Consider the following 62,226-nt stretch of genomic DNA (forward strand, 5'->3'; position numbering starts at 1 on the left):
TCCTGTATTAGGCATTAACAGTGTTTTCAGTTTTCTGCAGAAAACCCAGCAATGTGCACAAGTTATCTATTAAGATGTTTTTATTTTATTTTTTAATATGCTCTGAAAGTGAGCTTAGTGTACAGACACAAATTAAAACAAACAAACATGGCTATTTGCTCTCTGACCAGTAGAAATGCATAATTTAAAACACCCTTATATTGCTAGCATTGCATCTAAAAACACCAAACTTGACAACAAGACATTCTATGTACATAAGATAAGTGGCTTAACTTTGATGGTCCTGATCAAAACAAACTCCCAAAGCACCCAATTTTGGACAAGCTTTTTTTAATGTTGTTCTTTACTGTTTGCCAAGGAAATGTGATTTGCAAATTCGGTGAATTGGTGAGAAGCATTTTGCTGTACCACGCTGATGGAAAGCAGGGTAAAGCCAAATATATGTGCATTTGTTGCCAAGAAATGAGGCCAATTCATGCTCTGTTATGATACCTCAGAAACTCAGGAGATTCAAGATTTTTAGTGGCAGACGGAAGAAACAACAAAAAAAAACAGCACCATCGTCTATGATGCAATAAAACAGATGTGCACATGTTCACAAATTAATTTATTAACAGTGTTAGGAGCAGTTTAAATTAAGCCGGGCAGTCAGAAACTCCATGCGTGTCTGGTGCAGGAAACTGCTCCCCTGTGCCCTCACTATCACTGTGCCCTCACTATTCTGTAATTCTAGCTCTTTCCTTAGTCAATAGCTTTTGATTTCCCACATTTATAAACAAAAAGAGTTTTGAAGAGCCCCATTTGCAAAATAAATTAAATAAATATATATATATATATATTTTTTTTTTAAACCAAAAATATCTATGCCATGTAATCAAAGGGTGAACGGAGTAGTAGTTAAAGATTATAATTGGGGCCACAATGACTATGAGTGAGTCTCACCGGCTAGGAGAGCCGACCGTAGTTCTATTGCACCACCGGCACCACCAATGGTCCTTGGCTGTGGAGTGACAGGTATTGGCAGATCTCCCATTAGAAACCCTGGTAAGAACTGGGCACCAGGTGCGGGTTTCGGTGTGGTTGGAGAACCCAGAGTCATTGGTTCTGTACCTGCATATTTAAACACATAGCTAAGCGTATCAAAGTAGCTATACATTCATGCGCGTATTTACAGTATGTAGCAATACACAACACACGTAACCCTAGTAAACCAGTTGGCTTGTCAATCTTCTACCACGCGCTTAGGGTCTATTTAGCTAGGTAACATGTTGCTCTGCGTGACTCTGAGCTAACTGTCGCTACATAGATGCACCGTTAGCTTTGGAAGCGTATTTTTTTGCAATCCAAGGATAATAATATATTTCCACATTTATACACTAAATTCGTTTCACAACAGCTAATGTAGTGAATTAGCAACGTTATTTGGCGGCAGTGGTTAGACTACTTTGTAATCTTAGCTGACGAGCTAGCGTCAAGTCAGATATACACATCTAGGCACTCAAGGAACAAGACCCACCTTGAAACTCCATAGCTAACGAATGCCAGATAACAAGTTACTGTTTATCGTCGAACACAGACTGCACATTCAAAGATAGACGCTAGTTACCCAACTAGCCAAGCCAGCCAAGCCAGCAGCTCGTTTTTTTAAAATTCCGGAAACAGTGCCTCATCCGCACCGAAGGATGATGGGACTGTATCTACGTCAGAACGGGGGGTTGCCATCTCGATGGGAATTGCAAAACAATGGAAAAACAAAGTGTTTGTTGTTTTTTTTTTTTGCCAGAAAAATGACTACACACAATTTTGGGACATGTGTTGTATATTAAGTCAAATTCCAACTCACTGTCAAATCACATCAGGTTCAATAACAAGGGGTATTTTTTTTATTTCATTTCATATATCTCTTGTATCCATTTACTGCAAGCCATGCTTGAGCATGACATTAGCCTACGTCCACACATTAGGTCACAATGTAAATGGACTATGTTTATAGGTTAATCAAACGCTTTACAATATGCACTTCATATCAACATTAGGTATTCAAGTGTTATTCTATAGTAATTCTCATTCCTCCAGCGGGGTTTGAACTCGCAAGCCATGCCAGTTTTATACTTTTTGCACTGAGGCACTCTTCTTTCTCCTTGAGTTATTCTGCCCTTTGTTCAGAGCACCTGTTGGTTTCTGATCTCCAGCTTGCAGTAATCAAATTTGACACCAGTTTGTTCATGGTTAATTCTTAACAATGGCTTATTGCTCATAACAACTGTGCACATAGCAATTTCTGGAGAATTCTGTTAAATATAATTTATATAATTACACACACATTTAGAGCCAGGAACTATTTTTGTTAACCCTATTCGACATTAAATTTTGGTTCTCTTCTTTATTTTCTCAGCAAATTATGTTAATAATTTGTGCAGCCCGAAAGATAGCAATTGTATCAACAGATCTAATTTAGGGTAAATTAAATTTAGTTCAGTTCAATACCATTATAAACAACTTTGATGTAAACTTTGGTATGTTAGCTCAATCATGGAATGAAGAAGAACACACATTACATTGAAGAAATTCATTGCCATTGTTTGAATTACAATCCCATCATCCTTCTTACAGATTTATGATGGTGGGTGAAGAGACTCTTGTCTGATCCAGCAGCCGCTGTTGACTTCACAGCATGAGAAACACTCAAAACAGGCAAATATGTATAAACAAAGCACTGGAGATTTTATATTTGCAAGGAACATTATATTTGTTTGCTTATCACAAGCAATTGAAGTTTTCCAAGCAAGCACTCCAGTTTAGCAGTGTATTCAATAAATACAATAATGGTTTTGACAGAACAAGGCTTTTTGACCTGAACTATCTGAATTTTGCTTGTTTAAAAAAAAATACGAATACAGTCATATAGATTTAAACTTATTGCGACAGCTTTTATTTTAGATTTTCATTGTTATTTTTCTTTCACCAGGTGGCAGTAAAGAGCTAACCAGTTTTGCTAGAGACATGTGAGCTGGTCTGCCTGGTAGATTGCATACAGAAATTCATATTTTTCATTTTCTTAGACACAAAACAGGACAGGACCTTATGTTTCTAATGCCCTAACCCCTCAACCAGCCACACACAGACGCAAGGACGTACAAACACACACACACGCAACACCATTGCAATACCTTCCTGTATCCCATCCTGCCATATCTGCTTCTTCTCAGCTCCTCCCCCTGTGGGTGCTGTCCTGGAGCACCTCTGCCTGTTTTCCTATCTGGGCGCAGTTCTGCATTTCCTGTGTTCTGGAAGGGAAGAGGCGGTTCAAAGCCTCCTCTGGCCGACTGCACAGATAATGAGAGACATAATATCCAGGGATACGACAGCCATGGCAACACATCAAACCATTTCCTCCCAAGAAATGGCCTTCCCAGTACGCAGAGTGTGTCCTGGCGGAGGCACCGGAACAGGCCTCGGCCTGCTGTCACCGCGGATACGCCACCACACACAGATCACATGATCCCTTGCACATTCACACACATTGGAACAAAATCGCATATCATTAAAAATAACCAGCTGCCTCCTTTGGCACATTCTACAGTAGAGCTACCCAGAAGGCTGCATTGAAGTAAATGCAGCGGATTATACAATGGTTTAACAGAGGTAAAAGTATAATTCTCTCTCTCTCTCTCTCTCTCTCTCACTCTCTCTCTCTCTCACACACACAAACACACACTATAAATGTTATGGTGGGACATTACAACCTGGGAGAAACCACAAGACTGCTAAAAGACCTGCAGAAAATGTCCAGGTTTCTGTTACTCCTGCCAGTGAAAACTAGGCCTCCAGCTATGACCTTTTGCTTGCCCAGTGATTTCTTTTTCTCCAGGGTGGAAAATCCCACCCCAGTCTGCTGGCGTGATCTCAAGCTGGCAGCTTGTCTGTAAGTTCTGGCGTCGGTGTGCTGTAACACCTTGTAACTAATGTATTCTTTTATTAGAGCAACACTGGGTTTCACAGAAAACACAGAATATTCTTCAAAAGAGTACGTCATTTCAAACGGTAATGAGAAATGAGTGTTGCAATTTAATGCATATTTAATGGCCTATAATTAGTTTAACTACAACACAGAAAATGGCAGCAGTTTTTTTATTTCACTGTTTTCAGTTGCTGCTCAGTGCACTGCAGTTGTATTAACACATAAAAGCATAGGGACATTGCAACAAGAAATGTACTTTTTGAGCCATGCTCTTGGCCCTCTGTATTGATTTTTCTTTTTGTCATTAGTTACACCCAGGATCTTCGATTAAACTTAGTGCCTTTCCCACACAGGGTACTTTTCAAGTAATCACAAGTAAAACCAGTTGACAATACCACAAAAGCAAACATGAGAGTGACTCAGGTAAGAAAATAGTAATTGAATGAAACTACACTGAACCTCAATAAAATGGTAAAGGAATCCATTAGAACAGGGGTGTCACATGAGAGTCCTGGTTTTGCTGTGTTTGACTAATTAAACAATTCATTTCAGCCATTGATTAGCTAAAGACTCAACTGTTTTCAAGGCTGAATTTTGCTGGTGATTGAAAGGAAACCACAAAATCTCAAGTCACAGACAAAGGCTAATTTGTTCAATCATACAAGTTTGTACAGCAGCCATGACAAATAAAAAGCTGAATGAATAATTCTTCTCCTATACCCAAAACGGAAACCACAGTTACCCTCACATACTTGACAAGTAATTACAATGCTACGGCATATAGGACTCTTTAAAGCATGAGTTTGGTTGAGGTTTTACCAGGACTTCCCAGGGCACATGTATTAATATTGTGACATTTCATAAACAACATAAAAACAAAATAAAAAGAATTGTTAAGACTGTAAGTAAAATAATTTTAAAAATGTATATTTTGTATTGTGTATTGTGGTCATTTTTTAAGGTGCGGACAGCAAGCAGATGCATGCACCTATATGGGGTAATCACTTGACTTAACCTTTTTGATAAAAAAGACTTCTGTATAATTATTTAATGCCAAAACATTGTATCATGATTTGAGACAGAAGGTTAAAAGCTTTGATGAGCCATCACAGGCCCTCTATTGGTATAAGACCTTATCTGAGGGCTAATCATTACACAGGGCTTCTTGATGACTGGGCAGATACTGCATACACATAGGAGCCAATAGGCCAGATGTACGTATATAAAAATCATAGCACAAAATGTGGCCTGATGAGGGCATGTTGATGTGTGTGCAGTCTGTGTGAAATTAATGTCTTATTTACTAAGGCTACAGCTAATTACACGATCAGCAAATGGGACTCCCGACTTTTTTCAACACATTTTGCGTATGAAACACTATGGGCAGTGCAGGACAAAATGTGGACTGTGATATTTCATATTTGGTGGCAATTGTCGATTTAAATAATCCAGATGTGAGAATGTGTGAATGTGTGTAATGTTGCAAGGAGCTTGACTATTGCCAGGATGGAATGGGAACATCATGCGAGAGGTTCTATGTCATTATTTAAAATTATTTCTATGGCTGGTTTTTTGTCACAGGTGTCAGGAATTCCATGATTTTTTGGCAGTTCCCTTTTTTGGTAACTATAATACAGCCTGCAGTCAGTGATTAAACGTTTGACGGCCCGTCAACAGTCCTGATGCTGCTAGCTCCTTCTCCCATAGCTATGGTAACATTGTCAGTAACATTGTGAATGGCTCAAACCTGACAATGTAGGCTACAACATGCACTAAATCTAATTTTAAAGAAATAAAAACAAACACATGGTAACCCTTTTTGTATTATTTTAGTAATGCAATTTGAGCACACTATGTTTCTAACAATGTTCTGTTAAATGCAAAAAAGCACAGACTTTCTATGGTGGACAACAACTACTAAATGCACCTGCCTATCAATGCATTTACTTGTATTTTTTACTAGCAGCAACTGTCATGATTTTTTAAATATTTCAAGTGCTTGTTACTGTTGCTACAGTTACGCATGTTTTTTCAATCATCTCCTACTATTCCGCATGAAATCTGTTGGTTAATTTAATAAATGAATTTGTTTAAACACTCCGTGATTTCTGGCTCTTTTTCCAGTTTTGACTGCTTTGTGAATTTAGCTATTTTTTTCTGTGACAAACACCCAGTCTTTATTTTGTGACTGCTTAATCTGTACTATTTGATGAGTTTCTGCCCAAGGAATTGAAATAGTGTGCTTCCTGTGGCAAAGATTCTCTCAGTTCATCTTCAAGGCCTATAACTTCATTTTGCTTGTGCTTTGATTTACACCTGCTCTTTAGGGGCATTTCACACATAATAAAACCTCGTTAAATGTGCAAACTTTAGTAAATTCAACAGAATACATAATCAGCCACATCTCTGCTCATTATTTGCACGATTCTCACTGTGCCTTCTTGGTGATATTGCACTTTTGTGCTCCTGAAAGTTACACTGATTTTCTCCACTTCTGTATGTCACTCTGGATAAGAGAGTCTAAGTGATTGTAATGTGAATAACCTACACACACAACAAAGGAAACCACTACTTGTCTATTTCTCTGTTTAAAAGCCATGTTATTTTTTCGTGGTGAAGAGGGAGAAGAGGCCTCGTTAATAAGGCCAGCGCTGATGGTGTAACACTAGGATTGGGACAAAATGCAAATAGCTCTAAATACAGTCACACATCTGTGAATATACTTTCTGCCTCTTCATGCCATTAACCAGCTCACCACATAAACTGAGTCCACCCACACAATTATGGCCTTTCGTTGACAGCATTTACATCATTTCATAACTATGTACTAAGAGTCAGGAACAAATGTTCACCTAAAAAGGACTTGTGCTCCATTGCCTTTTGGTCTGCCTGACTAGCCCCAAATGTGGTGTGACTGCATGACTATTGTGACCAGAACAAATTCCTGACCATGGCTGTCAGCCTGTGGATGTGAGTTACATCTTCTACATGGTTCTGGTCATAAATAAAAGTACTTGTAATTGCTTATCTGTGGCAGGTTTATGGTACTCTAAATCAAAGCCCACGCCCATGTCCTGTGCCCTCTGGTTCAGATTTAGCAGCACTATTGTTGATTTGGTGTATTGTGATGGTCTCACCAAGCAAGCTCCCACAAGGTTCTGTTCATTCAGGGAAGTACTTCCTACAGCAGGGGTGTCAGATTCCGGTCTTGAAGGGCCACAGCGTCTGGCTGTTTTTGGTATGTTTTAATAACGAGTGATTTGATTCATTTATTGGCCAACCCAACTTATTCTTAAGGTCTTAATTGGCTGCTGGATAAAAAAACAAACACTATGGCACTCATGTCCTATACATTTACTGTAAATGTAATTTACAGTGTTTTGTTGAACGATCTCATTGCATGCAGAACACTGAAAGCCCAATAAATTTTCCCATGTTTGGATTAAATGCCATGGAGTTGAGTGAATACTGTGATAAAATGTTTATTCATGAATGTTGTGATTTTATATAAATTAAAAGAAAAGGTAACATACCATCAAGGTAATATACAATAGGGGTTGACTTGAGCTCTGTCTGGTTTCTGGTAATTTACTTTTGGACTTGAAGTATTCATGGCACATGTAGCCCTGAATTTGAACAGCATCTTTGTGTGCAAACTGTAATTAGTATCTCTGGAGTATTTGCCCATTATTTAATACAGTACATACTGACGTACCCAGTTTCATGAGCACAAAGGAAAGGAACACAAGTATTTGTAGGAGAAAATAATGGTGATAATAATTAGTAAAATTGCAGGGAGCTGTTGTGGAATGGCATAGATTAAAGCCCATTTTCTATTGATTGGACCGATCACACAGATGTCTTTTAAAACAAATCATTTAAAAAGTTTGTTTTTCTATAACATTTATTTTTATTTTGTGTAACACCTCAAAACTCAGTGGATGGTGCTTCATCTTGAAACAGGACAATGATTCCAAATATAAAGCAGCCAAAAGGCAAAAAGTGTAATGTTCTTTAATGGCTCAGTCAATCACCTGACCGAATCCAACTGACCATGTGTTTCACTTGCTGAAGACAAAAATGAAATTCAAAAAATCCCCCAAAACAAACAGGAACTGTAAATGGCTGTAGTACACGCCTGGCAGAGCACCACCAGAGAAGATACGCAGCATCTGGTAATTTCTGTGGATTACTGACTTTGGGTAGTCATTTCAAATCCAAAGCATTTCCAAAGCAAGTACTAAATATGACTTTTTAAAATTTTTATATTAAAATCATTAGTTCAATTACTTTTGGTCCCCAAAAATGGGGGGACTATGTATTAAAAAACTGTAATTCCTACAGGGATGTGGATGCAAATTCCCTTAAATTAACTTTCTGATAGTCTTTTTGACCTCATATTAATTACTTCTTTTCAAATCCAATGTGCTGAAGTACAGAGCCAAAGCATTGTCCAAATACTTACTTACTGCACCTTATTTTACAAACCTTGTCTTCAGGACATGATTCATGATGATTTATTGCAGATGATTCTTTATGTGTTTTTCAAAATAACATAGTTTACTTTTATATTTCCACTGCCTTCTGTGAGCAAATTAAGGTTCACCTGAAATGTAATTACTGAGCAATTAACAACAGATTTGGCTCTGTTATATGAATATATTTTGAAAAACATTCTGAGGGTTTCAAATGGCTTAACACATGTGTTTCTGATCAACCAACACATTCAAAAAAGCAAACCCTGGTGTCACAGGAAATGAAAGGAAACTAAAAGAGACCCAGAACGACAGTTTGTCTTGTCAGCAGTTCCTTGTGATGTGAAATATAGGGGTCTGTTATTCTTTCTGGCACTTTCTCACCATCAATGATGACGGAGCTGGCAACCCGTCAGGACTCAGTTCTGGGGCAGTTAACCTTGTCAGCAGTTCTGGAGAGTGCTGAAAATGTGAAACGTCCCACTATGGTGTGACAAACACGTTTCATGTTGTGAAATTCTCTATGTTCGCTCATTAATGACTGTTGGGGGGATGCTTTTATCTCAAGCCAAGAAACTACCTGCCACATGGATTCAGTATAACGTGTTGCTATATTAACTAAATTATTGCACTGTAATAGTTTATAGTTGTTAAATGATTGTTTTTTTTTCGCAAATAAAGACATCATACAAACACAATCACACTGTATGGAAATCTCACACAAACACACATACACACACACACACACACACACACACACACACACAACACATACATATGTGGGAGCACAAGAGAGATACTGACCCCTCCTTCCAATAATAAAACAAGACTTTGCTGCTGTGTTTGATGATTCCCACATGGCGAAGAATTTCAGTAGCTAAGTAAGGCTGAGTCTCAGATTCTTTTCAGTGTTAAACTGCTTTAGTTTCAAAGTCAGGGCAACTCTTAAGTACTGCAATGGTGAGCCAGGCCAAATGAGTGGGCAGAGAAATCACTGAGAAGATAATTACTGCTGAAATAAAAACAACATTTTGTCTTAATTCATCAACACACATCCTGTGCTCCATGAATAATTTACAAAATAACTAGAAAGCAAAGACGTGTGTGGTGTTATTGCAGGCACAGCATTAAAATCTACTTTGAATCATATCAGAAAACATGGTCTTACAATCATACTGAATTGCTTTGTGGGTGAATAACAGATAACGTGTCTCACAGCAGTGTAAAAACTGGTTATCACTTGTGTAGATGAGGTAAAATATTCAACTGTGCTCACAAGGGATCACAAGACGTGTGTCCTCTGCAAATAGTGGTGAAGATCTGTGAAAATATTGCTACAGTTCTGCATGGAACCGCCCCTTATCAAAAAGATCCACAAGTCCCTGTCTCACCCCAAGTACAGCAACTCCCACAGTGCACTTAACTGATTTATTGGTTTTGACTTCAAATGTTAGTGTCCTGTAACCACTGTTTCCAACAACATGTCCTTTTCAGTGCATTGGCTCATAGAAAATAAGAATCATTTATTGACATGACCTATTGAACAAAGTTCGTTGGCACTGTAAATCACAGATTTCATTACTTGCTACAGTACTCAGTCTCAACACATCAATCATATTAGATTAAATTGAGACACAATAGAAAGTAGAATCTTTTATCCTCAAATACCATTTAGACAAGCCCTGATGATCATCCATATCCATCCACTCATCGATTATCTAACCCACTTATCCTGGGTCATGAACGGTGCTGGAGCCCTGCATGCATTGGGCGAGAGGCAGGAATACACCATGGACAGGTCGCCAGTCCATCACAGGGCTCACACACACACCATTCAATCATGCAGTTATACACCGGCTGTTGGGGTTGGAGGAATTTCTATGTACATAGCCTGACAAAATATGTCTGTATGCTTCCAAATTCATCCTACTGCTGCCACGCTCTGTTACATCATCCATAAGGATGAGTGAGCCTGTGCCAGAAGCAGCCATACATGGCCAAGCCATGAATTGCCTCCTCCATATTTCACAGCTGGGGGGGGGGGGGAGGTTCTTTGGATCATGGGCTGTTCTCTCCTTTCTCCACGCTGTTGGCTTTCCATTACTTTGGCAACAGTTTATTTTAATCTCAGCTGTCCATGAAAATTTGTTGCAAAACTACTTTTTGGTGAATTCTAATCTGGCCTTTTGATTCTTGCTGCTGATGAGAGGTTTGCGTCTTACAGCGTAGCCTCTTTAATTCGGGTCTCAAAGTCTTCTGTGTACACTGGCTTGAGATATGTACCTCTTCCCTCTGGAGATGTTGGTAATGTCACTAACCCTTGTTTTATAGTTTTTCTTCTCAGCTCTTAGGATTTGTCCACCAGTGTGTGGGCTTTTCGTTTTCAAGACTTTCCAAACTGCTGTACTTGAAATACCCAGGTTCTGTGCCATCTTTCTGAATTAATTCTTCTGTTCTCTCAGCTTACAGATGAGTTGTTTTAACGCAATAGTTACATTCATATGTGTTCTGCCTCCAAATGCAGTCTCCACAGATGAGAACATCCTAGATACAGGCTAAAACCTAGATACTGCTCTTTTATGTGTGAACAATCCATGCAAAAGGAAACAACTGAGCAAAAGCTGACATGTTAATTTTGTACAACTGAAAATGGGGGATTCAACACAAAAACAGCTGTTTCTGTAAACTGGTAAAACATACACTTGTAAATACCATGAAATAAAATCAGATGGTCTGTACTTCAGTCTCATATTAATATTTGATCTCAAATCCAAATGCCTTAAGTATATAGCAAGTATATAGCAAAAATAAAATTCTACCATTACCTTACTTTTGGAGGGCACTATATATGCTTATAAATGCAGTATATGACCAAAAGTGTGTGGACACTCCTTGGCCTAGGGCTGTTTTTCATAGTTTTGGCAAAGCCCCTTAGTTCCAGCAAATCTTAATGCAATAACATTCTAGATGATTCTGTGCTTTGTGGCAGGCCCTTTCCTGTTTCAGCATGATAATGTCCCTGGGCCCACAGCGAGGTCCATGTAAAAATGGTTTTGTTGAAATTGGTGTGGAAGAACTTGACTGGCCTGCACAGAGCCCTGACCTCAACCCCTTCCAACACCTTTGGGATCAATTGGAAAGCAAACTGCAAGCCAGGCCTAATCCCCAATCAGTCCCCAACTAATGCTCTTCTGGCTGAATGGAAGCAAATCCCTGTAGCGGTGCTCCAACATCTAGTACAAAGCCTTCCCAGAGGAGGGGGGTTTGTTATAGCATGAAAGGCTGGACCAACTCCATATTAATGCCCATAATTTTGGATGAGATGTTGGATGAGTAGGTGTCCACACACTTTTGGCCATGTAGTATACCATGAAATAAAAGCTGGTGTCCTTTTGGCCAGTTTTGGCATTGCAGTGGGAATAAGCTCATTGTAGCCCATGTAGCTATATTTAAAATTCTGGAATTGCAGTTGGTACAAAAACAAGCATACCCAGGGGTCCCCCAGGACTAAGTTTGAGCACCACACTACCAGATCATATATTCAGCTGTACCCCCACAGGAATACAAAATGTAAAACACAACCTTCACAACTGACAATGCAAAATGTTCCTTAATACTTTTTTTACAGAATTCTATTGACTGGTTCCATACAATTCTCTACAAAAAATTGTAATGGCCATCATGACTTGAGTACAGTATGTAATATACTGTATAAGAAATGTTACATGTGTAAAACTTCTCACAATTTTACATGTGTCTCCAATGTCTTCTTTCATGGACTGGTGGTATGCTGCACACTCGTATGGGCTGCGGTCATAGACCTTCCATCTTCAGAGAGAGAATTCCTTAGTTGGGTTCAGGAATGGGGAGTGAGGTGGAAGGAACCATGAAGAACTTAGGATGAGCTCCAAACCACTGGGTAGCAGTGGTGAGTGCTGCACCACCACAGTCACTTCTGGGCCTAAGTCTGTCTCTTCTTGGTGATGCGGGTATCATGAAGGGAATATAAGAAAGAGAGAAGTCATGCTGTATTGCATAGCCAAGAGACTACATTGCAGGTCATTACTGTTTCTGGTTTAGACAGCCATTGTTTTCAGAGTGTGGACTTTAGCAGAAAGGTCCCAAACTATTGAGAAAAACTGCAAACTTGGAAAGAATATAAGAATATCAAAATCCAGTCCCGGCATAAAGCCATCCATTTGGGGAAAATACAATGTTTGCCTAAATAATCTGAAAATTAAAGGCATTTTATTTCTGATAAAATGTCTTTTATCGCTACTGAAGAAATTTTCCCTTGATTAGAGCAGAGTGTAGCATCCATGTTTGAACCCAGGAAATTTAAGCTTACAGGAGTCACAATTATCTATACATTGAAGAAAGAGAAATCGTTTGGTTTATCCTGACCTTGTTCTTTTTCCTATGTTATTTCTTGAATTTGGCTCCAAGAAAAGCCAGTCTTTAAAATGGTATTTAAGTTTTATACTCCCTCATTTCATTGACATAGATTTAACATTTTCGTGTCTAACAAATATGTATTGTGTCCTTGCTCTTATCATTCCCCCATTGTTTCTTTTAAATCTATGGTTGTATTATGTATATTTATTATATTACTGTAAAGCACTTTAAACTTGTAGCCTGAAAAGAGCTCTAAAATATATACTGCATATTTAGACAGTTCCATACACCTACAGCATGGCAAAAAACCACATATAGTCAAAACATTTCAGTGAAGCTTTTTTTTTTAATTGAACATGTGAGTACTGTACCAAAAATGCATGCTGGAATGAGCACCAAATTTAACTCATGTACATTTGTCACCTTTTTGTTTTACCCCCTGATCTTCATTTGAGTAGATGTTGTAAACTACAACCACTTTTCGAGACAGAAGTGCCGGCAAGCCTCAGCAGTGACACAAGCCAGACATATTTAAAAGAAAGTAACAGGTTTACATACTGAACTTGACTGATAGCTCACATCACTTGTTTAATACAAGCATTATAAGAGTGCTATGAACCAGTAAATCAATTTAAAAAAGGAATGGAAAGTTCAACAGAAAAAAGCCCTTTGACCAAAGCCATTTGCCAGACAGATAAGGCATCCATAGAATTCCATGGAATGTACATACCGTGTGAGCAAACCAATGGCATGTTTAATACAAACAGATAATATGTATTAAAATAGCAATTGTGTAAATCTGTTTTAAAGTGGAAATTTTATGTAAGAATATTATTTGGTTTTGTCCTTGATACCATTTAGTCCAAGCCTCAGATCATTCTGATGTTCTCTGTGACTCCTGCCAAAAAATGTTGTTTTTTTCTCCTCCGATCTTCAGAGCTCGTCCTTTGAAGTTAAGACAGTCCTCTTCTGGGTGTATACATTTGAGCTGCAACCAGAACAGCTTGCTAAAATTCCATTTGTCTTTACATACGCATAAAGCTGAATAAAATGTGGTTGTTTCATGGACACCTCCACCTCTGCCAGCGTACAGCCGTTAAATAAATATCCGGCCCTCCTCTTCAGACCCTTTGTATAGCATTCACTCACACAAAAGCCTCACCCCTCTGTGAGTCCAAAGCCAGAGGCTTGTCCAACACTTCCTACAGCGCTATTAAAACAAACACTACTTGCGTGCAAGTGAACTAATGAAAAGCAAACAAAAACTTACAACAAAAAAAAATAGAAAAATATATAAAAACAATCTACATTCAACTAAACGGCAGTTAATGTCACAATAAAAAAGAATGTGTAATAGTGCAATTTTTTTCACTTGTTTCTCTTGGCTCCACATTTTGATAGCGCTGCTTCCCACGGACGCGGTTTTCATTTCAGTGACGGCTTCTCCTCGGGTTTCCTCTCCCTGCGCTTCCCCTGCTTTGATTGCGGAGTGCTTGGTCCCACCGCTAAAATGACACAGTCACACAGCGCTGAGTTGTCTGCCTGCACAGTCACAAATTTTAACATAAAACCACATTGATCCAGAGACTTTAGGACTATAGCACTTAAGAGGGTTCTTTGAGTCCGGTGCTTACAATAATAATTAATCCTATTAAAAATGGCTGGGCTGCACAGCCTGAAGTGAAACTAAACTGAAAATTATTTTTCATTTGGTGCTTCCAGTAAGTCATGAAAAAAATCAAAATCAGGTTGCTGGGCAGCATGAATATTCAGTAATATATTCTTTAAAAAAAACATTGGGGAGGTTTATGGGAAACAGTACTTGGTGGGGGATTTCAAAAAGGGGAAAAGTCTTGAAAAAGATTTTGAGAAAAAAAATTGGGTTGAGGAACTCAAAGGCATCTGGCAACATTGGCAAGCATGCAGCTACAGAGATTACTTCCCTCAGGATTTCAGCTCACATACCCTCCACAAAATTGACCCTGATTTTTCTAGACGGTGCCTGTTTTTCTTCAGCTGTCAAACTCAGCCCATCTGCTCCCTGCTCCCTGGTTTAACGGACTGACAAAAGGCTGTATTACTCAAGTCGAGGATGACCTTAAAAGTTTGAAAGGACATACAATCTCAGTCTATGTGCTTTAGAGCATAAGGGTGCTGTTTTCTTAACCAATGGACATATTTCCCTGACTGTGAGAAGATACTGTTGTGATTCCATAAAACTTTGGACTAAAGACTGGGGGGCCCCTTACACATTATTACAGGGTAAAAATGTCCTTAATCTCAACAGGGTGTCAGTTCATCCAGGAAATCTCTCAGCTTTGAAATAAAGTGTACAGTGGTAAGGCGAATTAAAAAAAAAATAATAAACAGAATTTCATTTTGTGGAAGCCCAGAATGAAAGTTTAAGTGTTTGAGCTAAGTATTCACTTATTTTGCTAGCAGAGTAACTAAAACAGAACATGTTTTCTTTTATCACCAATTGTCTCATTTTTAGCAACAAAATCTAAGTGATTCTATATTGAATACTTATGGGCAGGAATTTTATAATTTGATGGAATGCACACCAGCTTGACTCTAAAAATACAACTGTCTTTCAATGTATGTTATATCTTGCATTTCCAAAAACAAAACTATTCAGAAAGTGAGATTATTTTAATATTACATGACATTACATTAGAGCGTTGTTTGTTATTTGTGATATGCACTATATCTGGACACCCCTTGGTCAGGGGCTGTTTTTCATGGTTTGGGCTAAGCCCCTTAGTTCCAGTGAAGGCAAATCTTAATGCAATGACATTCTAGATGATTCAATGCTCCAAAATCTAGTATAAGGCCTTCTCAGAAGAGTGGAGGTTGTTATAGCTGCAAAGGGAGGACCAACTCCATATTAATGTCTATAGTTTTGGATGAGATGTTGGATTTCAGGTGTCCACATACAATTTGGAAATGTAGTGTATGTGCGATGTGGTTTGAATAAACTTAGTTACAGTAACATAAAACGTCCAAGGTACATAACTGATAAACTTATGTATCAAACTCAAGAAATAGAGATACAAGTTTTTTTTTTTTACAATGCAGCAATATATATATAGACATTTACTTTTTATTTCATTCCCTATGTATTATACCCCAGTCATAGATGCAGGGATGTCCCATTGCTGCAATATTCCATGTAACTGGTACAGCTGCCACTAGCTGGCTTCAGGTGGCTAATCGACCAGAGGACCCTCCCATCCAGGGAGTTGCTATGGCCAAATGTGTGCCATTGTGGGGTATTCAATAATACAATTACTTCTAGTAATGCCAGGATTTTATCACTGAATCAGTGCACAAAGAAGAAGTGCCTCATATAGATATGCCATCCAGAAGCCACCTTTCCATTGGTTTGGAGCCCTTGCAACTTAATGCAATGATGAGCATCATTTGATAATCACCTGGCCAAAATGCCTCATTATTCAAACTAAAGGTGTGCACTTCTTGTAATAATGTTTTACTTATTAGCCACTTGTCAAGCAGCCTACACCTCAACCATGTTTATACTTGATGACTCATACAATTTTGCCTGGATTACTTTAATATTTGCCCTTACCTTTGACTCACAAATAAATTAGTAATATTTTATAATTCATTTTTGTAATCACTGGGAAAACATATTTGTGAAGAAAAAAAAAACACAAACATTGGTTTTCCATTATGAGTAGACCTTTGTGCTGTTCAGTAACATTATCGGTACCTTAACCTTCCTTCCCACCCGGTCCTTCCACTTCTGTGCAACGGACCCTTCAATAAGCAGTAACCTGGAACAAAACAATTAAAATATACGACATGAACAGTATTAGCAAATCAAATTATGTTGGCAACCCTGCGGGACAATCCAAAGGTCCATTCATGAAGTGCTTTACAGAGATTGACGCAGACTGGGGAGCAGTACCTTGAGCGTTCCTCATTCTCATAGCCCATGATGATGTACTCCTCATTGGCTGTGAGAGGAGGGCACGGACAGCCTGAATTGTAGTAAAGTGTTACTATGTCACGGGGAATGTTGACCAATGATGACTTAAGAATGTCCTTAACTTCCACGATTGCACTCAAGTCATGATTTCGTCTTCTTATTTCTTTAACTTTTGCTCGAATTACTGCAGAGGAAACAATAAAACCAGCTGTGATTTGGATAACAATGAATGCTCCAAAACAATTCCTGAATAGGAGCCTTCAGCAGGAGAATTATTGATATATCAACATTATTCTCATACAATCTTGTTCAATGAACAAGAAAAAATGCAAGGATTTAATTGGCAATATTTACTTTCATAGACTGCTCATATTTGGGTACTGCTCTGTACTTGCTATATCAAACGTCTTTATTTCTTATACATCAGTATTGCATTTAGCTTTTAAACAATAAAACAGCAAAGAAAACTTACCATAATTGTAATTATTTTTTAAATATGTCTTCTGGCCAAGTCTCACTGTCTTGCATTTGCATGGATCTAGGGAACACCAATTAATAAATAAGCGAATGCATTATTATTATTATTATTATTATTATTATTATTATTAGTAGTAGTAGTAGTAGTATTACTACTACTACTACTACTATTACAACAAAACACGGGGAAATTAAATATACACTTTCAAAGTTCATGGAATAATATAGTATGAAGACTGGGGTTCAATCAACATTTGACCTTAACTAAAACTTTGACAAAAAATTAAAGTGTGTTAAAATATATGTTTATGGGATAGAAACTGTATTAAATCAAATGCATGAAATATACCATCGTTGGAGCCCTTGCAGTTGACATTGTGAGAATCCATAGGAAAGTCTGGGCTTGACTCTATAATGCAGACAGAGGTCAAGTTTTTGGACTAAAACTGCGACGCAAATCATGCATAGTGGTAAAGGCACAGAGCTACTAAAGATCCTCTCCTATGTATTCTTCAGATAAAACATGCATAAAACAGAGGTTTCGTATTTAACACACAGCATATCACCGCTTTGTAGTAGCAAACGCCTCAATCGGCAAGAAGGCTAAACATATTAACTGAATAGCCTACTTAATAAGTAAAAAGGCTAAACATATTAATTGAATACTTGCTGATAGTTTCCTTACCTGGTGGGCATTTTGAGAAGTCTTGAAAGGAATTATCTTGTAAAAAGATATTTAAAAAAAGAAAAAAAAGAAAGAAAAACAATTGTTGAATATATGCATTTAGGAATTACCGGGTAGTCACATGCAACTAATGGCATATCTTCTATATTTTCACCACATGCAACTAATGGCATGTATACTACATTTTCACCACAAATAAACGCGTTTAACTATGTAAGCATATAGGCTACTTAAAGTTGTGAGATTATAATTGGCTACTATATTTACCCGGTCCATCAGCTTTGACTATAGCCTCCGGCGAGATACAAACACCTCTGTCATAAACCGGCAGCTCGTCGCAGGCTAGGCTTTCGGGCCATGTATGGTTGTATTTCTTCATAACGGGTTCACAACCACACTTTGCTCTCTCGCAAACGGACTTGCAAGGCTTGATCGGATCATGCTGGAAGTCTATAGTGCAAATCGGCGCGTACATCGCGCACAGGAAGAACAACAGGTCCTCGCTGCACTGGGTGCCCAGCAGCCCCTCGAACTGCTCAATGGCCAGGACTGCGTTCGCTTGCGTGCTGTGATGAAGATGGTTTGGCATCTTTGTCATGTTCCAGGGCATCGATCTGCACATCGGGATCCGGACAAGCTCACAAGACGCTGCTGTTGAGCGGGGTATGTCAATGAGGCAGGCAACAGCAAGGAAAGTTATGTACATTTCGTATGAAAACATACTTCGAAATATGATACAATTTTTTTTTCAGGAATTGATCAAAGCATAAATATTTCAGTTACAACGAATAAAAACTTATATAAATCTGAAATAGCCTGGTCCGCAAAGAGAACTGAAATCAACTAATCACTTAAGCTGAACACATGCTTGCGCATAATTGTAGAGGCTCAATGTTGCTGTTCATCTCCCAAAAAAAGCGAGGTGAGATCATTTGGGTGAAAAAAACCGAACGATTCAGGAGTTGGTTGTGTTGCATTAATTTTTCATTCCTGTGTCCACAAGTCCATAGCGTTCGGTGTTCAGTCTGATGCCAGCTCGCTCTCGCGTCCTGCGATTCCAGCACTCAATGGCTTAACTCTACAGGACGAGCTTTTTTGTTAGCAAAATCTACGAAGCCCGACCCTCCTCACACACATGCCATAAACAAAGCAAAACTGACCATTAATTAATCGCCGTTTTAAAATATATTGTATATTTGAAGGGTAGAATCCAAATGTAACGATACCAAGCGTTTCTTTAGTGTTGAATGGATTGGTACTGTTAATGCTATAGTAATTGGGTTTCAAAACCGAATTGTCGAATTACTGTTATTGGAGGTTAAGTTACATTGCAAACATACTGGGGCAGAGGTATTCACTGTTCAAGAACTGCTTCAAGATCATCTTCAAATAAAATAGTACATATCTAACAGATTAAAAGTAAAATCTGCTCACTTCACATTAAGATCTAAATACCATGACGTCCAGGGGACATTCTGAAGAACATTCCACCTTTCCATGCATCCTAGAAACATAAACTGCGACTAACTGCTCGTGGAGTGTGCTGCATAAACACATGACAAATATTGTTTCAAGTCAACCTCAGTTTTGACCCCTCCCCACAGCTGGTGTACATGTCGGTCATGTGACTAAAATTGATCAGAAATCTAATCTGAATAGATATCCTGAAAATTCAACTACATGCTTAAATATAGAATTGTGTGGGTAAAAAGCTGAAATTACATCACATTTGTCTATTCAGTTTTGCAGAAATAAGAAACAGACCGTGGATATAACTAATGTTTATTTATGTTATGGAAGTTACACTGGAATTTCCAAAAATTGAAAACATACAAAACGTGGTCAAGGGAGAACAATTTATAAACATTCAATAAATATGTAAGAATGTTTATCATACCATACAGACAGGTACAATGGGCATGTTAATGCCAACACGGCATCATGATAGTTAGTTAAAAAAATTATACTATGCTTTGTACAAACACCATCCGCTGTCTATAATTTTATGCACTTACCAACAATTTGTCTCAGTTCCAAACCAAATGAGATGCTGTAGTGTAAATAATTTGGCAAATATTTCAGAAAACGTAAGTGTAAAACAAAATGATGCAAGTCCACAAAAAATGCACATAAATCACAGATGAAATCTAGAACGACATTCTAAAAAGAATCACCGAGTATCATTGAAACATTTGACAATAAACAAGCAAAATACTCTGCATGATTGTAGATGTTTAAAACTCACCCTCCCCCCCAGAGTGTTTTTGATTTTTTTTCATGTATTTTTTTTTTTTTTTTTTTAGTATTGAAACACAGAGATGCTTTTTCAAAAATTCAATTTAGTAGTGTAATTATCATCAACCGAGCTTGTATGTTACTATAACTGTTATAGGAAACAACTGGTCATTAATACAACTGAAAATATGAAAAAAAGGTCTGATCCCAGAACAAAAAATCATTTCGGTTGTTTTAAGACTGTAATGTAAAACAAACCTATGGTGGTCTGTGTTGCCAAGAAACCTTTTTCTTGACTATATGCACCTTGGCCCCAGGTAAGCAACGTTTACGCAGAAGAAGTGACACTCTGCTTGTAGACGGCATGGTAGGCGTTTCTCAGCAGGACGTAGGGGAAGCAAGACTCCAGCAGGTCCATGGTGAGAAATGGGGATTCTTGCACAATCTGGCACAAAAATGTGAGAAAACCACAGGTTTGTTGTGACAGAGGGATGTTTATGTTGTCCATCTACGGTTTATCTATTTTATATTTTTGTGGTTTTAGGAGAAATGTGTGTCAATTAGGCATGCAAATTTACTGACCGTCTTGACAGAACCTTCCCCAATTATTGTATATAATGCTCAGATTCTGAAGTCGTTTAAATAGCAGTACAACCTACACCAACATTGCACTCCAGAACACAAGACGGGTCATTTTTCCACTCCATACAAAGAAAGTACACACCACAATGGATTACTCTCCAAGACATATTAGCATATTATTCTTACCAATAACTAAACATAATTATACAGTAAACCATTGTTCCTGGGAAAAATAAAGCACTGTTATGGTTTTTATGATTAACATATGTATATGTTTAATGGCTAAACATACTGTACACAGTGAACTACCTATAGCAAAACAGCAATGACCCTGTTAGGGTACTGAAGTTAACAATAAGCTAATTGTGAGCTAAGGGAATATGCTTTTGAGATAGTTTTGTGTGTTTGTACATGATGGGTACGCAAAAATGTTTGATTGGTGCCTGTTTATACAGTATGTTGGAGACTGCTACGTGACTTCACTATTGATTGTGTATATGTATATTTGTGAGACTGTCATTCGTCAGTGTGCATTTTATTTGGGTGCGAGTATATGTTTGTGCAGATTTCAGTGGAACCAGTGTGACATGGTCAACAATGACCAGTGTAGTTAGACCATCAACATACTTGCTTGAAATGCAAATGCATATAAATTTGAAGTCTGTAGTGCCTTCTTTCATTATTAAGATAAGTTGTAGGCAAGTTATTTTTACTAAAAGAAAGCTTGATATATGATACTGTAAATGACTGCAATTGATCCTGGCCCTCCTTGGCCCAAAACATCTGAAACATCGCAGTCCACACCAGTCTACAGCATATAAAAATATACTCATTCCTAACTAGCTGGCAGCTGCTTTGTTGGTAACCAAGGCAGTTTTGCTACACCTACATGAAGTTGATTGACATCAAATTAACAAGCAGGAGTACAAAGTCAAATATTATTTCTCAGAATGTCATATTTAACAGTCTGTATTTTACAGTAAAGCAATACAATTATGGCTCTATAGTTCAGTATTGCATGATAAATAATAAATCATCACGTCTTTATGAAGTATGAAGTAACCCTTTTCTCCACGTAGGTTTCAACAACATGTGTCATTCATCAAAAGCCATATTTCAACCATTATTCAGAGAATTATCTTGGTGACAATAGGTCTGACTCTGAGTTAAGGGAATTAGTACTATGTGCTAAGTATTTGTCCCTTGACTTGCTAGATGTTCATTTGTTATTCCGCAATATCAAGGGCCATAAACAATATATACATTTTTGAACGTTCCAGAAGTTTTGAGTGCATCTTCTCTCACATAGACATGTCAAACTTCATAAGGACTTTTAACAGATCATATCTTACACTGTTATTTAGCCACTTACCTTTTGTGGTTTTTGAGTAAATACATTTTAAAATAAAAAAATTGTGAATAATGATGTAATCTTCACGGACTCACTGCAGGCTTGAGCTTGGAATGTATACCCGAGATAAACAATAGTCTTTGCCTGCCTATGTGACAAATCCACACACATCCACTTTCAAAAGAGCAGATAAGATGCATGGGACATAGCCATCTAAACTGTTATGATACTCCTTTGGACATGTTCTAGCAACAACATTTATCAATTCAGGTAGCTGGTCATATAACTCACAGCCAGAAGGGCACAGCTATATTTACCCAAGTAAAGTGATGTAGCTAGCTTGCCAGCAGCTAGAGTTGAACATCAACACACAAGTAGTAAGCCAAATACTTAACTTAATACAAATACAGCTACCAACCAAGCTTTTGGTGATTCTAACTATTATATACCTCGGTAAGAATCTGCAATTACTGCTGTAAAACTGCATTCCCCAGACAACTCAAGGTTGTCAACCATAGGTTCTCAGCTGCAACACAGATCTAATTTTAATTAGGAGAGGTTAGTATCCAAATTTGTTGTTCAACACTTGCCGGGGATAAATAGTTCCCTGAAAAAAGTGAGGGGGAACCTCTCCTCCCCATAAACTATATACAGAGAGCCACTAGCTCTCAGTACAAACTGACTCACCATGTCAAGGAGCAAATAAACAGATTCTCTGTTCCGCGTTGTTGTTTTATCTGTCTCTTGGCCAATCTTCAGTAAGCTGGATGAAGCAAGCTGAAACAGATGATATGTTAGTGCCAAATATGTTCAGATAGAAAATTGATATCAATGCATATAATTTTAATCTTCTATTATAAATGATTAGTTAAAAATAACTTTGTATAGTTTATGGAAATTGATTCTACCAGCAAAACTGAAATAATACTCAATGGATATCACATCAAGAATATTCTGACATAATCATAATAATATGTATGCAACAATGTTTGATTATCACAAGAATGCCTAGCTTGTTGTCATTCTATGCAAATAAGATGCATGTTCATGCAACAGCTAAAGTGTCAAATTTAGAAGTATTGTGTCATAAAAATAATCCAGAATATACGACTAGTTGGTAATGAATCAAGTGTGCACATGATGTTAAAGCCAAACAAAAAAATGTGAAACATCTTTTGATTTCTGTGTTACTGCATTTTTGAGGAGTTTAAAGTTTGAGGGTAGCCCTTATGAACTTGATTTGCTTTCCAAAAGGAAACAAATTCTTCCTGGAAAAAGATAAAATAGGGTCCATATGCTTTCAGTAATGCAGAAAGCTCAAGGTCTTTCAGGAAAATATATCTTAGACACAATGAATGATTTACAATCACCGGCATTTATGAAAAATTTATATTAAAAAATCCTGGTTGGGAATGTATACACACAAATACATAAATAATTTTTCTCCCTAAACCTTGATACAGTAAACGCTTGCATGAAAAGCAAAATGCATATGAAACATTGCAGAACATGGTAAAATCAGAATATGAGCACAAACGTCTGCTAGTGTAAAGTTCATCACTTTACAATTCGTACTTACAGCCAGAAATTCTTTCAGCCGATCTTCAATGCTTCCCTTGTGAATGGTAAACAGGGCAGCAGCTATCTGGTTTATAGCTTTTGCCAGACAATGAATGTTGTTGCAGTGCCCTGAAAAAAATATTTGGGGTCAGAATGTACACTTCATACTACCAAAACAATTAAATGTACCAGAATTGTGTGAACCCCCCCCCCCCCCAACCCCCCCACCCCCCCACCCATCCAAAAGATAAATTTGCAGAGAAACTACAACCTGTTGGCTGTCATTTGTTTGGAAACTTAGCAGTTCAAATGGATTGTCACCTTCGATCGCTGGGCTGTACTGTGACATAACGTTGCTTGCCAAGGTCGGCATGGAAACGGCCACAAACACCATCAGTAGGCAGGCGATCTTATACTCCTCCTCGGGACTGATGTTCTCTGTTAACAAGGAAAGAGAAGGCTGTCAAGACATTGGATTGGTCGTTCACAACTAGGAAGCTGTCTAACAAACAAAAGACACTTGGAGGGTCCATTCTCAAACTCAGACAGTGTCCCTGATGCAAAACCAGCACAGAGAGCCAAAATAAACTGCAGTAACATGCAGCAATTAACTCTAATTCACATGCACAGAACACCATTTGGAAATGATTCAAATAAAGCAAGCCAGGGTCAACAAAGCTTAACAGGACTATTTTGATAAGAAAAAGGTTTATGTTAAAACAGTGGGGGCATGTAACAAATAATCCTGTGCACACCAGAGGACTGAAATCCCAAAGGCACAGAGATGTGGGAAAGTTAGAGGGTTTGGTATTCTGCATTTCCTCTCCTGTTTTGGAACAAGGGCTCGAAACCCAGGGGTGACACATTTTACAATGTTTCAAACAGTTCAGAAAATGGTTAAAAAAAAAAAAAAAAAATCATAAGTGTGCCTTATGTTAAAGAACCAGAGAAGTGAAAACATAGGCCCTTCCACACTGAACTGCATCCTCCATGTGGGGACTGCCGTGCGGATGGCGGGGACGGCCTGTATAAGAGCACACCCGCCGCCATTATTCTGCAGTTACACTCAATGTGTATTCAAGTGCATGGCACCATCTCTGCTGGGTCAGATCGGAACATAGGTAGGTTACACTGAATGTCTAACATGTGAGAGCACTTAAGGATTTCAGCGCTGTGACCAATCATCTCCTACTTGCTATTAAGTACAAGGAGCAGTACACAAAGTTCTTGGTTTCCAGTAAATCATTTGGCAGAACTGGTTGTGGAAATATTTGGTGTCCGCCCTTTTGGCAGACAAACTGCTCCATAATTGCATCCTCCCTCTGAAAACTGTCAGGACCTACACTAATTTGATGAAAGTTTTTTCCATTGTGGGCATTAGGGTGCCACACTCACCGGACTTCTGTGAGGACAGGGCCACCACCAAGGCGGGGTCGATCTCGCAGGGCAGCCCTGCAGCTGAGGACAGCTCGTACACGTTCATCGCCACCTGGAACAAGCAAGAGGGGAAAAGTGACGCCCCAGAAACACCAATGAATTGGCTATGCCAACATTCCCAAGGACTCCCATGAAGTCTCCTACCTTCATGTCTGTTTCTCTGGGAATGTGGTCCTTAAAATCCTCCACAGAGCTCACGAGGAATGGAATGTGACAGGACAGCACCTTAAAATATAGGAGATTTATTAATCACAGTAGTTTTGGCATAATGACTTTCTGCTTTTTTCATTACAACCCAATTGCCAAAATTGCCAGAACAATCAGAATTATTTAGAACAGTTTGAAGTCCAGAATTCCATGTAAATAGCACACTAAACATAGTGGTTCCAGACCAATAATTTACCATTGCTTGTTTCAACTAGGAAAAAGAAGGACTCAAAATACAAAATACAAGACTTACATCTCTGAGCGCCTCCTGGGCCAGTGATCGGAATGAGAGAATGACCCCAATTATGGTCATCCGTTTCAGCACACTGTCAACCGCTATAAAGCCCCCACAAATAAGAAGTGAGTCAAACAATGCGTAACTCCTACCAAATACAAGTAAATGTATGTTAGAATTCCTTTCAGTGTGCAATTACATTTTTTATGAGTGCACTAGTCTTGTTCATGGTGTTAAACTTTAAAGCAGGATAGATACTTAAGTCAAAAGTGCTGGCCCTTTTTTTTTTGGCCCTTCTGGTTCTAAAGGTACACCCACACGAGAGTTTCTTGAACAGTGCTGCCATCTGGTCTGGTTTGTCAAAGCTGGTCCTCATCTGGGTCAGAACCTCCACGTTTTCCACCACCAGTTTCTATAAAGGAAAGGATGGAGATGCCGTATGAGGTACTGCTGCAGGACCAGCTTTCAGCCATTTCAAGAGCACACACTGGCCTAAAAAAAATGTGCATCTGCATTTTCCCAATCTTTTTAGTCCAGTGGAGTCTTTTCTTCTTGTTAACAGTACAAAGCAAGGGGTTTTTCAGATCGTAGTTGCTGTTTCTCTTCCTTAAATACACTGAGGTCTTCCTGTAGTTGGTGCAGTTTTATGACTGTTTCTCTTGCTAGACAACAGAAGATATCTGTCTTCTGTCTCTTGATTTTCCTGGTCTTCTCCTGTTAACATTACTTCCCATCAGCTGGAACCTTCTGAGTGTGTACTGAAAACTGCACCTGGAAATATGAAGTTTCTTTCCAATTTCTTGCTGGGAACAACATTGCCACAAAATGTTTACTTGGCACATCTGAACCTAACTCCTTTTCCATATTTCTTGCACCTTTAGTGCCTATTTTACTTGCACAACAGGCAAGGTATTAGGCAACCTGGAGTTTTAAGCAACTTAAGGTAGATTTCACTAAATTTAATTACCCCTCCATCTCCCTCCCACCCCTACACCTCCCACTCTGCAAAACAATTGTATATGTTTCCAATAATTAATTTAATTGTAATTAAAGCCAAAGGAGGCTACTTCCAAGTAGTGTCTAAGATTCTTTTTAAGTTTTTGTGCAACTCTAGATATAAATTTAAAAAAATAAAATTGGTACTTTGCAATCACTCAACCTAGTTTCTTTTTTTTTTTTTTTTAACCACAGGTGGCCTAATACTTTGGGTCTGTATTGTGTGTGTGTGTGTGTGTGTGTGCACGTGTGTGTGGAGAGAGAGTGATGAACAGATAGGCTTTATACTATATAATACAGGGTATATTATTATTATTATTATTATTATTATTAAGATCTGGGCATACTACTAGCGTCTCCTTTTCATTCATTACAAATACTTTATAAAAAAAATAAATAAATAAATAAATAAAAAAAACTTTACAAATGCTAAGAATATATCATCAGATATTAAGCTTGTTTAGTTACCCAAACTGCTTTCAGATGGGGAATGAAAGGTTTGCATGTCAGAGAATAATCCACTCTTGCTAAAGAGTGCGATTAAAACAACAGTTACAATCAAGAATGCAATGTGAAATACAAATCGTTTTTCTGTTGCCATTTTTCAGCTTTGTTTTTCCACTTGAAACCATTGTGTATACATAAGTGACATTTCTGTCAAAACAACAGGGAACGCAGTTTGCTTTTTAAATTCAATGCAGCATTCTAATTTTCCAACGGCAAAATACATACATGTATTTATTTAACACACCTGAGTGTTAAGGTTATGCCCTGAACAAATTCATAAACAAAAGCAAACACTGGTCCAGAACAACGGCGCGCACCTAACAAATACAATGGCTGTGCTTTCACAGATACCTCAAACACAAAACATGCAATAAAAGCTACACAGTAGGAAGATTCACATAAATCCACCTTGCTCTGACTCTAGGAAACACTTTATTAACTAAATAAGGAAAATGCTACATCACAACTCTGGTGTGTTTCCCAGGATAAAACTGTGCTGCTGGCAGCTCCCTGCCTTTCAGACTGCCAACAAAGAGAATAATGAGTTTGGACAGTTTCCCCCTACCCTGACCCAGCCCCTAACCACCTTTGACCCAGTGACCTCTCACCTTGAGCTCAGCCACTTGGGAGGAGATGTGCCACATGAGGCTCTCGCTGAGGAACTTCATACCATAGGGCCCCAGTAGCTCGGACAGAGACCTCATCTCTGCAGGGGACACACACACTTTCCATTACCAACCAGAACAGTGTTAATTGACAGGGTCGTGCACAATTTTCCATCCAGTACACTACACCACGGTTCACTCACAGGCTACCTGGACAGGGTTGGGGGAAAAAAAAAAAAAAACTGGAATTTGTTTGGTTTAAGAGTCCTCAGGGAAGGGATTAATGATTACTGAATATGAAGCAAACAAAAGTAGCTTTGTGTTTGATCTAAGAGGTCATTTCCATTTCCCTTTCAAACATCTTAAGATCTAAATCAACTATACTTTACAAAAAAGAATGCTGTGCACACGCCAGACCAGCAATTCAAAGTAGTACTGTACAACCTCTTTGTCCACCTCTTGGTCCTGTTGAGTTACTTCCTGAGTGAGTGCAATGCACTTTCTGAAATTTCTGAGGGAACATGTGGAAGCCCAATACATCATCATCATGTCCAGCATTCTCACCAGATATATCGGAGTACTCCTCTGCATTAAAGGTCAGCTCGTTCTCAGTGGGGAGGTTGACAAATGCCTTCATGGCCGGGAAGTAAGCAATGTGCCCATTGCTTACCTGCCGCAGTAAGGTTTCCAGGTACCTGTGGAAGAGAAGAGGTGCTCCTAACCATGGCTATTCACATGAGAGGCATATCAAAACCATCCCCTGCCCCCCAAATAATTTCTCTTCACTTTGACTGCAATTTAGAATTGCCAGATGTGTCTTGCGAGTCCCCACCACGCCACTAGTACCCATAAACGAAGCACTTTAGCTGAAGTGCATGCACTCATCCAATGCAAAAGCCTGTAGGCTATTTCGCACCCTACAAGCCATATTGTGAGAACCATACATATGAATGTCATTGGGAGGAATTAAGCCAAATTGGCTGCCATGAATGTCTAGGCTATGGGCCTGGCCTGTGCTCGCTCAACTTTAACGGCTTAGCCATGAAGGGAACCCAAACACCGAAATGTCTCATTAGAATTTGATGCAGAGACTGTCAGAGCACTTTAATGTTTCTGCCACTGGCCTGGCACTCACCAGTTGGTATACAGGCTAGTAATGGTGGGCTCTCCATGACTGTCCAGGTGCTGGGTCTGCTGCAGGAGCACGTTGTTGAACACCCTTGTGATGTCGATCTGGACATAGTTTTCGATGGACTGGAGGACAGTCATGTATGCCCGCACACTGGTTAGGAGCTCAGAGGGCTTGGCAATCTCCTGGGTGGCCTGGTTGTACATGGTCATCCCAACGATCGACCTGAGACAGTATCCAATATGGTAAAATGGTCAGTCGTGGACACCAGGGACAGGGCAGTATTCATTCTCGCCTGGCTATGGGATACAGCATCGGGAACAATAGAACAAACTATGCTGTTTTTAAAATCATGGCACTACGACCAAAAAAAAAAAACTGCATGGATCAACTGTTACACCATGTATAAACAATACATCAAGAACGTCTCTTTTGTTGTGCAGCCTGCTCACTGAGGGTTACTAAAAGTTAAGGGGTGGGACAACACATGGCGATAATAGGCACATATTGCCATGGAATAGAGCGGTTTCTGAGGTTCGCAGCCAGATGGGAGAGAGGTTCGCCAAGAAACCAACGTCACGGCCTTGACTCTCACAGTGGAAAATCCTAGTTGTTCCTCGGTACATGTTTACTTTGTTGGAGAGGCTTGGTTCTTGGCTGCAGTGAAAAAATGGTTGAGCCCAACCTCTGTCTACAGGCCCAATAAATCACACAAATCAAGCCTAGAACTAAGAGCGCTTTTTCCTTTTCAGTTTGCCTTTCACTGAGCACAGCTGAGAGAATTGCAGGAATAAATTTCATAGGACTGGGTATACAGTATCAATTTGTATGTGGCAAAACATACATAATATAGGTATTATTTCACTGGGAGACCATAGTCTTTTAATGAGGGAAATGACTGTGCTTATACCTGCCTTGTACCATTGCATGAAGTGAAATAAATGTATTAGGGTTCAGGCAACTTGACTTACTTGGTGAAGCGGATCTCCAGATGAGATGTCAGGTACTCCCTTGGAGTGAAGGTATGCTCCCAGACCACCATGTTGGGCACATAGTTGATTGAGAAGCACAGCTCCGACAGCGCTGTGTGCAGCTTGTCCAAGCTGGGAAAGCACATCAGAATTGGTGATAATGCAAGGGGTTGGGCCCACTTCTGTGAGTCATTACTGAACCCCCTTGTGATGGAGGCGGGGGAGCGCAAGGGGGGTGTTTGTGTCGTTGTTTTACATTCGGGGGTCAGTGGATTGGGATGACCGCTGACCATGTTTGACAGCTTGGGAGGTAAACTTACCGGGCAGAACTTGATCCTCCATCCCAACCCCCACGACCCCACTGCTGCACGGTAAGCAGAGACGCTGGTGCTTACTTGGTAACCAGAAGCCGGTTCTTCCTCATGCTCTCCACCCCCGGCTTCTCGCGCTCCGGTTCGCCTTTCTTCCCTGTCTGTTTTTTCGACTTCTTGTTCACCGCCTGACTGATGGTTTTGGCGCAGTGTTTTGGCAGTAGCTATGTCAAGGGGAGGAGGGAGGGTAAAAATAAAGGAAACACTTTTTGACACCTGTAACCCATCAAACGTCAGTGAAAGACTGCACCCAGTACCCTGTATTAGGAAGGGTGGGCTCACAGGAAACAGCTGCAATGGCACTGAGAAAACATCTTGAAACCTGCATAACAGTGGCAGATTCCTAACTGCAGAAAATATCTAATAACCTTAGAGTAACTCTTGGAAGACATTCCTACACAAACACAATCTATCCCAATTTTTTGCCCTGCCCTTTTCGCATAGTTTCCCATAAATCATGCAAATTGTATTTTGGCAGGAGCGTGACAAATGAGGGCTGGGAGACGCCTGTGAATGTACCTCCTACTACTAGGGCACATGGTCGCCGTTACGACGACCCCTCACCTGGTCGCTCAGAGTGCACTGCTCAGTGCAGATGTCTGTGATGAGGTTGCGTGCCTGCTTCGCCATTTCGTCCAGGAACATGTTGCACAGGGAGAGGCTGCGGTCACCGATGTGGTGTCGCTGCAGAGAATTGAGGCACAGAATAAAAACGAGCAGGGATTTTATTAAATGGCTGGCTGTGATGACCAGAAATCTGTGAGTCATTTCTTCAAAAACTAAACTGTCGTAAAACTTTCAATATAGAAGTAGTAGAGTACATTAGCAGGTGTTGGGATTCAAAGTTACAAACCCTTCAATTGGATAAAATGTTTTGTCCAAAGGAAATTTATCTATGTTTGTTGTCATTTGTTAATTCTTGGAATTCAAATCAATCAGATCTGGCAAATAAGCCAATGTGAGAGTAACAATTGCAAATGACCATGCCTTTTCATGCAGTGTCACTCCGTCTAAAGGAGGCCCTTGAATGAATCAATGCAAACCTGGGATGAATAAAGGAACTTTAATACTTTAGACCAGAAGGAAGTGTGACCTTTGCTGCATTTGCACAATCTTTTTTCTCTTACTTATAAACCACTGTAAGAATTTTTCTGAGCTAAATGAAAATATTCCTGGAAACTTTTAGAACCTTTCCAAAATAAATAACGCTTGCAGCTGTCTAAAGTTGTGCAAAGTGGACAGAGGAAGAGGAACATTTCAGAGACATGCTGAGAGAGGGGCTTTCGTGTTTGAATAAGGGAAATCCAAGCCTTCTATGGCTCAATAAATCACTTTTATTCCTCTAAGTGCTTTCAGATTGCTTTTTTCTGTAAAAGATCCTTTGACCACTTGCTAACCTATACAAGAATCCTTGTGCACCACTTATTTTAGTAATGGTAAGTAACCAATTAGGAATTTGACCATCCGATTTGCAGCACTCCAATGACAACGAAGAGTACCATATTTTGGAAGGACAAAGTCAAACTGTGAATGAGACAGGCATATTTCAGCTGGGGGAACAAGAATCCACTGTGCACAACTTATGCCTCATGTCTGCAAAACCATGACAGGAACGGTAGTAGCTGCCCTAGTTGTATGGTTCAATTACACATTTAATAAATCATGCTTTTTAGTGCTTTGGTGTAGGGCCCAGTTGAGGGGAAGCAGTGCTGGGTCTCGAATGGTTACATGGCGTTCCCCTGTGCCAGCTCCGATTTACCAGCAGGAACATTTCCTGTGCTGTCACGCGTTTCCTTGTGTCACTCAGGGGAGAAAGAGGTGGAACACTCTCACTCAGGAAGGACATTACTGTACTTGGAGGGAAACCTATTGTTCAGATATCTTGATCGTTTTTGAGGAAGTATAATATTACCATCCATAACACGTGAGATGACGCATTCAAACAGCAGAAGGAAGCTGAACCGGAGATGGTAGAGACGTTTTCTTACCTCCTCTGGACAGAGCTCGTGGGTGCAGCTCATGAAGTGTGTGCAGAGCAGGGGGAAGGAGATGGAGTAGCGTGACTGGGACGGTAGTTCCAGGCACTGCTGAAACATCTTCTCGAATGCACGGCTGTAAAAGCTATTAGAGCAGAGACAGGGAGGGTGAGAGCTGGCAAAATCAAACCGTTCATCTGCAAAACCATATCCTCTCTAAACTGGCTATCTTGTCTGGACCTGGTATGGGGACAGGAAAGGACAGAGTGATATTTCCTAAGTTGTCTGCATTCCTGACATTGGCAGCAAATTAGTTTTTTGCGCAAACTGGAAAAAACACTGAACTGAGAAGTTGAAAGCATCTACTAATAGATGCCGGGTCCTGCCGCCACACTAACTTTAAGTGCAGTGACTATGCCATTCCTAGCTGATGGAAGATCTTGCAATGAAACAACTATTGGTTTATGAATACGGTTGGGCATTCCAAATTAGGAGAAAACAAAAGACAGGAATAAAGGTTAAAAAAAAAAATATATATATATATATATATAATACCCATCTACAATGATTTATTATGAACTTTTATAATTTATCATTCACTTTTATCATCTTTTTTATGGGGGTACTGGAAGATATGTGGTTTCTCACCAGAATATGGAAAGATCTGAGGTTTCCACAAGCATTTCCACCAGGGAGTCGACCATTTTTGTGTGAAAAATGATAGTGTTCATCATCTTCCCCAGCTCTCTGTGGTCCGCAATTCCCAGGGAGGCCTTGGACACGCTGGTGTAGGCCTGCTCAGAGAAGCAAAAGCTGTCAACCACATTGGCAGTTCAAATCGACATGCACCATGTGCCACACAGTCGCACCAATTCTCCCTTTTATTGTCTAAAGGTTGAAGTCTTTGTAACTAATCTGATTTCCATTTGTAAATTCAAAAGTACAAAAAAAGACGGAAACCAGAAACCAATCTGAAATTTGATCCAGGATGCAGTAGAAATGTGGCTTGTTGATTTAGCATTTGAACATTTGAGGAGGATTTTTGATGAATCATTCATGTTAACTTAATACAGTTGAGGACAACGGCCAACTGACCACAGCCAGCTGAACACGGTTTCCTCCCAAGTACAGCGCATAAGATCAAAAAAAAGACAGCATGTGAAAACGGCTATTCAGGGTTTCTAACAGTCAAAGATGTTGCTTTGATGTCTGCTGTTTTATCAATCGTTTCACAGATGGGAGGGAGTTCTAGGAACTGTTCTGCTGGGTACCACATTATGAGCGAAAGGACTAAAATCAGGCAAGCGATCTGTTTCAAAACACAAAAAGTTTGCTTTTTTACCGTCATGTTAGTGTGAGAAATCTGCAGCAGAAGAAAGGATTTTAATGGGACCTGTGGGTTTTTCTTCCTCCAGCTAAAAGCCTGCTCAGGCAAGATAGTAACACTTGCCCTGCAAGTACACACAGCAGGTGATTAATCTAAAATAGAGTTGATAAAAACCCTGTGGTTCACCAATCACATTTAAAAATATGAAATTAAACATCTGAGGCAAAAATACAACTTATGCATTAATCTAATTTAAATGTGTGCCAGACACTGGCAGGCTGTAAAAACACTCTTCCATCCAGAAGGAATGTAATGAACAAACATATGAGCAGGATGAATAAGCTGAACATGATATCCAATTCCACAGGTGCAATCCTTTAGAGCCAAATCACTAAGAGAATTAGTTATTGTCATAACTAATTCTGCCTCTGACAACTATAAAAAGCATTGCTGTATGATCCTGCTCTGCAAATAATTGACAGTTTCACATTGAGAGTTTGATTGTCTTGAACTATTTGCTCACAACATATAAGGAGCATCATGATGATTGTTCATGCATTCCTGACATTCCATAGAGGTTTGTTTGTGAAACGCAATAAAGGAGCACAGAGACATGCTGCTGTCGCAATGTAGAAACAGTTGTTCACTTGCGAAAAACCACTTGCCTGCCTGAGCACCTTGTCCGGACCTCATCCAGAGCAAAGTTAGAACATGTTCAGTGGGACCATAACCCTGAATGGGTCAGGAAAAATCACTTCCTTCCTGGCAACTGAAATGAGCCACAGCTGACAACCCAAGAGCCCCAAGGGTCAAACAGTCCAGAAAAGGATACTGTTCACCTCTGGGCAAGTTCATATTTATCTGAGCCAGGATTAAACGCCTACAAAGAACACTACATCAGCCTATTTCAGTAAAATGGAAGGGAGATGCATCTCCCTTCCATTTTAAGTGAAAATGAGATGAGGAGTAAGGCACTTTTGTTTAAAATTATATCATTTTAATGCCCCCACCTGTGGCCCCCACTGAAATAGGCTGATTGTTTTGTCTCTCATTCAGCTGTAACTGATAAAGAGTGGTCTCTTCCATAGCATGACCTCTGTCTCCACAGGTTGACACTCAGTTTGGGCTGGTTGCTCAGTAAGACTGACACGGGTAACATCCTAAACACCCGTCTCATTACCGATGTTGAGTGCTAATTTTGCCTGATGAGACACGTAGAGCCACCTGATCTGCGCCACGCCATTTACCTGGAGGTTCCCCTGGGACAGAAGCACTACTCATTTCGCCAACAGCTTACCTGTAATCTGAACCAGTCCAGCCGCATCCCTCTGAAATCAAACACGTCCCCGTCTTCCACTGCAACAGCCATACAGACACGCTGCTCTAAGATTATGGGATCACCTTTTCTACTCACTCCTGCACCAACTTAAGGTCAGAACAATCAACACAAGACATAAAGCTGGCACTGGACTGGGGTTCGAGTACATGGGAAAACAGTGGTGGTTTTGAACCTCAGGACGCAAAGTTCCTGACCTTGCCAAAAATGCACTGAAAATAAACAGTAAAGTAGGAATTCTAAGGTACCATTTAACTTCTACAAGCAGGGAATGCTTTGAGGTACAACAGAATTTAGATGGAGAAAGATCAAGATAGGAGCAATTTTAAAATACTTATTTTTTTTACCCTCAATTTCTAACAAAACAAAAGCCACAAAAAGCACCCTCAGATAGTGTTACCTAGGTTACCTTGTTTTACGCTGAGAGAGGTCATGGTGTTGACAAATGAGGACATGATGATGGACTCGTCCTCCGGACAGACGGACAGGTTCTGGAACAGTGGTATTAGTTCAACACTGTCAGAGGCAGATTTGAACAGCTTTAGAGTCCAATAGTTTCAGGTAGCAGGGAGAGCTTAACATGATTTAACACTGAGGAGAGCCAGGCTCTTAAGAAAAAGGCAGCAGGAATTCAGACTTCATTCTTTACAACTTACAATATTACTTGGCCTCCATCTAGTGGTGAAAGAGAAAACTTGATGATTTCTGGTCCCTTTTATCACTTGTGCTACTACCCAATGTTCTGACCATATGAAAAAAGTGAAGAATAAAAGAACAAAAGTAAGCAATATTTCCATCGCGGTCACGCAGGGCCTCACCTGCACAAGCTCGTTCAGCACCACCGCATCAAACCCGGACAGGTACTGCACGTAGTAGCGCTGCATGACAGGACCGTACTTGCGCACATGGGCCCTCAGCTCCTCCATGTAGAAGATGAGCTCTGCAATGTGCCTGGGGAACACCAAAACTCTCCCAGTGAGGGTCTGAGCCACAGCTCTTCTCTGACAGCAGCCCTACAGTACCAGCATGGTAAGAGTTCCTCATATCATTATGCTCATTTATGGGTAAATATCAGCATACCTGCTTGTGCATTTCAACCACAGACATTACCACAACACACAACAGCATTCATGAAACAGTAGCAGCACATCTTGACCAACATCATCGTCAGAGGCGAGGAATGCTAGCGGTTTACTTCCTTCCCCGGTGAAAAGGAAGTAAACAGTTAGCATTCCTCGTTGCAAGTGCTAGCGTCTCTGGGTATTACTTACTTGCCCTTTAAAGCAACCAAATTTTTTCATTTTTATGTGACAAGGTACAGCCATACCAGTGCGATGGTGGGAGTTGGGGTTCAGGTGCTTCTCATCTTTGGATGTTCTGAAACTAATTCTTAAACAGATTTCAAACAGGCCTGGATTTCACAGAGGCTACTCTTACTTGTCTATGAAGTCGTCAGTGCTCTTTTTCTGGATGTTGTCGGCATGCCTCAGCAGCCAGATGATCTCGTCCCGAGCAAAGGACAGGGCCATGAACACAAACAGGGCCTGCAGAGAGAACAGAATTCTCAGTCCTGACCACAGTGGACAGTAACTGTTTTGGTACTGTCCAGCAAATCCAGACACAGTCCTCATGGTTGATCTTTAAGCGCCCTCTTCCATAACTTTAAATCTTATAAGAACACCAAACAGTTTCATTATAAGGAGAGGCCATTCAGCCAATGTGGGAATTATTTGTCAATAATTCAAACCCAATTATTGACAAAATTCCATTGTTCTTAGTCCTTACTGTAGTACGCATGGAATGGTATGTACGTATATTTTTGATATAAAATCATAAAAGCTATAAAACAAAAAAGAACTACAGACTGCACAATACAATCTCCCACATTGGACCGCGTTCTCTTACGCTCACAACCATGAAACCTACAAGTTGCAGTCTAAGAAAATGAGGAACAGGGGTAAAGAAAATAATAGATCACTGTCCAACACTGTAAAATTTAACAAAATATGTAATGTGTCATATTGTAATATTGTAATATGTCAACTGATTTACATGAAGGAAACTATTTAAAGGGCAGGTACAGTACCTTTGGCCCAAGCAGTCCAGGCTGGTCAGCAAGAACTGTGGCCAACTCTTTCAATGCCGACCGAAGGAACTTACGGCGTTCTCTGTGCATGGAGCCCCTTCAAAGAACAAACACACAGATTAAGCAGAACTGCACTGTGGGCATGCAAGACAAACACAAACAGCCAAAGCAGCGCTTGCGGGGTGAGTACACTTACGCATGTGATAATGCGGCTTCTTTGCATTCTCTGATGTCATTAATCCGCTTGTTGTAGCTGTAACATAAGAGATATCCCACATCAACTGCTTCTGCAGATTTAGGGTCAAATTAGGGTAAGGGGTAAGAATGTTTAAAAGAAAGTGTTTTTGTTGTCTGGAAGACAATGTTTTATTATCAGTGTGCTGCATTTGGGGATATTTTGTTGCGTCTGTGGTGAAAGTCGCACCCTCGTATGTTGACGAACAGGTCCTCAGCGGCCTTGTGCAGGTGGAACACCTCATCTCGGAAGAGGCACAGGCAGGAGCTGCTCTGGAGGGCCAGCTTCCACAGGCTGAGGGCGGCTGGGTCACTGTTCAGAACCGCGTGGCACAGGATGAACCCAACTGCACAACAATATGGGGCCACAGTCACAGAAAAGACACAAGTGTTTAAATCCATATAAAGAAAAACTGTGCCTCAAATCTGTGTCACGTTGGATTCTGTAGTTTCATTGTTTGTGTACAGCCAGTAGATAATCCACTGGGATCTAAAGTATGTGGTATGTATGACAAGAACAGTCAATTAGTGCACAGGGTAAGCCTGTTAGCTAACCACACAACATACTACATCCTCCACTTACACACTATCCATTTCTCCATAGTGTCCAGGGACAGGTATTCACAGGGCATCTGAAAGAGAGTTCAAAGGATCATCACATCAACCACACAGCAGAATTAGGTTTACATTCCAGATGTATGGCCTGGAATGCGTGTAAGTAGTCAGGGCACGTTGGGAGAAAAGGCCCGGCAGCGGTGTTACATGAATGTGGTTTTACGGCCTTGGATTGGCCGAATGGGCGGGGCACTCACCGTGTCAGACTGGGCAGGATTCAGCATAGTGCTGGGTGCACTGATCAGGCTTAGAAGCTGGGCATTCCTCCACTGGTCCGCCGACAGGTTCCGTCGAGGGTACACCATCTGGAGGGAGATGAGGGCGTCCGACAGCGACTGCATGCGGAGGATAAGGGGTGACAAAAAAGCGTGAGGCAATTCTCGACAGAGGAGTATTTAGATAGGGAAAACTGGGATTGAGATTCACCTTTCCATGGGGAACAAATTCCTCCATCATCTTTTTCAGAGGATTCTCATAGTCCACAATCATCTGCCCAAGCCTGGGGTATTCTCTGTCACTGGGGGGTGGACATCAGGGACAGGACATCATCTCACATGCACCAATGTTTCTTTGATGTATATAATAACATGAGCAATGTACTTTTGGACTTTTAGAATTTTACTAAGGATGATCTTTTTTTTTTTTTAAGGATGATTAAGCCAATACAACAAACAGACACTAACTTGAATTGACCAGTGTGATAAAGAGTGCATTTTCAAAAAGCCAGTTGTTTAACATCACAGTATACATTTTAAAACCACTAGAATGATTAATAATGTAATGCAGAGGAATGTCACGGGTACCTTGAGCCATGTGTCATTTCATGGGCGTAGTTATAGAGTCCTATAATTGCTTTTCGCTCTTCAATCCGTGACAGCAGCATCATTAGAGTAGTGTAGGTTACAACTAAATCAAGGTAGTTCCGGGTTAGATCGAAATTTACCGTCTACCAAGAGAGAGGGGGAAATAAAATTAAACTCACAGATACTTAAATTGAACGACTGTATGTGCCCATTTTAAAATGTGTGTTTTAAAAACTTACAATGTCAAAGAAAACTTGGCAAACGTCAATAGTGTTGAGAAGCTCACAAACGTGATCCTGAAAGAAAAAAGGAGTAAAAAAAGTGTGCAGGTTAAGTAAATTCATAAAACAAAACAAATTTAGTTCATGAACTGAAAAATTGAAATAATGTCCTATGGATTTATTTCTTGAATTTACCAAAATAAAGTTAATTAACCCAAAACTTTCCAACAACAAGAGGGCATAAAGTACAAATAAATGCAAAATCACAATGACATAAATGCACCTGCATGGTCTGACCTTATGACCCAAGCAGAGAATTTGTAGTTTTCAAAAAATGACTCTTTTGCATGCTGCACATATAAAGATCTTTAGTGATATAGATTAAAATCATGAACAAATGGTGCACAATGAGGAAACTGCACTCACCTTGAATTCCATAACGTCAACAAACGTGAAGTAATATAGAGCTAGATTCTTTAGGATTTCTGACTTTTCTTTTTGTAGTTGTGCAAGCTGTTGCTGAAGAAAGACAAACACACTAGGGTTAGATTCAGGTGCATGGCATTAAATTAATGTCAAAACTTTTCAGCAGGGTTCAATCAGTGCCTTTCAACCTGTCAATCTAAAGACTGTCAAATTGAAGTTAATGTAGCATTTTCTCAGCAGTTCAAGCCAGAACTGCTGAGTTATGAGCCAGAATACCCCGAATCACCACTTATAGAATGACCCAGGGAAGACCAATCTTAATTTCTGATAGGATGGTCTTCCTGAACTGACTGCTAGGTCTACTGACACAGTAAGCCGCTCCCTCAGTGATAGCCCATAGGTCAGCAAGCCTTCACTACATTCATTCTCTGGGGCTCACAGACGGCAGAATGTGTCTTTGTTTAATCCAAACTATTTTTTTGTGAACCTAGTTCTACATCACAGAGATGATGGTCATCTTTCAAAGTCGACGATTTATGCAGTGCACCTTAAAATCTCTGAATTTAAACAAAACCTTTCAGCATCATAGATCATAGGATGAAAGTGGATTTAAGGAATGAGAGGCAAATGGCTCAAACTATACATTGAGAAGAGCTTGAATTGTGTGCACAATAAACCAATACTCTAATGTAAAACTGTTTCTAGTTTGTGCTAGCTGACCTCATAATTATGATGAGCTTCCTCTGTAAAAATAAACAAACAAAACAACAGAATGGGCTACATATAGTAGGGCACATGAGCAGTAAATGAACCCTGCATTGAGTTTTGATAACAAAAAATCAGTGAATATATATATGATATATAGTGTATCTTGAAGTGCTTTCACCATTTTTCAGCAACTACAGAGCAAATTTGCACTACTCAAAGGACATTGCATCCTGTGAGAAAATGGTAATATTTCTTTACACCGCACATTATGAATTTCCCGCTGCAGCTCCAGCCCATGCAGTACAATATCTCAATGGCTGAACAGAAATTTCCTTATACAGAAAGGTCTCAAACATAAAGACTATTATAGCCATATATGATTATAATAAAAATTTCACTCTCACTCACTCACACATGCGCACACGCACTCACGCTCACATACATGTACACGCACACGCACGCACACACACCACACACACACACACACACATTCATTAACATAATTTTTTAACCACTGAGAGACTGCAGGTGCATGGAGTGGCAGACATCCTAGGTACAAAGTTTGGCCACAAGTACATATCAAAAACGGATCCCACAAATAGATGATTCTATTCTATTAAAGAACTTTTTAGAAAGGCGAGAACATAAAATAAAAATACACACATTTGGCAGCAATAATCTTGACAGTGCAAATTTGCTCTGAAGTAACCCATAAGTTAGTATTTTCAGTCAGTTAAGGCCACCAGATAACCCCAAACACAATAATGAAACATAGGTTGTTGTTCTATGTTAATACAGCTTTTTGAACACCAAAACAATTTTTAACTCGTTATATCAGAACTCTTTCACACCACAAAATGTAAAAACTAATTTAGAAAATGAATGAATTAAAATAAATACATGATTTTTCTAAATGAATTTGTATGCAGTTTCATGCTGTTACGTCCCATATTTCAGTCTCAAAATTCTGAAATAATAAAAGTCAAAACTTGAGTCCCACTTTTTTATTGAAGGTGTTCTGATGTAACATACCCATAATTAAACCAATAGAATCTTCACTGAAGATTCAAGGAAAAATAGCACATAATTGTTCCTAATAAAAAAAACATAAAAATAAAAAATAGAAAATTCAATTTGCAAATGTTTGTAAGTTATTTTATAAGTATGTGGTGAAACTGCAAACATTACATATAAAACCAATTAAAAATTCCATTTCATGCTGTGCTATTTTTCCACTGAAATTCACAAGCTCCCCATATACTAAGAAAAAATGCTGAGAATTATTTTATCAAATGTTTTGGTTTTATGACCATGTTAACATGCAGCAAAAGACCAAGGAATCCAAGAATATGCAGATGTGAAAAACTTTCCTACTCTTTTAAAATCTGAACAGAAATGATCAAATTACAACTTTTTTAGACGTACGTTATTTCTTTGATACAAAGAAAAATTCTTAGATTCCTTTGCAGTCCTTCAAGATAATAAAGGCTACATATAGGTGAGAACACAAAATGTTCAGCTAAATAAATAAGAACTGAAGCTAAACAAAGCAAAAAAGGACTCTGAGGAGTCCAAAACTTACCAAAAGCATAATCCAGAAAAAGCCAAGTTAAGCATGCAAAATAAAATTCACAACATAAAGCATAAAAACAACACAATAAGAGATACTTGGAGTTAAACACGATGCAGCTCTACATCATTCCAATAAGCAGTTAAACGCCTTTTAACATAAATACAGCAAAAACGTGAATGTTAAAAACAATGCATCTGAACAACACATTTCACAGACAAGCAATGCAATCATAAATTACTCAGAGCAGCAGAAATACACTGGACAGAAAGATAGATAAGCCACACTGGAAATATGAGAATGCATGTCTGACCAAAAAATTAAATAATTGCAATAAAAAAACTGAACAATGAATCTGCAGTGTAAATATGTTCTCTCAAATTTATTCCATTTTTTTGTTTTGCATTTACTTAGTACATTACAGCACATCATTATACAGTTAGCAATCCTGTTATTAGATACACCTGTAAATAACCGTCAAAGACGCAAAGAGCATTAATTTACATTAACATACTTCAGAAAGAGATTAAAACTGATGCATATAAAATCAGTATTCATGTGGCAAACAGTTGCAATTCATGGAAATGGAAATGGGTAAATTCAACAACATTTGTGCACCACATCACCACAGATTTTAATGAGAAGGCATGCTGATATGGTCTTATAAGAAACCCCTAGAACCGATATTACACTTGTATTGGATTGTTATTCTGGGAAATATGGGACAAAAATATTAGGACAACTCAATGATTTTCACTCGCTATATCTACATTACTATAGGTCATAGTCATACAGAAATGGTTCCTGTATCATTTTAAAGGTATTTCCCATCTCTATCTTTTACATACTATGTTCACCACAAAATTAAATGTAACACAGCCATAGTGATTAATATCTTGAAAGTTCATATACTAAAAAACCTGCTTTTCAAAATAGATAAAATTTTCAACAAAGTTTACTATGTTATAATGTCATCAACATGGGTCTTGGGTATTTTTAGTCATTACTTATCTGAAGTGGTATCACATCACTAATTGCTTACAGTGTTGTTTAACAGTAGTTAATGATCAGTGCTAACAGACATAGCCAGGCACAATCAAAATTACCTTCTTGATAAGTCCTTCTTAATGTGTGCGCACTTCAGGAATCACTCGACTTTGGAAGCATCAAGAGGTTATGTTGGTAGCGGTGATTGGGTGGTTCAAGTCCCATAATTTTCAATGTTATCGTACATTGTCATCATTATGAGGTTGGACACATCATGCATAGCACATCATTCTGGATATTTTTATAGTGAAGAGAGATTAGGCTATTGGCTATAGTCTGCCTGATGTGGAACAGTATTGAATGAGGCTCTGAAATTATGTATACTACACATGAACGTGCATCTACTATAAAATGTTAATATTAGTGTTACAGCAGCGCAGGAGATGTCTATTGTACCGATTTACCCAAATGTGTTTGGGTTTTCTTTTCAGCACAATGGTCATTATATTTGTGAACATAGAATTGAACTTCTCAAATTTTTGTTGTGACATAAAAATGCAGGAAAAGCTCATCGGCTCAAGAGTGTGAGAGTTAAAAAAATTTAACATTATAGTGCCACCATGTGGGTTATTTAGGAAATATTACATACGTGGGTAGCCTCCATAATTATGAACCTTGCTATCAAGTTTTAAGTCCCTGGCTTGTACCACCTCAAGAAAAGTTGTGCAAACTTGAGGAGAAAAACAATAGTGGTACCGTAAAGGGAAGCACTAATAATGGGAGGCTAGGCGATGTTGGAGACATAATGCCCAGCACTGGAAAATTGAGACTGAACTTTCTGCATCCTCATCCTCATCGTACACATTCCCATATCTCCCTGATACACTATTGAGGAACCACCAAAATGTGCTAGTGGTGGCTGAATGGGTCTCAGCAAGAGTGAATACAATTAACATGATACAAGAAGCATTTTTCTATGGCCAACAGTAATGGAGATATGCAAAGTCAAAGTCATGGAGCCATGCTAATTAGCCCAAATTTTGTCAGTCTATTTCTCCTTAATAACAATCCAAGACAATTGCTATTGTGGTTCCAGGGGTTTATAAAAAGACCAAATCACCAGGCCATTCTCATTAAAATCTGTGAAGATGTGGTCCATTTCTTTGGCATCTTTGCAGCCTTTAAGAACCACAAAATGCCTTGTTGATGGCAGAGCTCAGAGGAGAATGGCCAGACTGGTTCGAGCTGATAGAAAGGCAACAGTAACTCAAATAACTACTTGTTACAACCGAGGTATGCAGAAGAGCATCTCCGAACGCACACCACGTCAAACCTTGAAGCAGATGGGCTACAGCAGCTGAAGACCACACCGGGTGCCACTCCTATCACCTAATGAAGTGGCCGGTGAGTGTGTGTGTGTGTGTATATATATATATATATATATATATATTTAGATATATGCAAACATGAGGCCAGGCCAGAAATATGTTTTTCTTCACACGCAGAAAGATCTAATTCAGCGAAAGAACCTATATAATGTGCAACTGTATGAAGTAGTTTTAATTGTTTTATGTTTTTTTTGTTTTTGTTGTATATAAAATGAATGTGTCAGCATGACGCAACCTCCCACAAGTAAGGCTACTAAACAGAAACCCTACTGAAGAGCAAGCACCTCTAGCTAATCCACGAATGAATCCACAAATGTTTTCAGTGACATGTTGAAAGATATGCAAGGACTGAAGGCAATTTAAGTGAACTTCCAGCTCTGTGATAGCAGGAGCTGTACTACCATGCATTCTGCACGTTCAGAATGGCTGAAGCACAAGGTGTGGGCTCAGTTAGCAGTCAGATGTGAGACCTCCTGGGAAATACTGCTCTGGGAGTTATAGGTGGGACAGCTGGGTGTAGTCTTACATCCGGATGGAAGATGCTGTCTCTCGGATGAGACACTACTTTAAACTGAGGTCTTGACACTGCTCATTAATGATCCTGTGACATTTTATCACTAAGACCAACAAGGTTTTCCTGTATTCTGGCAAAATTCCCAACATGGATCTCTCAACTTGCCACCTATTCAATCTCAAATTCAATTGGCTGAATAATTCTCTACCTCTCCATAGCAGCTGATTTCTGGTGAGTGATCTGGCACAAAATGGCTGCCGTGCATTGCCCAGGTGGGTGCTACACATTGCTGGTGCTTGAGGTGTTTGTTAGTTTTGTAGTACAGTCATACAGTAGATCACAAAACAAAGGAAAAGAAAAAGCCCAACAGATGGGTTGACAAAAAGTTGTTCAACCTTGGTCTCGAGAGAACAGGAAAGGTTCCCTAACATTTATATTTCCTGTTTCATTGTGCCTTCAGAGTATCAGTGTGGCTAAAGCTTTGGAAAACACAGGAACAAGCTTCTCCCTGTCCTACTCTGGAGAATAAATGCAACAGGGCTGGTCTTACACGTCAGGGTGTGTCGTGGAAAGGCTTGAATTAGTCATCTTCGTCTGAGCACTGGAGTCAAAACCATTTGCAACAGATTAACAGATCCAGAGGGCGCTCATTAGAGGGCACCTAAGCATACTGCGGCTTTCCCATAGTAGGAATCAATTTCCTTGATTTTCCAGCCCAACCTGTGTAGTATCTCACTCCAAAACTCACACTCTGATAAACCTGTCTGAACCCGAGGAGTGTATGAATGTACAATCTAGGGCAAAATTATGGACAACATTCATAAACCTGTCTTTGGATTTCAGTTCTATAATTCTGTGATGATGATTTTTAATGAAAATGTCAAAACCAAAAAGATCTGATTATTACAAAAAAATGATTTCTTTAACATTAGGGTCAAATCTTAATGCGGTGCATGGGCTTTACTTTGTGCTATCAAGCAATTATTTGGAACATTTTAAATAAAGAAGCATTAAAACCACAGTATTATTCAAATAACAGCACTTACATTGTTATTGCGTGTTTCCACAGCTGGGAATTTTCGGACAATAAACTTTACTGCCGATTCCAGGTTTTTGTCTATCAGGTAGGATGGCTTTGCTTTTGGATCCCCACATGCCTACAAAGAAATGGAAGAAAACAGACAGAAACGGAAACTGATAAAAACACCAAATTTAGAAAAAAGGTTTAAAAACACAACAATTGTTAATTCACAGCCAGAAGTCAAAAACATTTTTTTTAGTGAACAGGTGATTGAATGAGTAGGTAGTGTGTGCAGGGGTTTATTCACAGCTGGAAAATGCAATGAGAGAGAGGCAGAGGTGAGGAAAGATGGATAGAGGCAGGATAAGAAAGAGAGGGAGAGTGAGTCCCCTACGGAGAAATGTCATGGGAAAACTTCTATGGGAAATTTCAAAGCAGTTAGTGCCACACAGCAGTGCTTGAACAGACTCAGTCCTACAAGAAGAAAAGGTGGGTTGTTTATTGTGATTGATCAGTTGGCTTGTCTGTAGGATGGCACTCATTACATGGTTCAATGTCTGACAAACTTTAGGAGCTGGAAAATAAGCAGATGTGCAGTTGAGGTAGGGCGGTGTATGGTCACATGGTTCACAGGATGCCTGGCATGCAAATACTGTACCTAACAAGAATGATAATAATCGTAACAATAAAAATACCATGTTGTCACAACAAAGGTTGTTGATTTCACATTTTTACCATTTATCAAATAGTAGCCTATTACACAGGATAGGGTACTGCTGACAACACCTCACAATACAAATACATTACCTTGATACATATTTGCCAAAGTTGGGCAAGTCTGAGTTTTCACATGATCAAGGCTGATGCAAAACTGGTGATACATTGAATGTCTATCATGCAGTAATTGCTTTCATTTTGCACAATGGTATCTGACAACTTGGAACTGCAAAATGAAAAGCATCTCATTCCAAAATACAAGTAGACCATATTCCTCCCTGCACTAATAAATGTCAGCTCATTTAGTCTTTTATTCAATCAAACCTCAGTGTACTTTATTCTTAAACTGGAGTATCACAAGTAAGAATGTGTTCACTTTCTCCCCTCACATTAATTTCCAACTGACTAACTTTAAATTGGAATTGAAGTTACTGGAAAACTTTCGATTTGCTAAAGACCGCTATTACAACGTTCACTGTACAGCACAACAGAAAAGGAACCTTGAAATTCAGACTGTCACTGATCTCTCATCTCTGTGTAATACAAGGAAAATAGCATGTGCTTACCCCATGTCTAATTCAAAGAGTCCTGCACCACACACTAGAACACGTCTTCTATCGTGAAAAAAGAATACAAATGCGGAAGACCTAAATTTTTCAACGCTCCACGATAAGCAGCTACTGTCCACTGATAGCCTTTGTGTGGAAGACAGAAAAATATCAGATTCTGTCATTCTCTCCCCCCCTCCCACACCCCAATCAAAGATAATTTCCTAGGACTCTGCTGCAGTGTTGTGAGTTACATACAGAAAGGTCATGGAACATGAGACTGGTCAAAGAGCGGGAGGGAAAGGGGCGAAGGGTTGAAATTTGGGGAAGGTGAAAAGCTGTGCAAACCTTCCAAACTTGTCCTTGCTGGGGGAAGCGTTGTAACAGAAAAGAGAGAAAATTGCATGTAAAACACAGGTCGCCAATATCTAACATGCATATCTACTTACTGACAATTAGCTTTGGGAACTGCTGTTAGTTGTTTTTTTTTTTGTTTTTTTTGCCAATGAAGTGCTGACTGCTAAATATTTTCCTGAGAGGAAATTAAATGTTTCTCTATGCGAGTCATCTTAGTGATTATCACTGTGTGGGAAGATTTCAGTCAATGCCTTTCAAATGTTGGCAGTACAGCATTGTTCCCACAGCTAATGTAGGCCTAGACACCTCATAGGGCAGGGTGCACAGTAGACTACATAGGATATCAGTCCACTTTTGAGCAGAGGAGCAGGAAGAGTGCAATTAGTAAAAGGAACAGTAACATGCAAGTAAGACATAGGAACTCAACACAGTCCTCCGATCGAGGGTGGCGCATTTCTAAAAAACCTACAAAGAAAAAGGCAACAAGGAAAACATAAAATACACAAAACATAACACCCTCACAAAAATCAGATGCACCACATAGGCTACTTTTTTCCCGCCTGGACTGCAGGCATATTAATCAGTGCCAGCAGATATCCGCTAGCCTACGTATTCCCCTGCCACAAAGTAAAATGACGATATTTGTTTTTTTACAACAACAAAAAAAACATTTAAGCCAAAAACTCTAAGAAAGTATACAAATAAAATATATTTATTTCAGGTGACATCTCTATACATGCAATCCTACTGATCTTCAAATTATGCCTGACAAACAATGGTACTGGAAACATAAGCACCTTCATCCAAGAACTGAAGAGGAGTTAGCTATATTCACCAGCTTCAACAAGCAACACAACTTGGATCCAAATCTATTGCCTAATACTTACAGGACTGTGCAAACTAATAACATAGTTTGCTACCGAGTGTTAGGTATGGGCATTTTGAACATACATAGAGCTCAAGTACTCAACAGCAAAATAATTTGAAATAAAAAACTTAGTTAATAAGTAACACATTTTAACTAATAGATCTATATTTACACATACCTTATTGCATAATGTGGCTCACTTGTAATTGACGTAACAGTCTGACACATTACTTCATAACAGAATAACAGCCTAACTTTAAATTAAGCTTGTAGGCAAACAGAGCAAAAATATTGCAAAACTAGTTTGCTAAAGTTGCTAAAACAGATTACCCAATTCTAGTTGGTCAAACAATCACTTATTCAGACTGCTGCCCCAATGGCTGTTCTCTTGCAAAAACTGCCAGTGCTGAAACCCAAAACACCCGGGGAAGGCTGAACATCCACAGCTTGAGGCAGCAGATCAAAGCAGCATCCATCAAAAATAAAAAACTAATGTGGCCGCACGAAGGTAGGACACAAACTGCCTGATCCTGCCAGGGGCTCGGGAGGTTTGCTTCAGCTGGTTTCATTGGGCTAACAATATAGCCTATTTCTCCCAATTAAGCAATGGTTGCCCACAGGCTACTATTTTTTGTCCAGTGAGAAACAGGTCACTCCTCCAAGTTGCACTTCGCTGTACTACTGTGTACCAAGTAGTGTGTACACTAGGGGTGGAACGAATATTCACCAATCCACTTTACTGTTTGATTCTCGGATTGGTCTAGCATTTGGTTCTGGTTGCATTACAGAGGGAAAAATCAAACAAGGTTATAGGAGTGCATTATATTTAAATCTGTAATACTTTGTCTAAACATCAACAATAAAGAGCACTTATTGCAGAACACATTCTTGAACAATCGCAAAGGCTAATCCAGAGGACATACACTGCAAACAAGTCAAACTCTGTATACTTCTGCATATAGGCTACTCAAATTAAATATTATCCTACTTAAGAAATACATATTCTCTAAAGCTGAAGAGAAGGTCAAAACCACAAGCTAAATGGTTGCATGAATATCGTGCTTCAGTACTGCAAACTGTTACATGTCTACTGTAGGGTATAAAATGGTTATTGGCTAGTCATTTTTCATGGTATTTTCATGTTTTACATCAAGTGAAGATGAAAGGCCTAGTCAACGGGACCCAATTAAAAACAAAATCACATCATTACCATAACTTAACTCATCACTATGTGAACACAAAACTGTAATCAACAAAACCAAATAGTCTGAAAAAGTCCAGTTATAGCCAATAGGTACCCTTGGTTGCATGAATGTCAACAATAAACCAATTGGCTATATTTGGGAATTGGCTTTAAGCCAATAGCAGACTGAATAAAACAATATCAACTTCTGGCCGATGTCCTACATAACCCTTGGTCCTATAAATGGGCCATTGATTCACCCTGGAGTAATACAAAATTTTATTATTTTACCACAGCAGGACAGCAAAGCCCATCAGTTCCCACCACAGAACAAGGCACAGTGGGGTGCTGGGAGATTCCATAAACAGGGGAAGATGTGCACACGTATGCCCACTGACATAAGTGCAGCCTGCTGCTGCTTCCTTCCACCAAAATCCACTGGCTGAGGTTCGCAGTTTCTGCACCACAGCAATGTGCTGGGAAGCCCGAAACACCCAGCTGAAAAGAGTAGTCACAATTGCACCTTGAACGGCTATCATGCTGACAGAATCCTCCCTTCCCGGCAAAGTTAGGCTAAATCATCACCCAGTGGGACTCCCAGTTCCAAAACACTATTTATATAGACAGTTTAACAATATATTTTTTTTAACTATGCATAAATATATATATATATTTAAAATATTTTAATTAGCATATTCCGAGCTGTTAGATAATAACCTTTAAGCAGTAATACTCATTTTGTGAGTGTTTGTTCATTTGAGTACTTCAGCCCTTTGTGCATCTGCAGAGTGACTGCCCTGAGATCCACTGTGCAACCTTGTGAGAATGACACATCTGAACTGAGTCACTGATTAAGGTCAAGGCTGTCTTCTCAATTCCTCTAGGGAGACCCTCCCTCCGCCTGTATGCAAGTCCCCATCTGGCTGGAAAACATGACAAAAGGGTAGGCTTCCTCAGTCTTTAATTAGTACTCACCACATGACACTGCTTACACTTGCAGAGCTTCAGAAAAGCTTTAATAATGCAAGAAAATGTTCTTTGGGTGTGTTGAGTGAAAGGATGTATTTAGTGGAAACATGGACATGATTCTAAAATGCTGACTTCCTTTCACCCTCCCAAAAAATAATTGCTTCCTTTTGATGTTTAGTCAATGGCTTCAGAGATAGAAGTGATCCATAGAGCAACAGTTAGACCACAAAGTTAAAGAGGAAGAGTTTGCATAGATTTAGGGCCTTCATCCTATTTAGTCTGTTTAATGAGGAGTAACTTGCTTCTATATATGCCAATTAGTGATTTCCCATTTAACTATTAAAATGGCTGTGGGAGTGAAACAGCGGAGGGGTTAGCTTCTTCCACAGCCTGTTTCCTAGACAGCCAGCAGCTACAAACAAATAACTTCTTTTAGCATGCTAGCTCACTTTGGCTTTGGATGGCCTACTTTGTATTACAAGCAATATTTTATAGTTGTGAAAAAAAGACATGGGCAATCAAGAATGTTTCTTTTTATAGTTAATCCATAATTAATTTAAAAGGTAGGTTTCAAAATATGGTTTGTTTTTAATTTTACCATTGTCCCAAAGATTTATTAGCACTCAAATGCCTCAGTAAAATAAACAATGCTGCGTTGTCTCTCTAAGCTGCAATTTATTTATTTGTTCTTCTGTTTGTTTTTTGGTCTACAGCAGCAGTCGGTCGTGACCTATGTATGGGTCAAGGGAGATATCGATTGGGTCATGAAATCATTATGAGTTACCCGGGATTTAAACCAAACAGCTCTCGCCAGAAGTCATTCATTTTCATTGAAGAGGCGACCCACTGCACAATTGCATATAATACTTGTCCTAGATGCTCATGCTTGGCTAGCAAGTTCTTGTTTAGCCTAGTGGTACAAAAACTATGGGACGGTCAGCCAAACCTAGGTCACGGGGGTTATCCTATCTATTTGGTCATGGTATTGTGTAGTGTATAGCAGCATTGGAATGTAACTAGGCCTGAATGAAAAAAGTGTTTGTAAATAAAAAAAGTAAAATTGTGCACGATTATGCATGATTAACTAATAAATTGCTAAGTGACTAGTGTTGACTGCAAAGAGACAACATGCAGTTTTGTCAAAGGACTATTTGTGTGGGTGTGTTGGGCCTGAACTAATATTGAACTCTAATAATTCAAATAATTAAGATTTATATTTCTAAAACTACTTTTTCTAAAATTTCCAAATATTTTAGACCAGAAAATAAAAGCATTTCCTTTTGAAGTAGAGTATGTCATCTCAATTCTAGAGTTTAAATGGCAGGCCACTTACTGATTGTTTAAAATATAAATCACCACGTGGCTCATGTTCATTATTGTAGTTTCAAAAATATTCACTGAAAAGACAGCAATTTCATGAATATCCTCACTAAAACTCCATTTGATATTTTTAATTTCTTCATCTCTGCTGGTGCTTGCCAGTTGCCTAGCAACAGTACCATTACAACCTTTCAGGAAGTGGTAATATGCACTGAAATTCTATAAAAACAAGCATAACTTCACTTGCAAATGTTCATTTTGGGTATGTTGAAATATGCATGGGAATGGCTGTGATTGGTACATAAACACTGGAAGCATTAGAAAGGTGTACATCTTGTGAAAGCAAGCTGAAACTCAGCACATTCCTGGTCAAAGATGGACTGTTCAGGGTTTTTCCTGGCAAAAATGGCAAAAATTGTGGCTCAACCAATCCTTTAAGGCTGCACAGAAAAAGATAAAGATGGTCAGTCACCTTGAAATTCTCTATGAAGGAAAAACCCTGCACACACGCGGAGCTGAAAAATGAAAAATGGCTTCAGCTTGGAAAGCCAAATGCTGTGGCAGTGAAAGATGTGTTGAACGTGAACATAGACAGCCACCTCAGAGGGCAAATTTGGGGCCCAAAACGCCTCAGATTGGAGGCTGAAAGCACTACAAACAGGAGGCTGAAAGGTTTCTTGTTCCAGGCCTGCAGCGATGCGTGTTGGCCTGAGCTACACGACTGGATTCTGCTGCAGGCTCTTCGCTGACAGCCTGCTCCACACAGCTCTCCTGCTATTTCGACACAGTCTGCAAGGACTTACTGAAGCTATCCCTCATTCCTCATGACAACTGAAACTACGTGCAGAAGATCCTGATGACACGCTGTAAGAGCAGCTCTGAGGGCTGAGACATGGTATTATCTGTACATGCTGCAAATTCCAATGATCCACTGAATTTGAAGACCGCACCCCCATACCCTCCCATCTTTTTCTTGTACACTTGTCAGCATAGCACAACTGGGGTTTTGATGCAGCCCACGGTGCAGCAGAGGGCCTGAAACACCCCAGTTGTACTACACTGCAAAAAAAACAAAAAAAAAAAAAAAAACACACAGCAGTACAGTGACTCAGGCTATGACATAACTCCTTTTCGTAAAACAAACAACAACGAAAGACTTAAAGACTTAAATTTAAAAACTCAGAAAAGTGAACCAAGAAAAATCATTCTTTACACATTCAATAGCTTTCTTTTTATTAACGTTGCACTGGAAACAATCCCTTCTCCAAATTTTAATAAAAGCTTTCATGAATAGTAATGTTGGAGATCAAGAGCAAAAAGCCATTTAATGATAGGGAGTCTGCAGGAGCTGGTACATCATCTTTCGACTGTTCTGGTTGTTTGATAGAAGCACTCCTCTATCACATCCCCATTACAGGAGGCCATTCTGATTTAATTCACCCTGAGCAGGCACTTCAATTGAACACACCCACCGACTTCTTGGGTAAAATATTATATATTCATCTGAATTAATCTCTGAAAGGGCAAATGGGAAACCATTAGCCTCCAAGGCATTCTATTACAAAACAATAATGAGCATGGGGCGTAATGCACATTCATTTCAAACAGTGTGGAGACAAAGAAAACTCCCATCGACTAAAGGACCCAAATGCCACACCTGATTCCAACTTCTTGGTGCTAAGCTTAAACTAAAATATCAAACCCAACAGGGTTTTATGCATACCCACCAAGAAATGGAAAAACAAAAGGCCCAAGTCATCATGATTATGAAGCAAGGGAGTTAGTCACACTAGTTAAGCTATCCATTGCTTAAGACGTTCCACTGTCCAATACAGTTCCCAGTTGCTGCCTTGGAGAAAATGCAGTTTGTTGGCCAGCACGAGAATAAACAGCATGCTTTCCACACCAAGAAGTGATTTTTTAAAAATGTTGCATTCCACTGCAGACGATGGTCTCTTACACATGGCCCCCTGCTGCACAATTGGCTTGTTCTCCTGATGTCAGGGACGTCACTCACCAATTTCTACTGCTCAAGTCCAGAAATAATTTCAGAACATAGGGAACAGCCCACAGGCCCACCCCCAAGTGATTTGAGATGCATAATTCTGGCTTAGAACTTTCACTTCAACTGTCAAAAAAGAATTGCTGATTGGGAAGTTTTGTTCAGGAGTACAGTTAAGGAGCTATTTCTCACTGCACCTTAATGACAGAAAGAAAAGGACATTTAAGATGGATCCTCTCAAAGAACAACTCCTAAAATCACAAGCTCCTTCATCTAGGCATTTATTGAAGCTGTACAAAAAAAAGAGTTCACCTGCTAGCAAGCCTAAAGTAGGCAGTACACTTCGTAAGAAGTAGAACTTTTTGAGCATAACAAAGCAAAGAGAACAACTGCAGAACAAAAAGACGTGGTGTTGTGTGTTCGTACGGTGCAGTGTGCGACGGCCTCCAGGGAGAACTTTTGGAAAACTTCTTTCTTGTTCTCCGACCTCCCCCTCTCAGCTATTAGTCCAAATTTAACATGGTTGGTTACATCACGGTTGAGAGTTCAGAGGGCGGACTTCACATGCTAATGTACGGAGAGTCAACGCCAATCTCTCTTCTGAAGAGATGGGAATTCTGCGAGTTCCCGCATGTTTGATGAATGGTGCTACTCATTTCAGCAAGTCATCAAAACGCCTAGCACACATTCGGAAATAAGAGAAAGTGGACCCCCTTGTCTAAACTCCACATTTGCCGAATGTATAGACAAAACTCTCCATTCTCCGTCCTACTCTGATTTATACAGGACACTACAGTGACATTTGCGACTTGATTGCGTCATAGTCTAGCTTTTCTCAATGGGGGCGGTAGAGAACCGGAAGTAAAACTCCACTGCCTTTGCCTACTTCCGCTCTCGGAACGCGCAGCGTGAAAAGGGCCTATTGTATAGTTGTACAGTATAGAATTATTCTGGGTTTTTCCTACATTAAAATGTCTTGGGTGGGCTGCCTAAATGTTTTTTCAAGTCGTCCACAGGGGAAATTGTGCAAAAAAACAAAACAAAAAAAAAAACCTGTAAAACAAAGTGAAATGGCCCATGAATTTATTAGAACAATTCCCCTCATGAATAATATTGCATTTCAAGTTTAAAAATGTTTGAAATGCATGCCACTTGCTATCGACGTGATTTTCAACAAAAACCACCTACCTTCAAAATTTTTTGTGGTTCTTTATAGAGCAATTGTCGTTTATTTATGCCACTTTTAACACATACTTATAGATCATTATGCCATGTAATTGGACATAATTCCATGAAAATATCCAAAAATATGTGCTAATGGTTGATACAAATACACAATCTCTTTACAATGGAATGAATCGGGTTTGGGATTTGGCAATTCTATGCAAATACCCAAATTATGCAATAATCCATGATGAAATTAAGTGGATTCTTCGATAATAAACTACAGTGTTTTTGCAGATTGTACAAATTGAAAAGAAAAATAAAATTCAGAAAATCCTTTAATGTTTTGTAGGGTATAAGGAACACCAAAGACAAAAAGGATGGTGCAAGCGTTCTTTGAGTGAATTTATGAAAATAATTTAAATACAGTAAATTGGCACTTGTGTGGATTCATTAAGTTAATAGGTAAATAAATATTGTACCAAGTTTTCTGTGACAAAAATGAAACCCATCTCAAAATATATTGCAATTCAAAATACCACTATTCCTGTGGAATATGTAACGACTCAATAAATACTTATTGTTCCAATTTTTCATTTTTGTCATGTTTCATTTTTGGGAACCTACAACTCAATGCATGGTGATGGGCTCCTGAAGACTAGAACTTTATATTCCAAATGAAGCTAAATATATGGAGACAACGCAGCGAGTTGACGGTGGCAGTAAACCCTGGACTGGTAACGTTACCTACCAAACTGAATGACAAGCCAGTGCTCAATTTTGAAGCCATCTGAACGTTATGCACTCAGTCGGTCAAGTCGTTAGCAAGGTTGATATTAAACTCTGCGAAAATGTTAATAGCAAAACTAAGTGTAGGTGTACAGTATTTTATTTGGATTCCAGAAAAATACATTTGTTTCCTGCAAAGATTACACAGTTGCAAAAGTAGGTTCAATTTTTGAGGAAATTACTAATTAACAAGCAAGCCAGTGAAACAACAAAGATTACTCTGAGCCCAAAGGGGGATTTTAAACCGTGCCTGTCTCCCGTCTGTTGGTCCCACAGGCAATCATGCTGCCCAGGGAGCGACCAGTGAAGGAGCCGCCCGGCTGTAAATTTGAAAAGTCAAAAACGTGTGCACTTGTATACATCTCCATTTTGCATGTGTATCGAATTGCTGAACTCTCAGTGCTGTATATGAAGTGTTTTTCCACACTTTTTAAAATTGTTTTTCACACTTGCTTGTTTAGGCATGTCGGCAAAAAAATCAACTATAGTTAACTTGTGACATAAAAAGACAAAGCCTCTGTAATAATAACATATTTATTATCTGGCATCACCAGATGTTGAAAAAAAAATAGAAATAATCAGATTAATGCTTCATCCAAGATTAATCTTAATCTGTTGCTTAGATTTCTTTTAACTGAACCTACTGTAAACATTAAATAGCTAGCTACATCAATATCAGTGACTACTGGCTAAGTGCCAAGACCGTGCCTTCGTGATCACTGTGATGGCTGGAGAAGCAAAAAACACAAATACCAGCATGGTTTCTTGCTTAACCCTCACTACACTGACTGCAACGTCTGGGAACATTATATTTTTAATTCATCTTGTTTTGTTTTCAGTAATTATATGTATTATATTTATATACAATTTAACAGGGACAATGCACATTGATCAACACAGTTTTCACATTCATGTAAATGTGCTGAAGTTGGCTTGTTTTCATGTGTAGTACCTGGGCAGGTTAAAACATTAACTAAAAGCTAATGTAACTGTCTACCAACTAGCTAGCTAGATTAATGACATTATATGTTAGCCAAAAATTATACTATAATAACATTAGATTGATTAATGGAGAGTCAAAAAGCAAAAACAAAAAAACAATGATAAATGCTCCTTACCTTCCGCGAAAAAGAAGTTATTAATATTAATATTAATTAATATTTCCTCCACTGTATATCGGTCAACTATGTGTTATTAGTTTAGACCAGAGGTGGGCAATAAGGGCCACGTGCGTTTCTGCTCTTCATGAGAACTTCTGGCCTTAATTACTTAATTTGCCCTAACATTTATGCTATTTTAGATTTTTAGCAACATTTCTTGATAAACGCACAAATGACAACCGAAGACTGTTCTTGTGTCTCTATATGAAATTTTTTGCAGCGATCGAATCTACAAGTGAACCAGTGATTGTGTAGCCTATATAGCCCAATAGCTAATTTAGCCAGGGTAACTGGTGGGAAGAAAAACCTGGATACATACCAGCCCACCAGGAATTGCCCATGCCTGGTTTAAGAGTCATTCTTAAGAAGTATGACATATGAACATATTAATGATACCACATTAGGCATGGTCAAGAGTACCCTTCTGATTCAGTGATTGTTCTCATAACCAAAGTGACCACAACTTTGTAACCGTTTTTCATTCTTGCACACAACTCAGCTCTAAACTTGGTGCAAAACAGAGATTTATTAGAGAAACAAACTGATTTATCCCTGAATCACTCCTTGTCTGACATCTGCTCTTGTTTGACCTGGGAAAGTGTTGTATTTTTTATCCTGATATTCATAACATTTTAAGGGCAAGAGGCACAATGCTTAATGAAGGAGTAGGGAGAACAGGTGAACACATATCACAACTACAAAAAATCTAAGTAGTGTCTTTTAAAATAAAGCTTGAGTCAGTGTTCCAAATCGAGCCAATTAAGACATTTAAGACATCAAATCAAGACATTTGTTTTTGAATCTCTGGCAAGTCTAAAATCATTACATTTCACTCAAGTCTTGAGCTGAGAAAATTTGCAACTCAAATCCAAGTCAGATGACTCATGTTGTAGAATCCTGCTGTAAGGGCATGCATGGAATGCTATTCTCCTGTCTAGTATCAATGGAGTTTTCCATAATTCACTTTTATTAAAATATACCTTATTGAAGCTTTCTGTTAACTATGGAGAATGTGGGTGACTGAATCTATAGCTATTTGCTCTCAGATCTTGTTCCATTTTAATGCTCATCTTTTCACCAGTGATAATCGATGAGCTACAAACAATGAAGGCACAGCAATGAATTTTATTTTAAAAAACCTATATTTAAACTAGCCTGCTGGATTGATTGCTGAACAATCAAGATGATCGTGAAATAGATATCACCTACTGAGACCTGATCCCTCTTACTTGACTTTATCAGATGTAGTACCAGATTACTTTTGTGCATACCAGGTGGGTCTCCAAGTGCCATTTCCAGCTTTGCAGTGTAACAATGTGCTGAGCACTGATTATCAAACCTGACTGCCAATCAAAGAGAGGCATTTATGCAATGCTCCACACCACATATTCTAAGCCCCTGAGGACAGTGGCTGCACAGAGTGTCTTTCAGTAATTTTTCAGTAACACCACTGAAATGTGACACAATGCCTTATAGTAACCTATGTGTATATCTAGGTTATTCCTTTCTCAAATACTTCTAGCAGCTCATCTCAAATTACCATTTGAAATGGCCCAGATCATTTTTAGTTTTTTTCCCCAGACTCAAATATTCTGTTTTATCCTATTAAAAAACAGTGCAATGCACACTGCACAGTGACACTGTTACTGTCAAGAACACAAATAATTAAATGAATGTGACAGTCTTCTATTTTAATTTGCCAAGAGCAAGAAATAAGATTCCTCAGTTGACTGGTACTTCCATTGTTAGGGGTTTACATTTTCCTTTGTAGTGCTCAAATCAATCACATCCACATTTTTGTCACAGAAAACTTGGTACAATATTTATTTACCTATTAACTTCACTCACATTCACAGATCTCCACACATAAAATGTGCAACCAGGACCATGGATGGGTTGTACATTATTATGAAACTATTCAAAATAGAAAGGATTAAAATGCTATACACAACACTAGAAGCCACATAACCCCAGCTTAATTGCACTAAAAATCAACCCAATGGCCATGGAAAAACCAAGACTGGTGAATTGTTTACAATCCTCTGGATGCCTTTTCTCATTCTCTAATTGTGTTCAATTGAGCTAGTTAGCAAGCTTACTGCAGTTGGTTGGCATTAACTTACTAAGTGCATTACACTAGCAACCTATTGAGGTAACTCCATTACAGTGTTTCCCTTTAGCTGTAGTTGGGTTTCCTAATTTTAAGTTGTTCATTCCCAAACTTAAATAGACTAATATTGTTATTGTAAGCTAATACTAGATTATGGGAAGCTACTGTGGAAAATACTATACTATTATGAAAATCGTGAAATTCTAATGCCTATGACAAATCTAAATAGCCTCAGATTCCTGGACAAATGTGTCACATGATCCAGAATGCAATGAGTTCAGAAATCCAGTTAATGTGGAATGTGTCCCCTCTCTTCATATGCAACCACAATTAGTTTCTAAGCATATTAAGAGATTGGTCTCTGTAGTTGGGTTTTACATCAATCACCACAGTTCAGAAAGCTGACAGTCTTCTGCCCCTGTCTAACATTGTGATCGGTTCCACTATTACTCCCACAATACATAGTATTTGTACCAGGCCTTGATAAACAGTGATCTAACAATATGGTGAAGGACAGTGTGTGTACATGTCTGGGTTTTCAAATAAGGTTAACTGGAAACAGCTACTAGCACACTATAGTGGACACATCATAATGACAATGTCTCACAAACTGTTGGAATCAAAGATGAGCTTGTGAAGCATAACAACCCAATAAATGCTGGTAGTTTCGGGAGAACCTGTAGCCAAAAACAGCTACTACCAAATTGTAGTAGGTTAAAGTGGGCCTTCAGTTTAATTTAATTCACCTGGCTTTAGTTTAGTTTGGGCTGCACTTCAGAATAGAATTGAGAAAATTATCGTTTACATTACACAATATGCGCTAAAATGCGTATATTGGATGATTTAGGTGAGCTCCTTTCACCTTGCTAATGGTTTGGAAATGTGTTAAATCTCAGTCCTAGTTCTTTCATGTATCAAAATGCATGCTTAAACTAAACAGTAAGCGGTGAAATTGGAGCAGGGTATCTTGTTTTCCTTCTAGGAGCAACTGTTCCGGGGAAAAATAAATTAATAGCAAAATGTATCCTCAAAACCGATCAACGTCACATTCTTTTCATGTAATGTTGTATCAAATACTAATGTAATTAAAACCGACGAGTCAAAAAATGTGATGCTGGGTAAGCGAATTGCATTTTTATAATGAACATTTTCTGTCCGGTTACACGCATTTAATAATAAAATAGCTAGGATACAACAATCTGTCAATAATTCAAACGACGTGATGTACGAATGTCATTTAAGAGCTCGGTATTGGCTACTTCGTTAGCTATTAGAAACTAGACATGACATAATAAAAACGTTGCCGAATACTAGATTACTAGCTAGGCAGCCTTGGTTAACTGGAAAGGGAGATCTAAGGAAACAAATAAATAGAACATAAAATCGGACTTAACGCAGTCGAACGGGAGCTAGCTAGCTAGCTAACATATCGTTTCAATCAGTATTCCATTCAACGTTGTTTTGATGCATCAATCACACATCAACAAAGCCTTAATTGTTACGCTCATGTTGTGATCAACAGAAGATGCGACCAGTAGGTAAGCTTAAATAAATTAAATTTCAAAGGGATATTCGAGTATACATCCATTAGTATCATTTTCAAAGTAGTAACACCCTGTGAGCGAGCTAGTTAGCTTCATGGCATTTGGGGCCTTGATTGAATTCCTTCTCATTCCTACGCTATGCAGAGTCATGTTTCAAATCCACGGGCAGTCATGGCTTCCACGTTAAAAAACAAAGCATACCCAGCAAGCATTTTCATTTCAGAGCGCATTATGAAATTAAATATTATGCACTCCACTCATACCGTACCTTTTTGATGTTATAGATGCGGGTCAGCATCCCGATTCCCCTGTCATTTAGGATGGTCAGTTTCTCCGCCAGCTTTTGCTGGCTCGGTTGCAGCACCCCTCGCGACATGCTGCCTCTTAGTGTTATACAAATCTATACACGCCGTAAAACTATCCTATGTAGTGTTTTTCACCTCAAATTTATAGCCCGTATGTTTTAGTGTTACAATCTGCCCATATTACGGGTAAACAACGACGCTAAACCCCAACACTCCGCTCTATCGTGTCCCTGTTTTCTCTAGGTGTTGCCCAGACTCTCAGAACGAGGCTGTTTCCTGCAACACCGACGCAGGCCACGTGACACGAATCCCCCCACTAATATATTTCCGCATTGCAATGTAACATGATTTGCAGTTGGATCGGTCGTGAGTTTGCTATAGCTATGTTAAATGAACACGTTTCTTGTCTTTGTGTAGGACAGATTTCTGGAGGACTAAGTTATTTGTGCATGGCCCTTTCTTTCTGGGTGACTGGATAGTGTTTGACCTCCACCCGTAAAACGACCATTCTTTTTCTTTCAGCTGGTTTGTTCAGGCAAACAGCTTAGCTGCCCGGGCGGGCAGGAAGGTTCGAAAGACAAACCTTTTGGAAGTAAACGCGAGATTTAATTGTGTTGCGGCGAATCTGCACAAATGTGCTGTGACTGAGGCTGCATGGATGAGTATTATAGATATGATATAGAGAGAATAAGTAGAATGAGAGATGATGAGTCCTAATTTACGGAAGTGAGACGGAGATCAGAGCTAGCAACAATTAGACTTCCAGTATAAAAGTTCCGGTCAAAACTTCCAGTGAGTTTCTATCAAAATACAAGCACAGAATTAACGTTGATAGCTTTAATTAGTCCCGAAGAATGACATTACAGTAACCACGGTTTTTGAGCTTTGCTAGAGACTTACCTTTATCTAAAAACATTTCAGATACAATTTGTACACAATCGCTAGCTACTTGCTTCTATCTTGCTATTTGGCTGGTTTAAATTACTAGCTACTCCCTTGCTAATTGGCTGGTTTAAATTACTAGCTTGCTGTTAGGGTGGTTTAAATTGAGCCTGGAATATTACTTTGTATTTTTTTTAAATTATACAATAATTTATTTGAAATCACGTTCCCAGCAATTGGTGTTGTAGTGTATCCCGGCCATGCATTGCTATAAACTGTCAATTCAGTGCTGGCTCGTTTGCATACCAGATTACTGCTAAAACTAAAAATTGTTACCAAATGAAAGGGGGTATACATTTACTCTACAGACCCATACCTATAACATTATGTAGTCATTTCTGTGAAATCACATTCCCAGCAATTGTTGCTGGTGTTTTAGTGTAGGCCGGCCATGCATTGCCATACACTCTCAGTTCAGTACTGGATCATTGGGCAGCAGAATTTAGTGAATAGTTTATGGGTGTGTATCTGTTTATGGATGGTATCTGCTTGCTTTTGTTGTCACTACCTGGCTCAAGGACCATGGCAAAAAGGGAGACACACACTGATGCATTTGAAAAGCAAATTCACATTTATTTGAAATAACCTAATTATACCAAAAACAAGACAAACATGGGGTGTGAAATTCAGCATTATCAGTAGTGTAGGTGACTGGATGTATGAAAAGTATGCTGAAGCAATGTTGTATGGTGTAAAACCAAAAACACAGCCAACACCAAAAGAGAAACCAAACAGTGGGCAGAGAGCTCTCAATCAAACTGGAGACAGGCATCTTCTCTCTGGGAGCCCTGAACACAGGTGCTCCCAATTGCACCAATGACCCTCTGCTCTGCACTTCAGGCACCTGTGAACAATACCACAACGAGCAGCACGGGCAGCAGAGTAGGGGGTCCTCACAGTGTTCA

At 39.1% G+C, this 62,226-nt stretch overlaps 3 protein-coding genes across 8 annotated transcripts in view; all 3 read right to left on the bottom strand.

Moving 5' to 3' along the window:
- Positions 1 to 1,681, bottom strand: part of LOC135250711 (nucleoporin NUP35-like) — a 10,108-nt gene extending 8,427 nt beyond the window's left edge. Inside the window, exons 1-2 of one of the 2 annotated variants that reach the window (XM_064327302.1) lie at positions 1,517 to 1,681; positions 943 to 1,110 (exon numbers count right to left, since the gene is read on the bottom strand). In XM_064327302.1, the coding sequence (XP_064183372.1) occupies positions 943 to 1,110; positions 1,517 to 1,529 (181 nt within the window). In that variant the 5' untranslated portion in view covers positions 1,530 to 1,681. The remainder of the gene's footprint in view (positions 1 to 942; positions 1,111 to 1,516) is intronic. The other variant, XM_064327303.1, reaches the window with a different exon arrangement.
- An 11,476-nt stretch (positions 1,682 to 13,157) lies between these two features.
- frzb (frizzled related protein) lies at positions 13,158 to 19,487 on the bottom strand. The gene is made up of 7 exons (XM_064327310.1): positions 18,213 to 19,487; positions 17,946 to 17,981; positions 17,610 to 17,669; positions 17,256 to 17,321; positions 16,763 to 16,967; positions 16,565 to 16,628; positions 13,158 to 14,336 (listed from the first exon to the last, which is right to left on the bottom strand). The coding sequence occupies exons 1-7, from the start codon at positions 18,664 to 18,666 to the stop codon at positions 14,262 to 14,264; spliced, it is 960 nt and encodes a 319-aa protein (XP_064183380.1). The 5' UTR covers positions 18,667 to 19,487; the 3' UTR covers positions 13,158 to 14,261.
- Positions 19,488 to 19,710: 223 nt separating this feature from the next.
- Positions 19,711 to 60,679, bottom strand: nckap1 (NCK-associated protein 1). 5 transcript variants are annotated; one of them, XM_064327305.1, is made up of 32 exons: positions 60,343 to 60,679; positions 46,957 to 46,974; positions 45,369 to 45,479; positions 39,156 to 39,242; positions 38,748 to 38,804; positions 38,509 to 38,651; positions 38,132 to 38,222; positions 37,903 to 38,040; positions 37,674 to 37,722; positions 37,281 to 37,437; positions 37,053 to 37,109; positions 36,857 to 36,953; positions 36,208 to 36,314; positions 35,589 to 35,721; positions 35,180 to 35,261; positions 34,732 to 34,790; positions 32,756 to 32,901; positions 32,120 to 32,252; positions 30,696 to 30,815; positions 30,156 to 30,295; positions 29,761 to 29,892; positions 28,796 to 29,014; positions 28,225 to 28,355; positions 27,664 to 27,761; positions 25,871 to 25,964; positions 25,571 to 25,653; positions 25,255 to 25,335; positions 25,069 to 25,162; positions 23,995 to 24,111; positions 23,693 to 23,802; positions 22,801 to 22,890; positions 19,711 to 20,625 (listed from the first exon to the last, which is right to left on the bottom strand). In XM_064327305.1, exons 1-32 carry the CDS (start codon positions 60,448 to 60,450, stop codon positions 20,509 to 20,511), a joined length of 3,399 nt encoding a protein of 1,132 aa, XP_064183375.1. In that variant the 5' UTR covers positions 60,451 to 60,679; the 3' UTR covers positions 19,711 to 20,508. The 5 variants fall into 5 exon arrangements, with proteins under 5 accessions (XP_064183375.1, XP_064183374.1, XP_064183377.1 ...); XM_064327304.1 differs by having other exon boundaries at positions 39,156 to 39,248; XM_064327307.1 differs by lacking the exon at positions 46,957 to 46,974 and having other exon boundaries at positions 60,343 to 60,678.
- Between the last annotated feature and the right edge of the window lie 1,547 nt (positions 60,680 to 62,226).

Source organism: Anguilla rostrata, chromosome 3 (genome assembly GCF_018555375.3).
Source record: "Anguilla rostrata isolate EN2019 chromosome 3, ASM1855537v3, whole genome shotgun sequence".
NCBI classification, from domain to species: Eukaryota; Metazoa; Chordata; class Actinopteri; order Anguilliformes; family Anguillidae; genus Anguilla; species Anguilla rostrata.

What these genes read in the sequence shown, in the direction of transcription:
- frzb (XM_064327310.1), bottom strand. Translation starts at nt 18,666, where the DNA reads ATGTTTTCATACGAAATGTACATAACTTTCCTTGCTGTTGCCTGCCTC. An exon ending in AGTCAAAGCTGATGGACCGG is followed by an intron (nt 17,982 to 18,212) that starts GTAAATATAGTA and finishes TCTTTTTACAAG; the next exon opens with ATAATTCCTTTCAAGACTTC. An exon ending in AAAAAATAATTACAATTATG is followed by an intron (nt 16,968 to 17,255) that starts GTAAGTTTTCTT and finishes TTTCCTCTGCAG; the next exon opens with TAATTCGAGCAAAAGTTAAA.
- nckap1 (XM_064327304.1), bottom strand. Translation starts at nt 60,450, where the DNA reads ATGTCGCGAGGGGTGCTGCAACCGAGCCAGCAAAAGCTGGCGGAGAAA. An exon ending in AACCGGCTTCTGGTTACCAA is followed by an intron (nt 29,893 to 30,155) that starts GTAAGCACCAGC and finishes GTGCTTTCCCAG; the next exon opens with CTTGGACAAGCTGCACACAG. An exon ending in TTTATTTGCTCCTTGACATG is followed by an intron (nt 20,626 to 22,800) that starts GTGAGTCAGTTT and finishes TTTTTGTGCCAG; the next exon opens with ATTGTGCAAGAATCCCCATT.